The sequence below is a fragment of the Aedes aegypti genome, chromosome 2 (assembly GCF_002204515.2).
Source record: "Aedes aegypti strain LVP_AGWG chromosome 2, AaegL5.0 Primary Assembly, whole genome shotgun sequence".
Lineage (NCBI taxonomy): Eukaryota > Metazoa > Arthropoda > Insecta > Diptera > Culicidae > Aedes > Aedes aegypti.
The window spans coordinates 163,429,383-163,499,192 of record NC_035108.1 but is presented as its reverse complement, the minus strand read 5'-3'; the positions used below and the strand labels follow the sequence as shown (position 1 = coordinate 163,499,192).

Here is a 69,810-nt window from a genome sequence, read left to right as displayed (position 1 = left end):
CGGCCAAATGGTCTGAAACTTTGCAATAAGAAGCATATCTGAATAGTACGCTGTAATCATAAAAATCATAAGAACGCAGCGCCACGCTGAAAATCAGGTTTTAAAATGCGGCGAGTTGAGGCACGTCGCGAGTGTGTTGTGCGCTATCCGGTTTGGTGGCCGTGCGACAATATGTTATGTAATAATATAATATGGTATGTAACAAAACAAAGAAAAAAGGTGAATGCTCAATTTTGTTCAATCCAAAAATATGTGCTAACCCTGCACATTTCTACAGCTTTCCTGATAAAGATAAAAATAAAGAGCTGAAGCAACAGCAAAATTAAACTTCACTAAACAGAATATTTCCTTGGGGCCTTCCTTAGCCTTGTGATAAGATTATAGTGCCTGCCAAATGATATACGAATGCAAAAATGGCACTGCAAAGAAAAATCTCAATTATTAACTGAAGAAGTGCTCAAGAACACAAGCTGAAAATCAGGCTTTGTCCCAGAGGGGGCATAATGCCAAAAAGCATTATAATATCCGCGGTAGCAACAAAAACAAAAAAATCCACTTACCTTTCAAACAACTGGCGACCTCCCCGCCCAACTCTTCAAATGTTTTCTCCATTTGGTTTTGCTGTTGGAAGAAGGAAACAAGATAATTTCTGCAGATTGGGAACTAACCCCACTTTTTATGACATGAATTAAAACATTGTCCACTAATCTTCTTTTAAAATTCTATATTGAATCCCCTTCTTAATAATCAAACAATCACTGTATTCTTAAGTTCCCACCTGTTTTCACTAAATTGATTATGAGGCCGTTTAATTTTTTTTTTCCATCACGAGATGAACGCCATTTTGAGGCACCACTTCGGCTGCACATTCGCCGGGCGACATCAGCGCTTTCAGGCCACTTTTTTTTAACTTATGGCACTTACCCTTAAAAAAATACACACTCCCGGATGCTGTAGCGGATGATAGAAAAATCGTAAGAGACCGTAATCGTAATCGCGCCCGCGTAAATACCGGCAAACTGCAGAAAATATTCGCGAAACAGAACGCGGCGTCCGCTGAGCTGCTAGGAAAAGAACTGAATGGATATTTTTTTCTAAGTCCCAAGAGTAACGCCGGGTAACTCATATGCACGGAAAAAAATAAAATGGTAAAATGCGTACTAATGCATAAATAAAATGACATCGGCGATTATATTTAATGCATTGCAAATTATTACTAGAAACTAAGTCTGATATGTCATAAATGTCATACTAACTAGTATTTTCCGTTTTCTACGTATATATGATCCAATGCGTATACTGCTATTTCTTCTTAGTCATTTGCTGCTAGTATACATAGTTGGGGCCGTACTGGCGTTGGTCCCAATGTGCTCGAAGCGCTCCTACTCGTATTTTCATGTCTTGTACGCTAGTGTTGCGACCAGTATGCCATAATCAGTATATTACTGGCATCAATCCTGATGTGCCGGTTGGCACTCCTGTTAGTTTGGGCTAGGGTGCTTTGTTGCCTTAAGCGGCATCGATCACTTTGAAAGAGTTGCATTCACCCAGTGAACACACGATCGTATATAATAGGATATAATAGTACAAATGTGGAGGCGATATACGTACATATTGCATGCAGCTTAATGGCGCATGTACGTATATCGCCTCCACTTTTGTACTCATATGCGCTGTCGTATACGAGTTTGTGTTTACTGGGCAGATGTTTGTGGTATATAGAAAGAATATCAACAACCACATATTGGACAACTCCCTAAATCGCAGAGGACCTGGGGTGATCCCTTAAGCCCAAGGACGTTCGTCCCTATAGTCCCGGTAGTTCTTGCCTCGTAACGTATGCCGTAAAGGTGATCTACCTGCATCACGAGCGAAGGTGTAAAGGGTGTAAAAGTAAGCCTTTGTCAAAATGATCAATGAGAAGTAGTCTTTTTTGACAGGCAATTGGTTTCGCTATTGTACTTTAAGCTGGCACGTCTTGTCGTAGACTTGTCTACTGACTCCAGTTGATCAACTTTTGAGGATACTTAACGATTTTGTCATCAGCATCTGCACCACTTTCGCAGTTTCGGCAATTGTAGCAAGGACGAGTTCTTCTACGGAGCTTCTCGACTCCTTTCTGCAGTTAATCACTGAAACTCAGATCCCTGTGAAGCTTCCATCGTGATACTGGTAACAATCGGTCCCAGATTCATTCTGTAGAACAGTTCGGTTCTTAAAGTAACATTGAAGATGTTGGAGACCCGCATTCTTTGTAGTGCTGCGGCGATAGCCTATAAACTGGCACTGGTCATCTATCGTCTATCGTTACCACTGCACAGTATCGATCACTTCTTCAGTATCGATCACTTCTTTTCTTCTGCTTGCACGATTTGTTCATGTCAGTAAGTAAGATTAGACTCGGAAAAAATGCGAATTTTTTTTTTGGTGTAACTTTTTATCACGTAGGTGAAAATTAATGAAATTATGAGTAATACTAGTTTAGAGTGCTATGTTAATGTGTGCAAAATTTTATCGTGATCTGTCAAGTAGTTTTTAAGATGCATTCAAAACAAGAAGAGCTACGCCAACAAATCTTGGGCGCGGTGATCAATAATCCTGGTCATTCCACCGTGTCCCGCGTTGTGAAGATGTACCAGGAGATGAAAGCCATCGAGCAGCGCACTGGAAGTAGCCAAAAACCGAAAACGGAATGCCCAGAGAAGGCGCGGAAGATAAGGCAGTACTTTAAGAATAATCCGTACCTTTCCATCCGAGACGTGGTCGAAAAGGAATTGATCTCGAAGTCGTTCGTCCAGCAGACTATGAAGAGGACTGGGCTACGTGTTTTAAGGTTAATAAGGCGCCAATCCGGAATGACCAGCAAAACACGGTGGCCAAATTGCATGCGCGGAATCTGTTCCGTGAGTGGCTGGTCAAGCCAGGATGTCTCGTCATGGACGACGAGACATACATCAAAGCGGACACCAAAGAAATCCCCGGCCTCAAGTTTTTTGTCGGTACGTCCCGCATGGAGGCTCCGGAAGAGAAAGATGTACCTGTTGTGGCAAACGATCTGCGAGTGAAGACGGTTCAGCAAGCCGTTCGTTACAACCGGCACCATAAACTGGCAGAGGAGGCGAGAGGACTACTTGCAGAAGTGGTTGCTACCCTTCCACCGCTCTCACGTCATTACGCCAAGCCTGTAATGGATTGGTACGAAGCAAAGAGCGTTAATGTGGTCCTGAAGGAGGCGAATCCGCCAGAACTTCATCCGATCGAAAATTAAGATAGATGGGCAAAACCTACCCAGGATCTCATGAGCAGTGTTTAAAGAAATGTACAAGCGTTCAGCTTGGGGGAGGAAATTCAAAAAAAAAAATATTCCCTGAAAATTGGGTAACACTCGCTCTATTATTCCGTTCGTCCCTCTCACTTCCACGTACGGTCAGAAGTGAGGTTGGCGCTTCTTCAATCAAGAAGATCGTTTCAATTTTCGATGCGTACCTACTCTACTTCTTCGTCGGGCATCACGCGAGGCAGAAAAATGGCTTCGGGATGAGTGACTACCGATTCTGAATGCCGATGGTAACCGATCGCAATACCAAATAAAGGCTCCCCCAAATCTACGCGACTTTTTACGGCAAGTGACAAATAATCGTCGCTATTTCGTTGTTGTGTCGCTGCAAGCACTCTTCAATGGAACCATATTCACTGACACGACGCGAATCGCAGCAAAATCGCGTCGCTGTGGCTAAGACGCGCTCATCAAACAGTGCATGCAGCGAAACATCAGCGAAATCGCTACGATTGTTTGTCGCTGTCGCCGTAAAAAGTCGCGTAGATCTGGGGGAGCCTTAATTGTTTTCATTTTGATTGCGCCCGAGTGGTATTCGGCTTTGACTGCTGATTGGCGTTATCACCTCAGCAGACAGAATCGCAAATAGACCACGTTTTGATCGATGGACGGCACTTCTCCGACATAACCGACGTCAGAACCTATCGTGGCGCTAACATTGACTCCGACCACTACCTGGTGATGATGAAACTGCGCCCAAAACTATCCGTCATCAATGATGTACGGTACCGACGCCCGCCCCGGTACAATCTCGAGCGACTGAAACACCAGGATGCCGCCAATGCGTACGCGCAGCATCTTGAGGCAGCGTTGCCGGATGAGGGCGAGCTCGATAGGGCCCCTCTTGAGGACTGCTGGAGGACAGTCAAAGCAGCCATTAACGACGCTGCCGAAAGCATTGTCGGATATGTGGAACGGAGCTCAAGAAACGATTGGTTCGACGAGGAGTGCCAGGAGGTTTTAGAGGAGAAGAATGCAGCGCGGGCTGCAATGTTGCAGCATGGTACGCGGCAAAACGTGGAACGATACAGACTGAAGCGAAACAGCAAATCCGCCTATTCCGGGACAAAAAGCGCCGCCTGGAAGAGGTAGAATGCCAAGAGATAGAGTTGCAGTACCGTTCTCAAGAAACGCAGAAGTTCTATCAGAAGATCAACACATCCCACAAAGGCTTCGTGCCGTGAGCCGAGATGTGCCGGGATAAGGATGGGAGCATCTTGACGGACGGACGCGAGGTGATCGAAAGGTGGAAGCAGCACTACGATGAACACCTGAATGGCGCAGAGAAAACAGGTACAGAAGGTCAGGACAACGGAGGCGATGGCTACGTCAGCACAGCGGACAGCGGAAACCAACCAGCTCCCACGATGGGGGAAGTTAAGGATGCCATTCAACAGCTCAAGAACAACAAGGCCGCTGGCAAGGATGGTATCGGAGGCGAACTCATCAAGATGGGCCCGGACAGGTTGGCCGCTTGTCTGCATCGGCTGATAGTCAAAATCTGGGAAACGGAACAACTACCGGAGGAGTGGAAGCAAGGCGTTATATGCCCTATCTACAAAAAGAGCGACAAACTGGAGTGTGAAAATTATCGTGCAATCACCATCCTAAACGCCGCCTACAAAGTGCTATCCCAGATTCTCTTCCGTCGTCTATCACCTATAGCAAACGAGATCGTGGGAAGTTATCAAGCAGGTTTCATCGATGGCCGCTCGACAACGGACCAGATCTTTTCCGTGCGGCAAATCCTCCAGAAATGCCGCGAGTACCAGGTCCCTACGCACCATTTGTTCATCGATTTCAAGGCGGCATACGATAGTATCGACCGCGTAGAGCTATGGAAAATCATGGACGAGAACACTCCAGTTCGTCCGAGTCTCGGCGGGACTACGACAGGGCGATGGACTTTCGTGCCTGTTGTTCAATATTGCGCTTGAAGGTGTTATGCGGAGAGCCGGAATTAACAGTCGAGGCACGATTTTCACGAGATCCGGACAATTTGTTTGCTTCGCGGACGACATGGATATTATTTGAAACGGTGGCAGATTTGTTCACCCGCCTAAAACGCGAAGCAACAAGAGTCGGGCTAATGGTGAATGCGTCGAAAACAAAGTACCGTGAAGGCCTCATACTCTGCGCACTTAAGGCTTTTCAAATTTCAAACAGCTGTAATTAATTGAAAACAAAACACAATACTCTGAAATTTTGGGAGCAAATACTTATTGATCTTATATATAGGAAAAATATAAAAGCTTCACTAAGTAATGATTTTTATTGCAAATTTTTAATTTTTATCAAAGGTGTTCGTGTTCCTAACTCTGCGCACTCATTTTTGCAATGCCCCTCATTCTGCGCATTTAGGTTCCTAACTCTGCGCACTCGATAAATTCTTTATAACAGTTGAAGTATTTTACTAAAAACATTATTAGCATTGAAACTCTGAATTAATCTTCATTTTCTTGCTTTATACGGCTTACGTCCCCAGTGGAGCGTGGAATGTCTCTAACATAGAAGTTTACTAAGTGAAGTAAATTGTGTCTATAATTCAATCCATGATAATTACTGTTACAGAATGCCATTAAGTGCAACTCTCAAAACATTCGAAATCATCATATGATTTCCAAAACATGTAATTAACTTAGTTTTCTAAAATCTAAACCAACATACAAAAAGGGTACAAACTACGTCTTTTTTGCGTTCACCCTTGGCATGTAGAGGAAAATTAGCTTTGACTGTTTATGTATTTTCAGTAGAAAATATAAAAACCAAATTTTATTTGGTTCGGTTCGGGTCCGGGTTTGGCATTAAATAATTGTCTCGGATTCGGTTCGGATCCGGGTTTGAAGAAAATAAAAAAGAACCTGGTTCTGGTTTGTTATATGTGAAACCCGAACATTTCTACTAAATACGAAGAATAGTTTGAGCGAAAGGGTATATCCATTCTTAATGTATTGCTCATCACTCAATCGAGAAATATCGTCACTCTGTATAAGCGTGACGTAATTAATGAACGATTCCTATTACATATCAATAACAGTACTTTATTGGCGTTTCTATATAGCAAATACGATTAAACCTCGATGTTTCATTACTCGATATTGACTCATGAAACTATTCAAAAAATCAAAATTATTTTATTGCATGGTCAGGGAGCATTCAAAAATTACGTCCATCGTTCAGGGGGGGAGGAGTCTACGAAAATGTGACCATGCATGCAATAGGTACTGTAAAAATCGCGACAGAGGATTGTGGAGACGGAGTGTAGAAATCCTTAAAATATGATGGACGTAATTTTTTAATCTTCCCTTACTATGATGATCCCCTCAAACAATTTTCCAAAGTATTTCTAATCCATAGCTCGATTATGTCGACAAGTCGATGGTTCCGTACAATATCGACCTCTGGAGGATTGATTGTATATTGAAAATAACGTTTTTTAACTGCTGCGCATAGTAAGGAACATAGTTGAAAAATGGTTCCTTACTATGCGCACTTAAGAAAAATACGAAAATGAAGAGAAAATAAGTTGCACTTTACCAGTTATGATTGCTCGATAAATAAACTAGTGCCTACGTACTAAAAATCTGAAATATGTTCTCTTTAATTTGCTTCAAATGACTTAAGTGATGATGTACTTCCTTAGCATTTTTGCTAACAGGCAGTCAATTTGGACGTTTTTCAACATTTTTAAAGCTATTTTATTTTTTTATTAAAGTAATAAACGTAAATTTGCCAAGAAAATTCTTCGCGTACGTTTTTATTACTATTGTAGCAATATATGAACAAACAAATTTAAACAAAAAAATAAGTATTTTACCAGATTTTGGTAGATTTTTGGTAAAAGTGCGCAAAGTTAGGAGCTGCGCAGAGTTAGGGGCCCTCACGGTACATGCTGGTTGGCGGAACTGAGCGCGACAGGACCAGCCTAGGAAGCAGTGTTACGATAGACGGAGATACCTTCGAGGTGGTGGACGAGTTCGTCTACCTCGGATCCTTGTTGACGGCTGACAACAATGTTAGTCGGGAAATACGAAGGCGCATCATCAGCGGAAGTCGTGCCTACTAGAAACTGCGGTCAAGAAAGATTCACCCCCGCACCAAATGTACGATGTACAAAACGCTCATAAGACCGGTAGCCCTCTATGGGCATGAGGCGTGGACTATACTCGAGGAGGACTTGCAAGCTCTTGGGGTTTTCGAACGCCGAGTGCTAAGGACGTTCTTCGGCGGCATACAGGAGAACGGCGTGTGGCGGCGAAGGATGAACCACGCGCTCGCTCAACTCTACGGCGAACCCAGTATCGTGAAGGTAGCTAAAGCTGGAAGGATACGCTGGGCAGGGCATGTTGCAAGAATGCCGGACAACAACCCTGTAAAGATGGTGTTCGCTACGAATCCGGTCGGAACAAGAAGGCGTGGAGCGCAGCGAGCTAGGTGGATTGACCAGGTGCACCAGGATCTGGAGAGCCTGGCTAACAGTCGAGGATGGAGAGAAGCGGCCATGAACCGAGTGAATTGGCGAATTATTGTTGGCGAAGCTTTATCAAGATAATTGATGTGAAGCCAAATAAGTAAGTAAGTAAGTGCTGATTGGCGTTCTCTGATCGACAATACACACCAGTGAATGATTCAGTAAGTGGGAATACGCTCATTTGGTTGAATGCATTCAATGACTGGATGCCAAAAACTTTCAGATACAGGAAGATCGGCTATCACTTCCATTGCCCGGATTTTCGCTTTATCGCATTCGTTTACGAATCTATGAGATAGCGCTCATAATATTTTACCCAGTGCAGTTCGGCTGTCATTAAACATTCGGTGGTAGCTAATATTTTTCTATTTTTTATCGATAGCGTTCGAGTGAGTGAGTGAATTTTCCCTTGCTTGTTGAGTAGTATCCTATTTTAAATTATTTTTGGTGATCATTTTGGTGTGTCCCATTTTTTTTCGAGTCCAGTCTTCCTCCGCTATGCTACCTTACCTAGTCTATGCTCTAAGTGGATCGTTGCTACTCAGCAGAAGTGTATTTCTTGCTGACTCTTCTGGAAGGAAGTCTTCCTAATTATAAGTGACTATTTCGAGGATGGGATTCAATAGAAGGAATAGGAATGGAATAGGAATAATGAAAAAGGAATGGAATAACAAATGTATGTGAATGCGGGGCCTTCCTTAGCTGAGTGGTTAGAGTCCGCGGCTACAAAGCAAAGCCATGCTGAAGGTGTCTGGGTTTGAATCTCGGTCGATCCAGGATCTTTCCGCAGTGGAAATTTTCCTGACTCACCTGAGCAACGAGTATCATCGTACCTGCCACACGAGATACAAATACGAAAATGGCAACTTCGGCGAAGAAAGCTCTCAGTTAATAACTGTAGAGGTGCTCAATAAATACTAACAAGGGAAGGTCACGATGGTGATACACGGGGTTTTCAACCGGACTATTTTTGAAAAACTCCAAAGCCTTTCGGGTGATGGACCAGTGGTGTAGCCAGGAGGGGCTCTGGAAAGGTCGATTTTGTACGAATATAATATTATTGAGTCGATTGAAAATTTGTCAAAAAGATTTTTCAGTATTTAGTACGATAAAAATGAATAAAATAATAATATAAATAATAAAATATACCTACAAAATGGCCTCTTTTAAAGCCCCTCCTGGCTACACCACTGGACCATCACCCGAAAGGCTTTGGGGTTTTTCATATTTCGACATGTAGAATCTAACAAAAAAAGGCCGATTGAAAACCCCATGTAACACCATCGTGACCTTCCCTTGTAAGCTGAGAAGAAGAAGAAAAATATGAATAAAATAGGAATGGAATTGGTATGGATTAGGAATGGACAAAGACGAAGATATAAATGTACACAAACTTTCGGTACGTCGCTGCAATCAAGCCACCAGATTGGTTTCACGTTCAAATGAGCACACCTAATACCACCGCCTGTCATACAACTGACAAGGCAAGGCGTGAACTCGTGTTCTTGGCAGAACCGAATCCCAGCAGCTGCGATGATGCTTCCCGTTTGGTAGGTACATTGTGATCAACCGCGTCTTGTCCTTGTACAAGATGGCTTGATAATGGTGTGGACCATCATCGTACAAGGGAAGCACACCACAATTGAACCGACCTTCCTAACTAACCGGGCCAACTCGCTCTCTCTGGGAGGGCTCCATTTGCCATCGACATAATAGTTTCCTGATTCCGTTCTTCCATCCGGTCGTTGTTGGTTGGCCGGATGAAGCCGAGCAGCCGTCCTCTCTATAGTGCACCAGGCGACGACCGGTCCCGGTTCATATACGGGAGCAGCAAGTGACACCCGATAACTGATGATTAATTCGTTTTTGATAATTTCTGTCATTTTTCTCTCTTTTCTTTCCTTGTCATGTCACTACCATGCAGAAATGGGGAGGGGTCGACTGCAGAGGTTCCAAACTATTTCGCCATAGTGGCAAATAGGGCTAGTATCATATTCTTATTTTCAGAAATATGACGTGTTAAATGAAGATTACAAGAGTTTCGAAACTGTTTCCAGCCTCTGCCATGAACGTTTTCCTATTTAAGAAAGAAATTTCAAATTTCTACTATCAAAAACACTTATTGAACAATTTTAACAGGAATCGCAAAATATTTCTTCATATATAACTTTGTGACAATTCAATGAAATTGTTTATGTTTATAACTGTAATCATCTGACCTAATAATATGTCAAACCCATATAGTATTGCCATAGTTTATGTTTCGTGTGCTGAAAGACCAACTGCGAACCTTTGTCCCGAATTACTCTATACCCATATGAGTCGGTTGTCAATCATTCTTCTATAGAAAATCAATTGAAAAAAAAGCACTTCATTTGAGAACCTCATGGACAGCAAACGGAATTGACGCGGGAGGTACGACGTGGCGCGATGGATATTCCATGTCGAAGTTGAATCCCGTCCGTCCCACTGATTTTCAACTTCCTACATGGGTACAACATTACTCTGCTGGCACTTCCTAGAAAGCGGGCTGGTTTGCATGAAAATCACACGATGACCAACGCAAGACCAAACACAGCAAAAAATAAATTGATAGGGTTCAAAGCTACTTGGGCACTTCCATGATACACTTTGGCATGGGGGTTTTTCTCGGTCAAATTGTTTGAAATTTTGCAATAAGAAGCAATATGACCCATGTTGTGGCCAAATATGAACTTGGTAACTTTCAAAAAAAAAACCACTGCTGAAGTGAGTCAAAAGTGTCTATAATAGGATCCGGCTCTCTATCAGCCAAAAGTTTTCGTACCAAGAATCGAAAGTAAGTTAATTCGATCACATTCATTGTAAGTAGTAGCTACACTCAGTTAGACCAGAGTACAACTTGACTTTGACAACTTCTCCCCCCCCCCCCCCCCCCCCCCCCCGTTCTATCGATTGCTGGACCCCGATTCACAGCAGTTACCGAATAATTTTGAGCGTTTTAAAGATGTATTGGACACTATTATTTGCACCTAAACTGACGTGATATTACAATTAATTTATTGCTGTGCATAGAGTGGTGGAGCGCCGAGAGCAGCTGTGCGGTTGAAAGACGGTGAATTATGGTGCTTGTAAATCAAATGTTTTAGGATTCAATTGGCGTCCGCCGCCGTTGGGGTCGGTTGCGAACGAGAGGTCCCGGGCAGATTGATAAATGACGTCCAGTTGTTTATTTGTTTTTTGAACCATGTCATGTCGGTGAGAGCATAGAGTGAGAGTGACTACAGTACTTAATGGTCGAGAACCATTAAATTTTCTCTAGATTGGTTGACCGGGAGCGTTGGTGATGTGTGTGGTTTTTTCTCTCGATGGCAATCCTCTGAACTGGAGAGTCTGGGTTGCGGACGCATTTCCTTGTGAACGGTGCTGATTAATGAGCTGTAATTATAATACTTTTAATAGCTCTGCTGTGGAGATATAGGACCAAATTCACCAAAGTCACATATTTGTGTAAATGCAAAACTTTGAGCTCATAAAGAGCAAATAAGGGATGAGTATGCACTGAATTTTCGAGCAACATATGTACAGACTATGGTTCACATACGCTTGAAATTTTGCATAGTTTAATCTTTATGATGCAATATAGGTCGGATTGTTTGCTAACACAGCGAAACAAGATTTTGCCCAAAGCACTGAAATACCGCTATTCACTGTATTTGAGGTCGCTGAATCTTTTGTTGTTTTCAAAAAACACGTCTGGTTTTTGAGAGATTTACTATTGAAAAAAATATTATTTATCGATCTCATTCAAGGGGTGGACAATTAAATACGTAAGGGGCTATGGAGGGGAATTGAGATTTTTACGCGCCATACAAATTATTTTTAATTTTCATACAAAAAATCTTATCGGGGCGGGATGAGGGGGTTTGAAAAACATCAAAATTGTTTGACGTAATTAATGGACGGTCCCCAACTTGCAAGCTAGTTTACCAGTTGTATGCTGATTAATATATTCCATTTGTGATAGAAATAAATTTTTATGTGTTAATTGCATATGGTATTACCACAACTAGTCCATATTGGTACAGCATACAACATGGCTGGCCTGAAAATTTGTTTGAATACCAAAGGCTTGTTCTTAAGACAAAGTTTTTTGATTTTCTATTAATAAGGGGATAGAGACATTTTACATATTTATTACATTTGGCTTGAATGCCCTCAATGTGATTATGCAAGTTAAATTCTTATCTAGCATGAGCCCTAGATACTTAACTTCATCTGACCAATTTATTGGAACCCCTCTCATCGTGACAACATGTCTACTTGAAGGTTTCAAATAAAGAGCTTTTGGTTTATGTGGGAATATTATTAGTTGAGTTTTGGAAGCATTAGAAGAAATCTTCCATTTTCCAAATATCCAAACTTTTTTGCAATCGACTACAGATGACACGCAGGCTTCGACTTTTGGTGGAGAGGCCTGTGTCATCCGCAAACAAAGATTTCTGACATCCCTGAAGTAACTCAGGTAAGTCAGAAGTGAAAATATTGTATAATATTGGTCCCAAAATGCTGACTTGAGGAACACAAGCTCTTACAGGAAGTCTTTCAGATCTGGAGGTTTTATAATTAACCTGAAGTGTACGATTTGACAGATAACTTTGAATTATTCTAACAATGTATGTTGGAAAATTAAAGTTTTTTTTTTAATTTTACAATCAAACCTTCAGCCAAAAACTGTCGAATGCTTTTTTTATGTTTAGAAGAGCAAGACCAGTAGAATAGCCTTCAGATTCGTTGGAACGGATCAAATTTGTTACACGTAAAAGTTGATGAGTGGTCGAATGTCCATGGCGGAATCCGAACTGTTCATTGGTAAAAATTGAATTTTCGTTGATGTGGACCATCATTCTGTTCAAAATGACCTTTTCAAAAAGTTTACTGATGGAGGAAAACAAACTGATTGAACGATAGCTAGAAGCTTCTGCAGGATTTTTGTATGGTTTAAAAATTGGAACAACCTTAGCATTTTTCCATTTGTAAGGAAAATATGCTAATTGAAAACATTTGTTAAATTTATCAACTAAAAATGATAAGCTACTTTCTGGAAGTTTCTTGATGAGGATGAAGAAAATTCCATCATCGCTAGGAGCTTTCATATTTTTGATTTTTTTAATAATAGCTTCCACTTCATCCAAATCAGTCTCCCAGGCATTTTCGAAAACGTTCTCTTGATTGAGAATATTTTCGAAGTCCTGAGTAACTTGATTTTCAATTGGACTAGTAAGTCCTAAATTAAAATTGTGCGCACTTTCAAACTGCATAGCAAGTTTTTGAGCTTTTCCGCAATTAGGGATGGTACACAAATTTTGACACGCTAAATTTCAAATTTTTCGACCACCTTCCCCCTCCCTTTGTCACATTTTTTGTATGAGTCCTTCGAAAATTTTGTAAGGGTTGTCACGCTAGGCTTGACCACCTCCCCCCCTTGGAGCATGACGTAATTTGTGCATGACCCCTTAGTTAGTAATAATTTGTTTTCCTATTTCAATGCCGGTATTGGCTTCTGTGGTTTTTTCAAGATTTAAGATAATTTCCAAAAGGGCTTAGAGCCAGGGTCTAATTGAGAAATCTTATTTTAAAAATTTTGTTCCTTAATTGTGCGAAACGTTTTTTGATATCTTTCTGCAAATCCTGCCATATAATTTTCATAGCAGGATCGCGAGTGCGTTGAAATTGCCTTCTCCTCACGTTTTAAGACGGATCAAGAGTTTAAGATCATCGTCTATAATCACGGATTCAAATTTTACTTCACATTTTGGAATTGCAATGCTCTTGGCTTCAACAATGGAATTTGTTACAGTTTCAAGAGCATTGTCAATATCAAGTTTTGTTTCTAAAGAAATGTCAACGTTTCATGTATATTCCAGTCGGCTCGAAAATTATCGAAAGTTGAGCTGATAGGATTGAGAATCGCTTCATGGGATATTTGAAATGTAACAGGGACATGATCAGAATAAAAATCAGCATGAGTAACTAATTGGCTACAAAGATAACTAGAGTCGGTTAAGACGAAGTCAATCGTAGATGGAAAAACATGTAGGGCTATCAGGGTAGTTACCTGTGGCGGTAGGGTTTTTTCCATTTGATTTGAAACAAGTAGAATGGGTACTCATTGTACGAATAGGGGAGGAGTTCAAATTACCTGCTACGATATCGGCAAAGGATTTACCGTGGGTAGATACATTCGAAATTGAAAGATTCGAACGGCTACCCGACGGATTAAAATTAGCTTGTGAATGAGCATGATTATGATCTTCCTGATGGGTCTTCTTCTTCTTTCTGGCGTTACGTCCCCACTGGGACAGAGCCTGCTTCTCAGCTTAGTGTTCTTATGAGCACTTCCACAGTTATTAACTGAGAGCTTACTATGCTAATGACCATTTTTGCATGTGTATATCCTGTGGCAGGTACGAAGATACTCTATGCCCTGGGAAGTCGAGAAAATTTCCAACCCGAAAAGATCCTCGACCGGTGGGATTCGAACCCACGACCCTCAGCTTGGTCATGCTGAATAGCTGCGCGTTTACCGCTACGGCTATCTGGGCCCCTCCTGATGGGTATGATTCCTAATCAATCGATCGTTAACTGAAAAATGAGCATTGTTCGATACTGTACCAGGCAAATTCCGGAAACGACCGTTATCGTAACGGATATTATCTTCCATCTGCCTGGTACGAGTCTCAACGACTCTCTTGCGTGAAATGCATTCCCAAAAATTTGACTTATGATTGGCCCTGCAATTAGAGCATATAAACTTGGTGGTATCTTCTTTCACTGGACAGACGTCCTTAGCGTGATGAACCTCCGCAAATCATGCATTTAGCATCCATGCGACAATTTTTTGTACCATGACCCCATTTTTGGCACCGACGGCACTGGGTGGGGTTCTGGAAATTTCCTCCAGGTTTCTGGAAATTTTCCCATGTCACACGGACATCGAACAACAGATTTGCTTTTTCTAAAACTTTAATACTATTTAGTTCTTTTTTGTTACTAGAACTAAATAATATTCTTGAGAAAGCCCTTTCCGAATAATGCCAGATTGGGTTTTCTTTTTCATAATGCAAGTTATTATGGGGAAAATCCAAATAAACCATTTATTCCATTTTTGATCTCTTCAGGTGACTTATAGTCACTTGAGAGACCTTTCAAGACAACTTTGAACAAACGTTCAGTTTTGTCGTCATAAGTAAAAAATTTGTGCTTCTTCTCTTCAAGATGTTTGAGAAGAAGCTCACGATCTTTAAGAGTTTCCGGCAAAACGCGACCGTCTCCTTTCTTTGCGATTTGGAAGGAAACCTTGATTCCCCTAATGGAGTTCAAGATCTCCTGCCTAAATCCCCCAAATTCGGAACAACTGACCACGGTACTCTTTTCTCAATGTGCTTTAATAGAAGTTAGGAGATGATTCTGTATATTACACAACTGTTTGATTGTGTTAGTGAATCTTTTGAGTTTTCATACAGCAACCCATTGCATTGTGACTATGTGTGACGTCATACAGTTCGTTATCGAATGGTTTCTGGGGCTTCGTTGCTAGTCACCCTTCCGTTACCAAGGCTGTTCGGGTGTTGTTACTCAAACAATAACATGAAAAATAATCGGCACGGGAAGATGGCATAGGAGGTAATTTATGCACCTAATTTAGTTTCACTTTTGTTTTATGTTAGGATGAAATCTTTAATCCAGAATAGATCCAGATAGAACCATGGAAGGAACCGTAAAATACTATCCCGTAAAATGCTGGTAGTAAATGCATGTTCATGAGTTGTACGAATATATTGTGTGAGATAATGCGTCTAGTGCAGTGTTAAACTTCAATATGATTTGTAAAAGAATATAAATCCTTGACTTTATTCCCAAGAAACATTATTCCCGGGATATACTTAAACGATTTTAATGTCTAGTTTGTTGCAGATTTTTTTCTGATCTGATCTTGACTTTTTCCTCGCTATGGAGCATTTTGTACCCATTCATAGCATTGCATTGAAATGGTATGACGTCACCAATCTTCCCCTCAAAGTTTATTTTGATTTTACGCTGTACTAATACAAGCACACAGCGACTTTCTCCTCACCTCCTCTATACCACATTGCTCTTTGCTTCCTCACTTGAATCAAAGAGCCTGGGCTAGAGGCTGCTTCGATTTGGTGTTCGGAAAATTTGTCTAGAGCATCGAACTGATTGCTCATTTCGATACAATTATACATTTCACCCTTGGAAGAAAGTTCGCATTCCGGAGAAACGTCCTTTCTTCCACTCTTGCCACGTTTTGTGACAGTTTTAAATCTCACTTTTTTGGAAGGAAGTAGTGAATTCAGAGATTCACCCTTCTTTTTGTTTGTAGTTGCAACCCCAGACAACCAGAAGACGCATAACAATGTACTAACAAAGTCATTTACTCATATAAATTGCATCACATCCGCACTAAATGGTGGATGAAATCGTTTCATCGATGAGATTTCTCGCATAAAATGCAATTTTATGAGTTCATATGTACATTTCGTTTCGTCCCGAATACTCGTACAAAGTAAATCGGATCAATCCGTAGCAGCTGTCAAATAAGTTTTGTTATCATAAATAAAGTCGCATAAGAGTACAGATTAGTTCGCAATAAAATCTACAAACTCGCATAGCATGCTAGTTTTCATCATATACAATCTTATACGTGAAACTTTGCACTCATAGGCAGCGCAAAACGCAAAAGGTGATTTCATTATACGTACATTCTGGTTGTCTGGGACCATGTTTAGTGAATAAACGAAAGAAGACGTGACCTTCGAGAGGTTTTTTTCCCAAGACGGTGTCCAAGCAGGATTTCCACCGCTAGCTTTTGCCAACGGGTCCAACGAAAAATCGAAGGCACGGGTCCAAACAAGGATCTTAAAGGGATCAATAGTATCAAAAATAGTACTGAAAAGTACTGTTTCAGTAGCACTGAAAAGTACTGTTTTATTGCTCATGATTCCTGACATCATTATATAAACATCATTGTACTTAAACGCCTATATTGGAAGCTATGTAAAGCTATGGGAGATTATGGACAAGAACAGGTTTTCTGGGAAGCTCACAAGATTGATTAAAGCACCGATGAACGGTGCTGCGTGAAGATCTCCGACGAACATTCCAGTTCGTTCGATTTTAGCCGGGGACTTCGACAAAGTGCTGGACTTTCGTGCCTACTGTTCAACCTTGTACGATTTTCACTAGATCTGGACAATTTGTTTGCAAGAATCGGGCTGATGGTGAATGCTTCGAAAACAAAGTACATGATGATAGGTGCAACTGACCGCGACAAGGCCCGCCTAGGAAGCATGCTGTGTCACGGTAGACGGGGGTACTCTCGATTTGATTGACGAGTTCGCCTACCTGCTGACGGCTGTCAACAACGTTAGCAGTCATGGTGACCCGTAACGCGGGTAGATCACCTTTACGAGGTGCGTTACGGGGTAAGATCTACCATATTGTACTCTTGTTGTATCTGTTCTTGTGAATACTTATAAGATACGGTCGGAAGAGTATAAGAGAGTAACAAGCCACTAAGACCCACCTATTTGTCCTAGATGATGAGGAGGTCGAAGTGGAAAAATGGCTCAATCAGCAACTGAGGTTGGTTTCAACTCATGAGACAATTTCTTTCCGAGTTCAAGAGTTTATCATTCGATATCTAGGAGGGAAACGATTCCGAATCGGTGGAGTAGCGAACTCTTAAATTCTAAAATAAGCTTTCTGTTTCAAGGAATCTAAATGTCTCATGCGATGAAACCTGTTCACAGTTTCAAAAAACGACTTTGAATCTTATAAGTAGAAGCAATAATTTGATACGCTAGAGTACCGATGCATGGTCAAAATCAGTATCATTCAACCAGCTTAGTGGCCGAACCTGATTAAGGGGCGCGCTTTTGAGAGTTCAATGGTGACAAACTGTTTTCTCCAAAAGGTATAAATAGCGGTATATTTTTCTAAAGAGGCTCTATGCAAAATGGTAAAGAATGATATTTGTATAAAAAACGACTACTTCATTATTTCTCAATAGTAATGGAGTAGAACGACATGCACTAAACAAAGGACACGGGTATACCACAAAAGATCAAAGAAAACTGGTCGCAGTGAAGCATCCCGAACAGAAACAGATACACAACAAGGTAGGATATTCCCACGTGTATACAACGATTTTCAATAAAAACATGTTTGGTCATTCCTATCGCCAAGCATGGGGCTAGAAGGATAGTAAAAGAGAGCAGGCTTTGCTTTCTCTTGCACTCGTTCGAGATTGCGATAAGAATGACGTCACTACCAAATGTCATTTTTCGGAATATAATACCTTGTTTCTTTTTATCGTGTTTAGCAGTCAAATGGACCTATGCACGGGTTCACTATTTGACGTTTTAGCGGTGCCGTGTTATTTATGTGACCATGGAAACCAGTGAATTCGGCACCGCTCAAACGTCAAATTAGTGAACTCGTGCATAGGTCCATACGAAGACGCATCTGTGAAAGTCTCGCCTACTATGGGCTCCAAAAGAAACTGCGAGATAGATTCACCCCTGCACTAAATGCACGATGTACAAAACGTTCGAACGTTCGGTAGAAACGTGGACTATGCTCGACGAGGACTAGCAAGCTCTTGGAGTTTTCGAACACCGGGCGCTTAGGACGATCTTCCGCAGCGTGCAGCAGAACGGTTTGTGGCGGTGAAGAATGAACCTCGATTTCGCCCAACTCTACGGCGAACCCAGTATCCAGATGGTGGTCGATACTGGAAGGATACGATGGGCAGAGCACGTTGCAAGAATGCCGGATGACAGCCCTGAGTAGATGGTGTTCGCTTCGAATCCGGTCGGAACAAGAAGGCTTAGGACGCAGCGAGCAGTGTTGTTCAGACTCATTTCCCCGAAAATAATATTTTCCGAACTACGAAGCCACGAACTACTATAACCATGCTCTATCCTCCTAAGATAGAAAAGCAGATGGTTAAGCTTGAGTACGGCACACAAAGTCGATCAATTTTGATTCCGGAGAGCCACAATTCAAGTTTCGGTGAAATGAAATGAGTGAGTGAGTGAGTGCGAATCATTTCACCGAAACTTGAATTGCGGCCCACCGAGATCGAAACTGTCGGATCCCATGTGCAACACTCAAGCCCAACCACTTCCCCCTACATCTCAGGAATACAATGCACAGTTATAACAGTTCATGGCTTCACAATTCGAATTTCGGGGAAATGAGTCTGGTCAACACTGGCAGCGAGCTAGGTGGATTTACCAGGTGCACCAGGACCTGGAGAGCGTGGGCCGCAGTCGAGGATGGAGAGAGGCGGGCCATGAGTGAATTGTTGAAATATTGTAGGCGAGGTTTAATCAAGTTGATTGATGTAATACCAAATATAGAAATAATTGACGTCGTGATTTATGGGACTGTCTATTACTCACGTTGATTTGCGGTCATGAACTATTAAAGTCGTATTTTATCCCTGATCACGTAGTAAAGTGACATTATCAACTCAATTCGGATTTATACAGCGTTTCAAGAAAAGAAGATTACCCAGCAGCACCAAACGAAAGTAATAAAACCGTTGCCCTCAAAAAAGATAAAAACACGCCCCAAATTCCCACGCATCACATCCGACTGTTTTCGTGCTTCAGGCCGATGAGGACAAATTCGATTATTTCGTCCCCGAATCAGCAGCTATATTCAATCCAATAAAAAAAACGCCCCCAGCATTCGAAGGTTACACCATGTGGAAATGGTTAAATCGTTACACGGGCCGGCAAAGAGGTAGCGTAAGGTAGATGGTTACCATTTTCGAGTCCCTTCCGACCACGCCACCATTTTCTACCATCCCCTGCACAGACTGAATACAACTTCATCTGTGAACCGTATCCGTGGACAGTCTCCGATCATCATGAGCTGTTCAGATTGCGATTATCGAGCGATATGGTGGGCAGATTTTCTTCTGCCGACGCGCACACGTGTGAATCTACCCGGGCAAGAAGGAATATCAAAATGACAAACAAAAATATTATTTCAAGAAACTTTAATACAGAAGTAAAGGCCCAAATGCAATGATAGCGGAACGGCAACGGATCTCCAAATGGCGCGGAACGTGCCTCTGGAGCCAGCCTTCTGAACACTGAGTCGACAAGCTTGTTGTAATTCATGCTGGCAAACCGGTTCCACTTTACGTTGCCGTTATGTTACAAATATACCATTATGACAAACCATGGTATAGTTTTCAGTATACAGTATAACCCATAAAAATGTGAAAATCATTGTCACCGAGTAAAACTGCTATGGCAAAATAAATGTTGATAACAAAACATAAAAGATAGAATTATTAAGTTTACCAAATTACCTTAAAAAGTAGTACATATTTTTTTATATAATTGAATGATTTGTCAGACACTCCTTTCTTATCGGGTATGGCTGAGCGGGACGCATTTTACTTCTATTTTACAGCCCTCTTGTGTGACTTAACGGAAACTTTCGTCCACGGAAGCGGCTTGGGTAGCGTTTGACATTTTTTGCTGATTACTCAGACAACCCTACTATAAATGGTTCCTGTGGAAGTTGGCCGCGTCAACGGATGAAGAGGGACAAACTCCCACCACCGCCACGAATCACTTTCAACCACGTTGAATGCGGAAGGTTTTTATGGTGATGCAGTGCCGATAAATATCTTCCAGCTAAATCGATTCTGTTTATTTTTAATGAAAATTTATTGGAGGAAGCTTACCGTTGGAGGCGTAGAGTAAAGTGGGGCAAAAGTTCGAGTAGGGCAAGAGTTTCTTTTTAAGATTTGTGGCTCAATTCCAAGCTATTGTAATGAATGTCATAGTGGTTCGAATGCTTTTCAGGCAAGCGACTTCGTTCAAAATATTAAAGAAATAGATTAAGATTTGAAAAAGTTATGGCTCTTTTTTGTTCTTAGAAATTTTGTTTTTTTTTCTCTATGTACGGGCGTAAATAGCTAGGCCTATCGTAAGAATGCTTTGAGGTGTATTTGTGTACTATGCTTCGAAACCATTTTTGACCCATACTGGGGCTAAAGTTCGAATGTTGAAGACTCATTATATGGTATTTATTTCTTTTCAACAGTTAAACTGCCCATACTCGCATAACAGTCCCATATTATATGGGAGTTCCTATATAAATGGGACTGTTATGCGATTATGGGCAGTAAAGTTTTCTGGAAGTATTATTTATTCCACTAAGGTCGACTTTTTGCCCCACCTTACTCTATAGTTTGGAGGATGGCGGCGATTATTGGGAGTGAATGAAGCATTCTTACGCAGTGCAATATAAAACCTATTTGTGCCACCAAGGAGAAACGCAGATTATGCGATGGAAGACATTGAGAGAAATCACGGATAAACTAATGGTTGTGGCCTTAAAAGGGAGGCAATAATGGCCATTCCCTTGAACACAAAGCAATCATTGAATCCTAGTGTTCCGTGTTTCGAATCTATGACAGAAAGTCGAACGACAAAAGACCGATAGGACAAAAGGTCGAAGAGGAAAAGAGAAGGGTCAAATCTCGCATAACCTGTGATCTCGCCCTAAAAGTCATTGGTAACCGAGTGTGTAGCTCCTTGATTCTCAGCAAATGAATGGCCCAGGATGAAAACTATCACCACTAGGAGATAGAGGATGATCTTCTCTTCATCGTAGCATAGTTGAATAACTTGTAAATCCTAACAGCAAGTATCAGTAACAACAAGCTACACACTCGGTTACCAATGGCTTTTAGGGCGAGATCATAGGTTATGCGAGAAATGGTCAAAAATCTGTTTTCAAAGAAGAACAAAATTTCCCACCTAGCAAATCATTTTCAACCTTTGGTCCTTTCGACCTTTTGTCTTTTGGCCTTTTCTCCATAAACCCCGTGTTTCATATAATCAAAAGATATACTATAGTTACTTTTCAAATTTTTAATTGTAAATGGCTGTTTTTCTTCACGCAAACCTGCCATGAAACGATCTACTTTCCCACCTCGAATTGAGCGTTGAGTAATAAGTCATTTCGTTACTAAAACTGTGTTGCGTTACGAGTTATCAATGTAAGTTCATTACTCAACTGATTTGAGTTACGTGAGGCTAATTTTACTATACTTCCTGGATATTACACATAGGTAATATCAGACATCATTTATTCTTGAAATAAGGAGGAAAATATTACGGTGAACATTAGCACATTCGTTTTAGAGCTCAAACTGCTTCTTAGAAGGTTCTTAGAAGGTTTTTTAGTTATTATCCAAAAAATTATGAATTATGATTGTTTACAGCAGTGATTTTTAAGATATCACTGCTAAGGTATTTAGCATCAATCGACGAGTTGACTACAACCGGATTTCTATAACCGGTTAAGATAGTACCCCTGGAAAACTGGATTTATTATTACTTACTTCGTGGGATTTCTCCAGATTTCTTTCTTGAAATTTCTCCAGCGACTCCTCCAAGAGATTCTCTAAGAAATCCACCAAGGATTCCTCCAGGAAAATCTCTACATCCAGGGATATCCATACAAACAAATATCCAGGGATTTATTCAGGAATTCCTCCAGCGGTTTTCGTGGCAGTTCTTCCAGGAATAGCTTTTGACTGATTTTAAGATCGGTTTCGAAAGCGCTCCAGGAATATCTTCAAGGGTTTTCCAGAATTTGTTCCAGGGATGATACTAATGATTCATCCACGGATTTATCGAGGGATTCCTCAAAGATCCCTCCAGGATTTTCTCAAGGAAAAAATCTTTGGGTATTTCTTCAAGGAATCCTCCAGGGATTTCTCCGAGGTTTCCTGCAGCAATGTTTTCATAAAACACTCGTCATAAATACGGGCTCGCTTGAAAAGGTATTGCAACTCTCAGCTGAATATTGAATCACCCTGGAAAGTTTAGCATCATCTCAAAACAGGAACATTCATGATGCTAGCTTGAGATGGTGATGATCTCTGATGGGGCGGTCTTGTTTGGTTCACAAGTTTGCCACAAGGCGACTTTAGTGAGCATGTAAAATTGAGCTTTTTAACAAAGTTCTAGCTTGTGATCCACAAGAGATAGAACGCTCGAGTCTTTGACAAAGTTGTTCGGAAGGTGAAGGACATTTGGAAGATGGAAAATTTGATTAAATACCGTTTTGATTCATATTACGGACAGCTTCAAATTCCGGACACTGTAGTTTGTATGGGAAACATTTCACAAGAAATGTTTCAATTTTTGCCGTTCAAAAGTTCTCACTTTCGAGGCTCGTTTTAGTCAACATCTTCCATAGATATCTATGAAAATTGATAATGCTCAGCTGCCTTAGACGCGTCTTTAGTGGTTTGCCGATCTCAATTAATGATTTGACTTTTCTATCTATGATTTTCATGAGCTGTCCGGAATTCGAATCAAAGTGTCCGGAATACGAGGCAAAAGTAAGGACGTGTCCGGAATAAGAATCATGAAAAGTCCACACATTTCTATTTATTTAAAATTATTTATTATTCGGAATCAAAATCTTCATCCACCATTCGAAAGTTAATTGTTTTGAAAGCTCGATAACGCTAAGGAATCATATAGAATGATTCATTATATATACTTCCTGATGAGTTATACTTCACTGAGGCCTTAAGTGTCCGTAATATGAATCAAAACGGTACTTGGCGCTAAGTGGCGATAGTAAGCATGTAAAATTGAGCATTTTGAGCAAGTCCTATCTTGTGAATCATATGAGATAGAGAGTTCCAGTCTTCGACATAGTTGTTCAGAAGGCTAAAGATATCCGGAAGGTAAACAATTTGGTTCTAAATTTTGCTGCTAGGTGGCGCTCGTGTGCAAATGAAAATGATCACCTCTCTCATGATACTATTTGGAAGTAGAAGTTATTAAGGTCAGAATTATATCGAATCCAAGTGATGCAGGTCAGCTACATCGTTTATTCAAGTGTTGCAGATCTGACTCATATTACAGTAATTCAGGCAGGATTTCCTTCATGTGCGAGGGAATCAGTCAGAACCACTTCATACCCAAGTTATTCAGGATAGATTGACTTCATATTCAAGTGATTCACGTTTCATTCATTTCATATTCATGTGTTTCAGGTATGATTAATTTTATATTTCAATGATTCCGGATTGATTCTCTCCATATCCAAAAAGAATCATTTCAGATTTAGAGTGTCCAAACGACTCAGAACTGATTTACTACATATTCAAGTGATTCAGGTTTAGTTCGCTTTACATCCAAGTAATTCACTTCATTTTCAAATGCTTCTGGATTTATTCAACTCATATTCAAGAGATTCATGATTGATTCTCTCCATATTCAAATGATTCAAATCTGATTCACTTCATATTCAACTGTTCCAGGTTTATTTCGCTTAAAGTTCAAGTATTGTCGAGTCACTCATGTCCGATTGTCGAGTAGTTCAAGTTTGATCCTCTTTTTGTGCAAATGATTTAGGTCTGATTCATCTCATATTCAAATGATTCAGGACTTATTCACTTCATGTCCAAGTGATTTAGGATTGATTCACTTCAGATTCCAGTGATTCATGTTAGATTCACCCTATATCTGAGTAATTCGTGTCAGATTCACCGCATATTCAAGTTATTCAGGTCTGATTCGCTTTATATTCAAGTGATGCAGTTCTGAATTACTTTATATTCATCTGTTTCAGATTCATTTCCATTTCCAGTTATTCAGACATGATTCACTTCATGTTCAAGCAGTTTCGGAAATATTCACTTTATTTGCAAGTGATTCATGTATGAATAAGTTTACATTCAAGTATTTCAGGTTTCGAGTCACTCCATTTCCTAGATATACAGGGCTGATTTTCTTCGTATTTTAGAAATTCATTAATGATTCACTTCTTTACGTGATTCAGGTAACTGAATTAACTTAATTCCCAAGAAATTCTGGATTGGTTTACTTGATTTATAGCAAATCATGTCTGATTCACCTCATAATTAAATTTTTCAAGTTTGACTCACTTCATATTCAAGAGTTTCATGTCTGATTCACTTCATATTCCAGTGATTCAGTTCGGATTCACTTTTTTTCTATTGATTCAGGTCTAAATCACTTGATATTTAAGACTCCAATTTTCTATCTTATCTGGATCATACTGCTGGATGAGATGCTTACTAGCGCCACCTAGCGGCGACACTAAAATGTTTGCTGCAGGATGTACTTGACTTGCAAAACAATTTTGTCGAAGATTCGAACTTTCTATCTTATCTGAATCTTGGGATAAATGCTAATTTCATATGCGCACTAGCGTCACCTGGCGGCAAAATTTAGAACCAAATTGTTTACCTTCCGGATGATTCTTCCAGAGATTCGCTACGGATTCTTTTAGTAACTTCACCTCGGAGATTCCTCCCAGAATTCTTCTGCAGGCTCCCGCAAGAATTTCTCCAGAAATTTATCAGAAACTTTATCCATGGCCTCATCCCAAGCTTTCTATGAAAATTCTTCCAGGGATCCCTGTGAGAATTTCGATACCTCCAGATGTGTTGTATAGAATTCTTCCAGCAAATTCTTCATAAGTTTATCTAGGAGAATATACTGTACATAAGTTATAGCTTTATCTAGGAGAATATCCTGTCTTGAAGGAAATTATGGAAAATTTTTGGTCAAAATCCTGGAGTATTCACAGGAAGAATCCCTAGATATTTTAAAAAATATCTGTTTTTTTTGTGACCTGAAATATTTTTTGATGATGATGGATTGACTTCCCAGTCTTGACAAAATTAAAAACTGTTATTTTATTTTGTCCAACGTTTCGGCCCGTTTGGAACCTTTCTGGAAAAATATCTTTAAAAATACCTGGAACGATCCCTGGTGGAATTCATGTAGAGATTGTCCTGGATAAACTTCTGGAAAAATTATGAGAGCAATTTCTGGAAGAATACCTGGATAAATTTTGCTATGGGCATTCTTGGGGAAACTCTGTAGGAAGCATTTTAGCTATCTCCGAAAAAAAAACCCTAAAGAACTTCCTTGAAGAATGTTTGGAGAAATCCCTTCAGATATTTTCCAGTATGAATCTCTTAAGAAATCTCTGGAGGAATTACTAGATAAATTTATTGTGTAATCTGTAGAGTAATCGCAGTATAGATTAGTCAATAATTCACTCACATATAGACGGCAAATTTCAATCAACAGAATCGTTAAATAACCTTAACGATTTAACATTACTGCGTTGAACATGTATTACAATCTTTTATAGTTCAGTAACATCTTATAATAAAGTACTTGTAGTTCCGTGTGTTAGTTCCTAGAACATTATAAAACTGTAGAATCAAAAATGCAAAGTTATGCCGAAAAAAAGCACTTTCAAGCGTTCATTAACAAAAACAAAAAACGGGATAAATAGTTCGTGCGGGGCGAATGTTGGCACTACGTATCCTTATTTATTTGAGCATTGCACAATGGTCGGAAGAAATGAAGGTTGGCCACAACTAGTATTATCGCCTTAAATGATGAAATAAGTAATCTGAATATGTTGTTTGGCGTTTTTATTATTTCAGAAGTGGCTATTTACTCATAACGTAACTTTGTTTAAGTTTTTTCTTTTGGAAATTTTGATAATTTTGTTTGTATTTGACCGGGTTTGATCAAAATGTGTATTGAGAGTGGTTGAATATATTTTAAATGAGCGTAGTATGAAAAATATCATCAACATAGTAAAATATTGAATAATTCAAACAGTTTTAACTTTTTTTTAGTTAGATTTAAGGATGCTTTTTGATGTGCAATATTTGAAATGGCGGCGACATGACGCTATAAGAGTTGTTTTTAATGTTAAAAATCATCAAAATTACTAAAATATTATATTGAATACAGTCGACTATCCACATCTTGATATCGAAGGGACCATCGAGAAATCCCTATCGAAACAAATTTTTAAGAAATACTTGATTGTAATTCACTCCGTTACCACGAGAATCAAAAAAAACAGATGTCATTTTATCTTCGCAAATTGTTTTGAATCCCTAAAATCTGGTCTATTAACTCTTTATAATGGGCATATCGACATACGGGGAGAAAATCGGGAATGAAAATCACATTGAGATAGAGAAATATCGAGATAGGGAGGATATTGAGATATGGAGAGTGAAAATTTATGCAGATTGAAGGGACCGAAAAAATTATCGACATAGGGAGAGATATCGAGATGTAGAACATCGAGAGAGAGTCGTATGTTGTATTGAAACTTCAACCACATTTTTTTTTTCATACTCATGCTCGATAAAAGTATTGAACCATAAGCTTTCAGGTAGTGTATAACTTTGGGGAAGTATTGCATTCCTTACATTTTTCAATTTTTTTGGCTTCACCTAATTTGACGTCATAAAATTCAAAGAAACTTAAATATTTGCTCAATTTTAATTAAAGAACATGATACAGGGTCCGTTCGATTTTGGCAACAAGCTCGTGAATTTCGTGTTGCCAAAATCGAACCGTGCCAAAATCGAACGGTTTTTTTTTTGTTCACATTTTTTTTTAATTTATACTCCTATGTTGCAAACGATTAAATTTTTGACCAATTGGGGGATGCCCATAAACAACTTGACCAAAAAGGGGGGAGGGGAAGGGTAGAAGTTTTCAAAACATTTTTTAATACATTTTTTTATTTGTATGCACCGTCGACATCGACAAAAGACCCAAAAATAAATGGTCTGCGTAGTTAATGGACAGTCCCTAAGTAATTTAAAACAAAATAATACATAACAACTACCGAAAAGCTAAACATTACATATAATTTGCAATTGGATTAGATGGACAAATTGATGTGAAGATTTGCGAAAAAGTTACACGTCTTCTCAGTGAGAATCGAACTCACGACTCCCCGATCTCTAGTTGGGGCGCGTTAACCACTACGCCATGAGAGGACTCATGAACGCAGAAGTTAACCTGAATTCGATTTCAGCTCAATAATCACGTGGTCCTCTTTCGCAAAGTGCACCTCTTTCGGAAGAATTAGATGCCCATCTAAACACAACGCTTTCTATATATATCCAATGCCTAGCCCGAGAGCGCATTGTTTTTAGGTATAGGAATAGCACACTACACTAGCCAGCAACTGCGCTGGCTGAGGTTTCTATTGTGTGGGCTTCCAATGGGTCGCGACGTTCTCAAACGACCGGTTACGGAACATGAGTCCGTTGCTCGATAAATACTTGTTTTAATTATGAATCGTGGTTTACGGCCAACCAGCCGAGTGGAAGTTTAACAACTACCGAAAAGCTAAACATTACATATAATTTGCAATTGGATTAGATGGACAAATTGATGTGAAGATTTGCGAAAAAGTTACACGTCTTCTCAGTGAGAATCGAACTCACGACTCCCCGATCTCTAGTTGGGGCGCGTTAACCACTACGCCATGAGAGGACTCATGAACGCAGAAGTTAACCTGAATTCGATTTCAGCTCAATAATCACGTGGTCCTCTTTCGCAAAGTGCACCTCTTTCGGAAGAATTAGATGCCCATCCAAACACAACGCTTTCTATATATATCCAATGCCTAGCCCGAGAGCGCATTGTTTTTAGGTATAGGAATAGCACACTACACTAGCCAGCAACTGCGCTGGCTGAGGTTTCTATTGTGTGGGCTTCCAATGGGTCGCGACGTTCTCAAACGACCGGTTACGGAACATGAGTCCGTTGCTCGATAAATACTTGTTTTAATTATGAATCGTGGTTTACGGCCAACCAGCCGAGTGGAAGTTTAACAACTACCGAAAAGCTAAACATTACATATAATTTGCAATTGGATTAGATGGACAAATTGATGTGAAGATTTGCGAAAAAGTTACACGTCTTCTCAGTGAGAATCGAACTCACGACTCCCCGATCTCTAGTTGGGGCGCGTTAACCACTACGCCATGAGAGGACTCATGAACGCAGAAGTTAACCTGAATTCGATTTCAGCTCAATAATCACGTGGTCCTCTTTCGCAAAGTGCACCTCTTTCGGAAGAATTAGATGCCCATCCAAACACAACGCTTTCTATATATATCCAATGCCTAGCCCGAGAGCGCAAACCACGATTCATAATTAAAACAAGTATTTATCGAGCAACGGACTCATGTTCCGTAACCGGTCGTTTGAGAACGTCGCGACCCATTGGAAGCCCACACAATAGAAACCTCAGCCAGCGCAGTTGCTGGCTAGTGTAGTGTGCTATTCCTATACCTAAAAACAATGCGCTCTCGGGCTAGGCATTGGATATATATAGAAAGCGTTGTGTTTGGATGGGCATCTAATTCTTCCGAAAGAGGTGCACTTTGCGAAAGAGGACCACGTGATTATTGAGCTGAAATCGAATTCAGGTTAACTTCTGCGTTCATGAGTCCTCTCATGGCGTAGTGGTTAACGCGCCCCAACTAGAGATCGGGGAGTCGTGAGTTCGATTCTCACTGAGAAGACGTGTAACTTTTTCGCAAATCTTCACATCAATTTGTCCATCTAATCCAATTGCAAATTATATGTAATGTTTAGCTTTTCGGTAGTTGTTAAACTTCCACTCGGCTGGTTGGCCGTAAACCACGATTCATAATTAAAACAAGTAAAATAATACATACTTTTGATCTGAAAGAAAAAAACGGTGTTGCCAAAATCGAACGGTATGTTGCCAAAATCGAACCGTGCCAAAATAGAACGGTATGTTGCCAAAATCGAACCGTGCCAAAATCGAACCGTGCCAAAACTGAACCGTGCCAAAATCGAACGGACCCTGTATTGCAATTAATGAAGTGTATTTTAAAACGATGAAATTCTCAAAAAAGTTTTTGGTATATTTCGCCGTCACTTTATTTAAAAGCTCATAGAGCAAACCAACATCAAATTCAAGTAGATTTAAAATTAAATGATTTCATGAAAAATGCTGAAACTTTTTATAGAAACTCTAATTTATACACTAGCAACCCGGCTGGGCTACTAACAAAGTGCCCGATTGCAATTCAATTCAACGATTTGACAGTAGGCTTTTGTAAAAACGACCAATGAGAAGTGACAGGTCTTGTCTAAGGTGTATTGAATTGTCCTCATCTTATACCTTAACATAATTTAATAAAGTTTTGCATAGAAACATTGAAAATTATTTTAGAAACTCTAGTAGCTTTCTGAGTGTTATATTATGATTGATGAAAGGGTACATTTGATTTGAAAAATCTAGTAATACGTTTGGTTGGCTGTTGAGGTAAATTTTGCTTTACAAACCAAAGATTAAATATAAATATATAACATTAACATGAATATATTTAGCAAAAAATTATGTGCAACACATGTCCGCATTGAGGGTGGACAATTTGCATGAAGACCTTTCGCATAAAGACGTTTCGCATAAGGACGTTTGACATAATGGACATTTGGCATAATGAGAATTATATGCCTTCTTTGGAATGCTACCTGTTCTTATATGCAACTGCTTCATGCCAAACGTTCATATGTGAAATTTCTTTATGCGAAATGAATCACCCCTGCCCGCATTACTATATCTTGAAAAATAAAAGTTATCAACTTAGTGTCTTCGATAAAGATGTTCAACACAGCATTCTTAACTACTTTCGTAAAAATACAAATCTTGTTTAAAGAAAAGTTAAAAAATGTTTTTTATGTTAAATTTAAAGGAGTAGGAAAGATGTACCAATAGTGGAGATACTAAGCACGATTGAACTCGAAGCCAAACCTCAAATTTTTAAGAGCACAAATCTGGAGAACCGAACACCCAGTCAAACAGAAAACTTAATCGATTGGTCACTAGCTGGTGAAATAGAAACATTAAAAAGAAAACATACCATGTCGAGATTAGAATCAAAAAACTTCTGACTGAGAAGCACGACTCTGCTACATTACCAATTTGTCGAGTGGAATTTAGGATGATTGATACGAATAAGTAGAAGCAAAGCACTGAGCGTAGTGTTGTCACTCTGGATGTTACGTTTATGAAGAATCGTGATTATGGCTCCTGGAACCATGATTTGTCGTCCTGAAAGCCAATATATAAATTACTGTTAAATCATGATTTAGGGATCAGTTTTTCATCCATGTAGTGATTAAGCGCTAGAATTCAGGCATTGCAGATTTGATTTAGAAGCACGATCAAAGCAAGCGAAAAAAACTTTTATGTAGCAATTCATGATCGGTAATGTATCGCAAGTTGTAACAAGTTTGATTAATATCCCAAAATAGAGAGAGCGCTGATAAAATCAAATTTTTCGCTTGTTTACCATTGGGGGAAGGTGTTTTATTTTACCAACAGCAATATTGTCCCCTAGGTGGTTTAGAGAGGTTTTATCATGTCTGCTCTCCCCCCGTTCTAATCAGAGCTGTAGCAGTATACGATAAACAGGCTCTCATGATGTGTTGCAAATCATGATTGTTACAGAGAGCCATAGAAGAACGATTCTCTCAATTTTCTTAGGATTCAATCCCTGATAGATTTACAAAACCTTTCACTGTGGTAGGTGGAGATTTTTTTTAATGAGGTTCCAATAAAGTACTATTGCTGCTTCTAAAACGAATCCAAGAACATCTTCAAGCCATCTTGAGGGTTACGGGTAAGAATAAACATAGATACATACACGTCCCAGTCTTCCTGAGCTAATACCATGAATCAAGTTGGAATCGATTAAAAAACACAATTTTGATTCCAGAATAGTGAAGTAACACGAAGAATTCCCCTGAAACATAGACTATTGTAAATTAAGAATTAATTCCATGAGCATTTGCATCAACATTGACTTAGGTGGAACATACTTACTTACTTATTTGGCTTTACATCAATTATCTTGATAAAGCCTCGCCAACAATATTTCGCCAATTCCCTCGGTTCATGGCCGCTTCTCTCCATCCTCGACTGTGACCCACGCTCTCCAGGTCCTGGTGTACCTGGTCAATCCACCTAGCTCGCTGCGCCCCACGCCTTCTTGTTCCGACCGGATTCGTGGCAAACACCATCTTTACAGGGTTGTTGTCCGGCATTCTTGCAACATGCCCTGCCCAGCGTATCCTTCCAGCTTTAGCTACCTTCACGATACTGGGTTCGCCGTAGAGTTGAGCGAGCTCGTGGTTCATCCTTCGCCGCCACACGCCGTTCTCCTGCACGCCGCCGAAGATCGTCCTTAGCACTCGGCGTTCGAAAACCCCAAGAGCTTGCAAGTCCTCCTCGAGCATAGTCCACGCCTCATGCCCATAGAGGACTACCGGTCTTATGAGCGTTTTGTACATCGTGCATTTGGTGCGGGGGTGAATCTTTCTTGACCGCAGTTTCTTCTGGAGCCCATAGTAGGCACGACTTCCGCTGATGATGCGCCTTCGTATTTCCCGACTAACATTGTTGTCAGCCGTCAACAAGGATCCGAGGTAGACGAACTCGTCCACCACCTCGAAGGTATCCCCGTCTATCGTAACACTGCTTCCTAGGCGGGTCCTGTCGCGCTCAGTTCCGCCAACCAGCATGTACTTTGTTTTCGACGCATTCACCATTAGCCCGACTCTTGTTGCTTCGCGTTTCAGGCGGGTGAACAAATCTGCCACCGTTTCAAATTTTCTCCCAATAATATCCATGTCGTCCGCGAAGCAAACAAATTGTCCGGATCTCGTGAAAATCGTGCCTCGACTGTTAAGTCCGGCTCTCCGCATGACACCTTCAAGCGCAATATTGAACAACAGGCACGAAAGTCCATCGCCCTGTCGTAGTCCCCGCCGAGACTCGAACGAACTGGAGTGTTCGCCCGAGATCTTCACGCAGTTTTGCACACCGTCCATCGTTGCTCTGATCAATCTTGTGAGCTTCCCGGGAAAGCTGTTCTCGTCCATGATTTTCCATAGCTCTATGCGGTCGATACTATCGTATGCCGCCTTGAAATCGATGAACAAATGGTGCGTAGGGACCTGGTACTCACGGCATTTCTGGAGGATTTGCCGCACGGAAAAGATCTGGTCCGTTGTCGAGCGGCCGTCGATGAAACCTGCTTGATAACTTCCCACGAACTCGTTTGCTATAGGTGATAGACGACGGAAGAGAATCTGGGATAGCACTTTATAGGCGGCGTTTAGGATGGTGATTGCACGATAATTTTCACACTCCAGTTTGTCGCCCTTTTTGTAGATAGGGCATATAACGCCTTGCTTCCACTCCTCCGGTAGCTGTTCCGTTTCCCAGATTCTGACTATCAGCCGATGCAGACAAGCGGCCAACCTGTCCGGGCCCATCTTGATGAGTTCGGCTCCGATACCATCCTTGCCAGCGGCTTTGTTGTTCTTGAGCTGTTGAATGGCATCCTTAACTTCCCCCATCGTGGGAGCTGGTTGATTTCCGCTATCCGCTGTGCTGACGTAGCCATCGCCTTCGCTGTCCTGACCTTCTGTGCCTGTTTTCTCTGCGCCATAGGTGGAACATATTTTGAGCTGCATGTTCAACTGTAGAAAATGAATCATAAACTGTTTTTTGTATAGTTTTTGAAAAATAAAAACTTGCTCTTAAGTTTGTAAAGGAGGACTTAATTAATTCGAAAGACCAGCTCCGTCAAAGTGCAATGCATCATGCCCCCTCCATATCCAGCAAAGTAATCTCGTTCCGCTGGCAACAATTTATTTGCTTCCCTTCCAAGGAGCCATAACTCTTCAAGATTCATGGCCCGTTTCTGGCTATGAACCTAATCAGCGCAGCCATCTACTGCAGCCGTATTCTGCTCACCATTGAGCCATTTGACGATGCCGTTTTAAGATAAACCAGGTTTATACTTTGCGGGTGTTAAAAATAATTGTTCACACATTGTTTACAAATTTTTCCTACACCTTTTTTTCTCAGCACGGGAAAGAAAGCCTGCTGGTTTGTTCGGCCGACTCGAGAAAAACAGCGCTCCACGCTTCTCCGATGTTGGGTGTATGATTTTATTTATGAATAATAATATATTTGATGTTCTCGTGTTTTGATTCCCTGGGAAACGGCCGCTGTTTTTCCAGATCTCCCTCGCCGCACTGTGGTAAAAGTTCGAAACTGTTAACGCCACCTCGGTCCGCGTGTGGAAGATGAAGAAATTTATGAGCTCAGCTCATTTTACACGTTTCGGGCTCTAAGGACCCACCGGAAACGCGACCACATGATGCATTTTCTCGCATACACTTGTGCCGGCGCTTCATTATGTGGGTTATTATTTGCTCGTTTAGCCGTGTTTATTGTTCGCTCATGTTCTCAAACTCTTCCGAGAATACTGCTAACTTGGCTTTGTGTAACGGATGGTTGGCAGAAATGTAAATTTGAACCCGAAAATTTGGCGGGAGTAAAGATGTTATTACACATTAGAAAATAACCACTTCGAGTTCTATAGCATATAGTATATATTCGAGTAAAAGACTTTCACTTCATGAATTATAGAAATCGATAAAGATTTACAAAAGTTTTGACTAATTGTGGGTTTTGTCTGCAAATCGTTTAAAATAATTAACCCATTACGCGTGGTAAAGATGGAAAAAGTCCACGTGCTCAGCTGGGATTCGAACCAAGGACTCTTGTTTACTAGACGAGTGCTTTACCAACTAAGCTACCAATTTCTCAGAAGGCTACGAGTTTCAAATACAAATCCGCACATAAAGCACTCGTTTAGCATACAAGACTCCTGGGTTGAAATCCCAGCTGAGCACGTGGACTTTTTCATAATTACACTCATAATTTATCCATCTTTACCACGCGTTGTATCATGAGATGGATGAATATGGGTTATAAGAAGGGTCTGCGTGATCTGTGGGGATTTGAATTCGAAACGTATAACCTTCTGAGTTATTGGCTCACAGAATGCTCGGAAGCTTAGTTGGTAAAGCGCTCGATAGGCATACAAGAGTCCTGAGTTCAATTCCTAGCTGAGCACGTGGATTTTTTTCATAACCAATGATTTATCCATCTTTACTACGCGTAATGAGTGAATTACTTTAATAGCCATGCGGATTGGATTTCCGAACAGCTCAATATATGTGTGAATATTAAAATTGTTGTTTTTGATATAAGATATCGCATGCAATTAAACTACAATAAAAGTTTATAAGATATTCCTGTAAGGATGTTGCTGAACCCAGATGCTTTGAGATTGATTAGGGGGAGATCCCCCAGTGCCGGACAGCACCCAATACCGGACAAAGTCGAAACAATGAGAAATCATGGTCCAATCAAGATGGTGTATTAGTAGAAAAGAAAGCTCTTATGTAGACTAATTTTTGCGTAGAATAACACATCCTTGAAATATGCATGCCTTTTTAAAAAAGCAGAAAAGTTTGAAAATCTTAAAAAAATTGACGTATTTTCTTAATTTTGAGCCTATTTAGTAATTATTTTGAATATGAAAAAATACTTTGGATCCCGTAAGCATGATCCAACATAATCCTAATTTGATAGTATGAATGTATTTTGTAGCATAATTGAAGTAAATATGGACAAATTACAATTTTGGTTAAGTACCTCCTGTCCCTCAGTTTCGGACAGCTTGATTTGTTATATGAAATCTTTGTTATTATTGCATCAGTGTCTCAAAATACTTTCATTTTTCATGGGTTCCGTCGATCATGGTATCAAACATGCAATAAAATTGAGAAGAATGAACATTCAGAACAACATCGTAAAATGTGCTATTTTTCATCATATATGAAAGAGGTTTTTGATAGGCATCTTGCAAACTAAGGAAAACTCACATTATTCTTGTAAATGTTGCAAATGCATTGAATTGGTAATTATAAACTATTCCTATAGTGCACACATTCAATGATGTTCGAATTTATAGAATTCGAGGCATTTCCAGATCGTGTCCGGTATTGGGTGCCACCTTTCAAGATCGATCAATTTGGTACTAAAATACATCATCAAAACGCAATGTCAAAATTCATATTTCTATTTTCAAATTTATTTTTGTACACTACAAAAATGATAATATTTATCATAAATGGGTAACACGAGCCCATAAAATCAATATTTTTCGAATTATTAATTTAGTGGCTTAAGTGTCCGGTACTGGGGGATCTCCCCCTACTTTTATCATAAATGTATGTTGCACTGAAAATTAATGGAGCACTTCTAAAAATACTTCTATCATTTTGTCGTGCTCCTACAATGAATCGTTACCCTTTTTGAAGATAGTTTAAGTCGATGGATATAACAAACAGAGGTCCAGTTTTCTAAAAATCTTGCAAAAAACTATTTGCCAAACATGTTAATTGAAGAACATAGTCGAATATTGATCAATAATACCAGATGGCTAAGAAAATAAACAAAAATGTCAGCAACAAATTTTGTTTTCCTTCATGCTCTAAAAAGGTTCACATGTACAAAAAACTTTAATGTTGGCTTTATAACTGAAATGTCTCAATTATCTCAACTAAAAAATTATCTTAAGTGAATTTTTTTATCTATCGTAAACCCCAATAAATCAACACTTTTTATTGTATATATGTCAAATAATATAAAGACAGCTTCTTCATATCAAACAAATCACACCCCGTCGCTCCCCACGGAGATATCTTGCTGAAATACTTTTCTAGGTCCATGAAATTTATTTGAGCCTAAGTTTGCCTGAACATTCATTTTTTTATATAGTGTTGAGAGCCTCAAAATGTCTGGTATTTCATATATGATATTCAAAATGTTCTCACAATCTAACTTATCGCCTTTCTTGTAGAAGGGCATATTACCCCTTCCTTACCCTCCTTCAGTAGCTATTCTGTTTCCCATATTGTGGCTATCAGCCGGTGTAGACAAATAGCCAACCTCTCCGGGTCTATCTTTATGCGTTCAGTTTCGATACCATCCTAACCAGCAGCTTTATTGTTCTTGAGCTGGCGAATGGTATCCTTAACCTCCCTCACAGTGGAAGGTGGTTGGTTTCCATTGCTCGCGGTACTGACGAAGGCATTTCCTCCGTTGTTCCGATCTTCATTGCTTGTGCTCTCTGCGCCATTCAGGTGTTCACCGATGTGTTACTTCCACCTTTCGATCACCTCATGCTTATCCGTCAAAATGCTCCCATTCTTATCCCTGCACATCTCGGCTCGCGGTACTAAGTTGAGCTTCTGATAGAACTTACGTGTTTCTCGAGACCGGCACAGCTGTTCCATCTTCTCCAGGCGGCGTTTTTTCTCCCGAAAGAGGCGGGTCTGCTGTTGTCGTTTCCGTCTATAATGTTCTGGTCTGTCGGGTTCTTTGATGCACCATGACCGCCCACGCTGCATTCTTCTCCTCCAGAATCTGCAATCTTTGTCGAACCAATCGTTCCGTCGACTCCGTCCCACGTACCCGATATAAGCCATGACGTCGATCATGTCAGAGTAGTGCCGTCCATCAATCAGAACTTGGTCGATTTGTGATTCTGTTTGCTGTGATGATCTCCAGGTGAATCGGTACGGAAGGCTGTGTTGGAAGTAGGTGTTACGAATGGCCATAGTCTTGGCGGTGAAGTCAATAAGTCGTAAGCCGTTTTCGTTCGTCAGCCAGTGAGTGCTGAACTTTCCAATAGTCGGTCTGAACTCCACCTCCTGGCCAATCTGACCAATTAGATCTCCTAAGATTATTTTGAAGTCGTGGCTTGGACAGCTGTGGTACTCACGTTCGGGCTGCGCGTTAAAAGCGTCATTATCAGTGCTTCCGGAGTGAGGGCTGTGCACGTTTATTATGCTGAAGTTGCAGAACTGGCCTTTGATCCTCAATTTGCACATTCTCTCATTGATCGGCCACCATCATTATAAAAGCTGTTCTCAGCTCATGTGTGTTGCCGCAGCTGGTAGATGATATGTTTATCTCCAAACGTTCACACCATTGACCCCTTTCAACACACTTCTACACAATGCTCGGCGAGTATGCGTGTGCTCCCGACGAAGTTGAGAGATTTACAGTTTCACGTATTGAGCTTACAATCGCTAGTTCCTTTACGTTGTTGTGGTCTGCGCCGATAGTCCAGGTTCGCATTCTCTCGTTGATTATTCATTGCTTGACTTTTTACGGCTGGCTTGCAGGGCCTGACGCCAATTCCCTAGATTTCCGGAAGACCATTTCCCCTAAATATTCGGAGGGCCATAGTGCACAGTTTAGCTTAGAGCTCTTCTCTGGCACTCGGACGATGATCAGTAGCCCCTGACATGGGGAATAGACACTGTTGTGAGCCGCTCCTAACATGGAGTACAGACGCTCCAGGTTTGCAGACTGCGGATGCATGTCTCGAGCTCGGCAACAGAGAAAAAAAAAGGAGAAAACAACTCTGTATCACGCAACTTTTCTTTGCTTTCTTCTCTGCTCGTCATGCTCTACGGATGGACCGGTTGGATGCCGAGGTCGGTCTTGCGATTCCGGTTGAGGGGTGACTTCCAGTCTGCAAGCGTCCCGACAACCCAATGCCGGCGTTTCGTCGTGATCGATACTACTCGGCGTAGTTCCCGACGATGGAGCTAGCGTTCCCCGATAGACAGAACCTTGACGGAGGAATATCTCCCGAAACCGGTAACGTTACGCGTTGTTCATACTCTGTTGTTGTCCGGTAGAGTGCCGAAGTCGGCAGTGATTCCGATTGAAGGATGGCTTCCGGTTCACTGACGTTCCGACGACTCAAGCCGGTGATACGCTCGTACTACTCAGAATAGCCCCCGACGGAGGATCTATCCTACTCCGACAAAGATTTCCCCGGCGGCGGAAGATCTTCCGAACCGATGCTATCCGGGCAGATGTCGAGGTCGGTCCTGCGATTCCAATGGAAGAAAACTTCAGGTTCACAGGCGCCCGACGATCATTTGCCGGTGCTTAATTAGTTACGCTCGTTCTACTCGATCTAGTCCCCGACGAAGGATCTAGCCTATTTGTCGTTAATTTATCTAGTGCTCAATCAAAATGAATATTTGTAATTATTTTTTATTTGTAAAAATCTACCCAATAAAATGTAGCACCACTGCGCAATTTTCATTTATTTACAAATTATATAGTTATTTTTAAATATTTATTATTACATTAAGGTTGAACTACATGAAGGCATATATGTAAACTCTCATTAGTAGAATGGGAAACATCTTTTTATAATGAGACCAAAAATAACATTTTTTGTGACAGTCAATTTTTTAGAATACCTATCATTTTAAAACAACTTGCCCAGCACAGTATTTAGCAATAATAGGAATTCAGAATATAAGTTATCACCCAGTGGCCCACGCACCACAGCAAAGTAAAGCAATCGTCATTCGTCAGTTGGTCACACGGATTATCGCTGACGACGACAAAACATCCGCGCGGTATCGCGTATCATTCTGATTGTTTAGGCTAGGAGGCAATATCGTTTTGTTTATTGTGAGGTTTGATGAAAGTAAAATAAAGAATGTCCAATCAGTTCATTTCTGACCGTGATCGAGAGTAGACTTTTTTTAAAAAGCCGAACCGTCCGTCGAAGATGTAACTGGCGCCCGAATAGGGACCTGATAGTAATTGTATAAGTTCAGTCGAACGAAGCCACCTTCAGCTGCCTCCAAGAGAGAATTCGTCATCCCGGACCCAGAGCCATCATCAATCAAGTTGGTGATTTGAGGAGACGGAGCGCGAAGAGGTGCACTATCAGGATACCCAACCCCGGAAATAGGACCATCCAGGACTGAGGCGTTGTCCCGCAGTACAAACCGTACTTCCTGAGCTTCAAAGGACTTTCCAGGACCTAGGCGTTGTCCCGCAGCATGCGATTGTGCTTCCTGATTCTCTTGTAAGTACTATTAACAACAGAAAGAAATAGTTTATAAGTTAAAACCGCACCTCAGTGTGTCAAAAATCTAAACGCGAATTCGCCTACTAACAACACAGTGGTAAACCCGGCCCATCCGTAAGCGAACCACTATAATATCACAGTTTAGGCGCGAACTAACCCTAAACCAAAACAAAATAAATCCGTAATTAATAAAATAGTGAAAGTGTGAAAGTGTGAAAGTGAAAACATTGTGTGATTAATTAAGTAGTTCACCTGTCCTTAATCCTTATCATGACCCCTCCAATTATACAACCCGCACGCCTCAACATCGTGCAAAATCCACTTCAAGCTCAAATTCCCGTTCCAGATCCAATCCCAATTTCAGTACCAATCCCTGTTCAAATTCCAGCTCCAAACCCAGCTCCAATCCCAAATCCCGCACCTCGATTCGTTATTGATCGAAACATTAGTTTCGAGGATCGCGGAAAAATTCCGCAAATTGTTCGAGACCTCCCCGACTTTACCGGTAATCCACGCGATTTAAGTCAGTGGATTTTGGATGTCGAAGATGTCCTTGAACTTTTTGAGGATCTGAAAAGCAATTTTCAGTACCATCTTCTGATCAAAACGATCAGAAGAAAAATCAAAGGAGAAGCGAACGACGCTCTCATAACCAGCAATACTCCAACTCAATGGGACAGCATTAAAGATGTCCTAAAGTTGTATTATGCTGACAAGAGAGATCTAATGACTCTCGACAATCAATTAAAATCGCTCAGACGCAGCAAGGCTGAAAGTCTTGAGAGCTATTACAGCAGAGTTAGGGAGCTCGTAACCCTAATAAGCTCAGCTGTTGCCATGGATAACCAATGGCAAGGTTTTGAAACGGTGCTAATGCGCCTATACAACCAAATAGCATTGGACACATTCATTAGGGGACTTGGTGACCCTCTTTCTAGATTCTGCAAAAACTTTAGGCCAACGAGTTTGGCGCAAGCCTATAGTTATTGCGTGGACTATTTAAATTTAGACGCTCGAAATGCACCGGTAAACGTTCCTTCTTGGCATCCACTCCCTTCTTCGGCACCTCCATTGCCTAAACCCAACTTTGTGGAAAGGCCTCCAGTTCCACCGCGTCAATATAATGCTCATAACAATCTTCATAGAGCACCCCCAATCACACCAAGAAATATTCAACAAAATAACTCCCATGCTCAACAAAATAATTTCAATTATAGAGCACCCCCGATAGCTCCTCCTCGAAACTTTCATCAATTCAACTCTCATGCAAAACCCAATGTTTTTGCACCCAATAGAACCTTCATACAACCCCAACCACGTCCTGAACCAATGGATACCAGCAGTATTCACACACACCATGTGAATTATGGTAATAGACCGATAGCTCAACGTAGAATTGCAAGCGATTCTATGCGAGCACATGACCCAGGAGCAAAAAGAGCCGCACATACTCTGGAACATGTTCTTGACCCTTCGGAATACCAAAAATGGTATGAAGAACAATTAGAACTAAGTAGGGAATTTTTCCATGAAGAGGAATTGCTAGAGCCTCTGGAAAATTTGAATATCGACAACATCGCGGCAAATGAAGAAACCCCAAGCGAAGAAACTAATCAGGCCCAAGAGAGCAATTTTTTAGAGAACGATACCGAATGGGTGGCAAAATGGTTCGAATGAAAAACGTTTCGCCGCTACCATTCATCAAAATCCCAACTAATAAGGGATATATGAAATTACTAATCGATTGTGGAGCCAACATAAATATAATATCCAAAAAATGGGCTCTCACTTCCGGACAACAAATTTTTAAAATACCTCGACAAACTGTTAAAGGTGTTACAGGAAATAACGCTATTTCCGAGGTTACATATCTTCCAATTTTTTCTCCAATTGTTAACCATGCTTTTGAATTTTCCATTTTTGATTTCCATACTTTCTTCGACGGAATCATAGGAACAGGTATAATTTTCAACAAATATTTCAATTTCGTCTCTAACCAAGGAATTCTACAAGTTTTTGGCATGGAAAAAACGCTAAACATTCCTATACATTTCTATACACCCACACCAGCACCCAGGAAAGTAAATTCAATCATAGTTTCTGATAAACTGAGGTTAGCACACCTTGGTGAACAAGAAAAATCGACGTTAATCCCAATATTAGAAGAATATCAGGAAATCTTTCATAATCCAAACAGTACCCTTTCTTGTGTTACGAATGTAAACTGTGATATTCGTACCACTGATGATTTACCCATTTATCAAAAAACTTACCCTTATCCCATGGCATACAAAGATGAAGTTGACAAACAAATGAAAAAACTGATCGAATCTGGCATAATTAGACCATCGAGATCCCCATGGAATTCTCCAGTGTGGGTCGTTCCTAAAAAAATGGACGCATCGGGAGAGAAGAAATTCCGTCTCGTAATTGATTACAGAAAATTAAACCAAAAAACGATATCTGATAGGTACCCAATGCCTGAGATATCAAATATTCTTGATCAACTAGGAGGAAATAAATATTTTTCCACCCTTGATTTGGCTTCCGGATTTCATCAGATCAAGATGAATCCCAAAGACATTGAAAAAACCGCCTTTTCGGTCAACTATGGGAAATACGAATTTGTTCGTATGCCCTTTGGCCTCAAGAACGCTCCCGCTATTTTTCAACGAGCAATGAACGATGTTCTACGAGAGCACATCGGTAAACGATGCTACGTTTATATCGACGATGTGGTAGTTTTTGGAAAAGATCTTAAGGAACATAATGAAAACTTAAGAATAGTTCTAAAGACCCTACATAAAGCAAATTTGAAAGTCCAACTGGACAAATCTGAATTCATGCATACAGCGATTGAATTCTTAGGTTACGTGATTTCAGATAATGGAATCAAACCAAACGAAAAAAAGATTGAAGCAATCATGAAATTTCCGGAACCTAAAGATCTTAAGCAATTAAGAGGATTTTTAGGACTCATCGGATACTACAGACGATTCGTTAAAGATTTTGCAAAAATTGCAAAACCTCTAACAAATCTTTTGAGAGGGGAGAAGAATCCCGATTCAAAAAAGCAAATAATTTTAAACCCAGATGAACGGAAATGTTTTGATACTATGAAAAACATTCTGACTAGCAACGACGTTTTAGCTTACCCTGATTTTTCAAAACCATTTTTGATCACCACAGATGCGTCAAATTTCGCTCTTGGTGCTGTGCTTAGTCAAGGTGAAATTGGTAGTGATAATCCAATACACTTTGCCTCTAGAACTTTGAATAGAGCTGAAGAAAATTATTCAGCAACAGAAAAGGAAATGTTAGCAATTTACTGGGCTCTTAAAGTATTCAGGAATTATATTTATGGTCAAAAATTTAAAATAGTTACTGACCATCAACCTCTAACTTTTTCCTTATCACCCAGAAATGTGAATGCAAAATTGAAAAATTGGAAATCATATTTAGAAGAACACGATTATGAGATCGTGTATAAACCCGGCAGAAGTAACGTTGTCGCAGATGCCTTGAGTCGCATCCAAATTTACTCGCTTACACCAACTCAACACTCGGCAGAAGATGATGACACTAATTACATTCTTTCAACTGAAGCCCCCCTTAATGTCTTTAAAAATCAAGTCATTATTGAAAAAGTAAATGATAGCCCAGACACAATAATCACAAATCCCTTCCCAGGAGTCCGCCGTATAGTCCTTAAAAGAACAAGTCTAACTGATCAAATACTGGCTTCATTACTCAAAGAATTTTTTGATCCTTCTAAATTGAATGGTTTATATACTTCCGAAGAGATCTTAGGAAAACTTCAAGAAGTTTATAAACGATTCTTCAGTCGCGCTGGTCTCCTAAAAATACGCTATACACAAAAAATACTTACAGATGTCTCAAACACGGAAGAGCAAGAAAGAATCATTCGCGAAACCCATTTAAGAGCTCACCGCGGTATTAACGAAAATAAGGAACAAATTTTGCGAGAGTTTTATTTCCCAAAACTTACGCAAAATATTAAAGATTTTATAAGCGTTTGCGATGTCTGTAATACTTCCAAATACGATCGACACCCACTTGTAATACCCATTCAAGAAACTCCAATTCCGAGGTACCCTTTCCAAATTGTGCATATTGATGTCTTCCAAATAGAAAGCCATTACTTCCTCTCAAGTATCGACAAATTCAGTAAATACGGTCGAATGGTTCCTATAGAATCCAGAAATTCAGCCCATATTGAAGATGGAATATGGACAATATTCACTTCGCATGTTACTCCTGAATCTATTGTTGTAGACAATGAAAAAGGTTTACAATCACCAACCATTCGCGGCTGGATGATAGACCTGAATATTCGTGTGTATTTGACCCCCCATCATAAATCCGAAGTCAATGGTGTAGTTGAGCGATTCCACTCAACTATCCTAGAACTCTATAGAATTCAAAAACAGATCACTCCTGAAACGGCTGTTCGAAACCTCATTCAAACAGTTGTCGAAAAGTACAACAATAGTATTCACTCGTCCACCACCATGACACCCAAAGAAATTGTCTTTGGGAAGACTAGAAATACTGACCAACTAATTGACCCCGATCGACTAGAGGAAATTCGACAAAAACGTTATGACGATGTTCTAGTTAGTTTAACAAAAACGCAAGACAAACAACTTTCAACAATCAATAAAAACCGACGTGACCCACCAGAGTTTGTTGTTGGCAAAGAAGTTTTCGTTAAGGACAAAATAATCAGGGCAAAACATAAACCAAAATTTAAAAAACATTTTGTACAACAAAATAATAATGTCACATTCAAAAACGAGCATAATTCCAGACTACATAAATCTAATGTTAAAAATATCAATGTTAAATAATTTCAGAATCCCACACATACTTTGTAACAACATCGAAATTCACAACGTTAGCAACGATCCAGTAGTCATAGTGAAGATAGGAGAAGCAAGAATTATAGAAGGATACCAGAAATTCGTACATGCCATCAACATAACGGACATAGAACAGTCAATATCGCAGATAGAAAGTCACATATCCACAGTAAACATCAGCCATCCAGAACTAATCACACTACTGAAACGAAAGACAGACGACCTAAGAAATAATATAAAACAACTCAAACCAAGACGAAAACAAAAACGTTGGGACGCGCTAGGACGAGCATGGAAATGGATGTCTGGTTCACCTGACGCTGACGACCTTAGAATAATTACAAAAGGCATAAACGAAATGGTCGACAATAGTAACAAACAAATCAAAATTAACGACCAAGTTTTTGATAGTTTAGGAAACCTCACAGAAATAACTAATAAACTCATCAACATTACAGAACAAAATTCCAAGCTTTCTTCAGAAGAAACTCAGGTATTACATTTGATTTTAAATTTAGACATCATCAATCAGGAGATAGCAAGCATACAGGAAGCCATAATATTTGCAAAATTAGGGACAGTCAATTACAAGCTTCTAACCACGGACGAAATCATCCAAATTGACGAATTGCTAAGCAACCAAGGCATGCACCTGGACCTCTTAGAAGAAGCCATCAACTTTGCGAAGGTGACCATCGGCACAAACAACGAGTTATTGCTCTACGTGGTAAACATCCCCAAGTTTTATCATCCGGTCTACGAAGTACTGAAAATCGAAGCCATCTTAAAAAAATTCTCAACGCATCCATTTGAAAGGAAATATTTATTTACGAAACAAGAACGAATTGTTACTACAGAAAACACCTTGTGAACGACTTGGAAATTGGAGTCTATGCTATCAATCAGACGTCGAAGACATTTCGGACGACAACTGCGTTTCCAAACTAGCAAGGGGAACGGAAAGCAAATGCACATATGAACATAATCCCAAGCACCCTTCCGTAACCAAAATCAGCGAAACTACCGCACTTCTCAACGACATTAATACCAATCTTCAAACAACATGTGGAATCTCCAATAGGAAACTAACCGGATCATTTATGATCATGTATCAAAATTGTTCTATAACCATTGGAGAACACACTTTAACCAACAACGTCATCAAAACAGTTAACCAAAGAATCTTCATCCCATCAACAGGATTAAAAGTAAAGGAAGAAGGACTCGAACGTAAATTCGACATCCACACACTTCATCAAGTACAACACCAGCATTTGAAACAATTGCAACATCTTAAATCCGCAACGGCAGCTAATTCCTGGTCTCTCATAGGAGGATTTTCATTCTCGACATCGATCATCATTTTTATCATAATTTTCGTTATGTTCAAATTTCGTTCTCAAGGCACCTTCATTCAAATTGACCGATCCAACACTTCACCCATCGAGGCACCCACGGCTACCAAAGGCGTCCAGTACTATCAACCAGCTTCAACCATTCCGGCAGGGCTAACCGTCTAACGTTGACCCAGGAGGCTCAACACTCGGGGGAGAGCAGTTATCACCCAGTGGCCCACGCACCACAGCAAAGTAAAGCAATCGTCATTCGTCAGTTGGTCACACGGATTATCGCTGACGACGACAAAACATCCGCGCGGTATCGCGTATCATTCTGATTGTTTAGGCTAGGAGGCAATATCGTTTTGTTTATTGTGAGGTTTGATGAAAGTAAAATAAAGAATGTCCAATCAGTTCATTTCTGACCGTGATCGAGAGTAGACTTTTTTTAAAAAGCCGAACCGTCCGTCGAAGATGTAACTTATATTCAACTTACTAACGACTATTTATGAGCTTGTCTATGACGCACAGCCCGTTCGCCCGTCTAGAGACGGATAGTTACAAATTTCCCACCACCAGAAACTGTTGTGCATTTTCACAGCCCTACTAAATGCAAGACATAAGTGGATAAACAGCTCCGATCCGGTGGCAACATCATCCATCGTCGCTCCCAGAGAACTTTATGAAGCTTTGACCGAAACCCATTAAGCTCGAGGAAGTGCACAATGGCTGCGGGCCATAAATTATAACTAGATTATTTGACTTTCAGGCTTCGCCACTGGCAGTTCAGTTCGGCATGGTCTTTCCAGTTCATTCCCATTAAGTCACTTCACCCCGTTCACTTTTGCAGCATTGAAATGTGCGGTCCAGGAGCCTAAATACACAACTCCCGACGAAAGCTCAGTCGATTTAATCAGTGCGTAATTGGATTAAGCGGTGGTAACGACCGCGGCAGAATATAAATGAAGGATGCCAAATGAACGCTGCGGTACAAATGGCTGGTTGTTGTACACTTGTGTCATCATGGGATGGGTAGGGAATATTAAAAGCTTTTATATGTCATTTCAAGGGAAAAAGTTCACTGGTTCACCTTCCGGGATAACTTCAACCAACTCCGGGAACTTCTGCGAGTTCCTTTGACTACTTTTAGAACCGTGTATCTATAATCTTCGATTTGTCAATTAACCATCTAATACCCAAATTTTTATTTTCGATCTAAATATAATTTTTAGTTATCTAAAATCGTTCTAAACAGTTTTGGCATTATTTTAATACCACCAAGCCCTTCTTCTGTTATAGGTTAATAATAGAAAAATATAAAAGGTACGATTTTTTTATATTACACGTTAAATAAACCCCAGGTATTTGTAGGTTATATAAGAGTACAATTTTCAAACAATTTTCAAAAATACATAAAAGTTTCAAAAGTCATAAAAAACTTTTCTCATATGCGTGTTATAAGTCGAGGTTTAAGCCAAAAATAAAACCATTTTGATTTCCGTGCTACGAAAAAATACAGAAAATTCCAAAGTGTACCCCGTCTAAAGGCGGGGTTGGGTATTAGAGGGTTAATGCGATGAAAACTGTTTTTTCACGTTTGATAGAATTGTTCTAGAGCTCTAATATAACGCCACAAAGAAATTCAAAGCACCACCAACATGAAAATCAATCCTAGACGCCGAGATAATAAGACGCTTATCTTATCCAGGTAATCTTACGATTTTTCCTGGAAATCATTCATCTTGTCCGAAACAATAACAACAAAACGATACTCACCTGCGCACATTCTCCTCCCCGCCCCACACCGTAACAATACATGTGATGTTACCCCTCCTTCTCGGTAGCCAGCACAAAAGATTTGGGTCAACGCTAAGAAATAGCACTCGCTCTATCTTGATCCAGCTCGAATGGAAGATGGAAGCCTATGATGTCGCCCCAAAATGAGACAGCAATTTAGATTCACCGCTAAATGAAGCCACTAGGAACAGAAACAACAAGCCCAGTCCAGTCAACTGACCAAAGATTCAGGATCTTCTCCTCTACACCGGCTGACCTCGACGGATTTACGCAGCGGGTCGTATGAAGACCATTATGATTATAGATTGTTTGATTATACGCACATTTTGGGTCCTTTCCGGGCGTTTAGGATTTGGCGTCTTATTTTGGAATGCAGAAGATGCCTTTAGGATGGCGCTTATATAGAACAAGGGCGAAGGCGATTTTCTCGGCCAGTTGGCAGTCATTTAGCGCTAACAAGCAGAGACGTAGACCTAAATACATCACAAACAGTATGTTGGTCACCTGAGAGAACAGGACCGGCGTCAACATTTATTCGGTGTAACATTGTCTAGAGATACTTAGTTATCAATAAAAAAGAGACTTTTCTTCTTAGTTGTTTCTCTGTTTTCGAATAATGTCCCTGAAAATAATTCTTTTGAAATGCGTGAGTAAACAACATCTCAGTAGAATATCATATCAAAGTATTGACATTGAATACCATAATACCAAAGTATGCTTTTCATAAAAAAAATAAGCGAAAAAGTATATAAAAAAATCAATACCGTAATTGAGGATAACATTGATTAGTTTTTTTTATATTTGTAAAAATATTCATTCGAAAATTAAATTGCTGCAAGAGTTCAATTCTATTATTCAAATACTGGTTCATAGCTGATGAATGTATAATGCCTTTTATATTTTGAAAGTTTGAGACGTGTTTAAAAAAGCTTATAATACACTTTTCGAATTCTCTGTTATGGGGTAACATTGATCACTCATGCAATACATGTTCAGAGTACTTCCCTGTATAAGACTGTGAAGACGAAAATACCAAAAGAATCGAATACTTTTGGTATTTTCGTCTTCATTACCCGATCAGAAAAAAATAGCAAGCCCATAGCTATCACCAGAATGAGTTATAAGTCGACTTTTTTTTTGACTTGCTATTTATTACACGGAAAAGTATGGACACCTGATAAGGACAATAATATTGCGCATTTCTTTCACCACTGGACTATCGCAGATAATTTTACAAGTGCGGAAACGCTAATAAAAGTGCGCAATTGCATCAAATCGGGTGGGTGTCTTCGAGGGACTTATCCACCGTAAATCAAAGAATAAGTGCTCTGAAGACATCGACAGGATTCAATGCAATCCCGCACTTTTATTCACACTTTCGCACTTATGAGGCCGCACTTCGAAGTCCAGTAGTGAAAGAAATACCCAATATGCTATCATAACAGAACAAGATACTTATAAGCTATTGTTTTTGGTGTATTGCAATAAGGTATGTTCAATAGTGTAAATTTATTTAAATTTTTCAATTCTTGGTTTGTTGTTCAATACCATCTTAAAACATGGTTTGCCATTAATTTGTGATTCAATACCTACTCAAGCTCTTGAAAACGTTTAATAACATTTTGTTTTGCACTCAGTATTAAAAATAATTCACTTTGTTATTGTGCAGGTGTAATTCATTGAAATTTAAAGATTTTCTTTTAATTTTGCTACGATTTCTTTAAATTTTGCTCTGACACGTAACTAAGCTTTAGAAAATGACTGGTGGGCACAGATTTGATGGAGATTTTTTTCTGTTAAAGACGGTCAGAGGAGCACCGTGACCAGATTTTTAGCAGAAGTTCCACCAGAAAAACTTTCAAAGGTTTCACCAGAATTTTCTTTTTATTATTTCAATCATGATTATAAGAAATTCCTACAGGAAAGAAACCAAAATTAATCCAAGTAGTTTGCAAGATTTTTTTCCGCAAAAGGCTACCAATAATTACGCGAAGGATTCTACAAGAAAATCTTCCTTTATCTACTTTAGATATTCCATCAAAAATATTATATTTATTATACAAAAATGCCAAAATATATTCTTCCGAGGATTCCACTAATATTTCCACAGAGGATTCAATAAAGCATGCCTCGAGGCCGAATACCTGAGGTAGCACCTGGGAAAAAGTTTGGAAAAAAAATCTGGAAAAATCCATCTAGCAATTTCTTATGAAAATCTTGGATGAATCACCGTAGAAATTCACAGAGAAGTCCCTGAAGAAATTCCTTGATATATCACTGGATCATGCCTAGGGCCTTCCTTAGCCGAGTGGTTAGAGTCCGTGGCTACAAAGCAAAGTATCAGGGTTCTACTCCAGAATATTTCTCCAGAAAGTTTCTGAGAGAATTCGTTCTGCAATTCTTGAAGTAATTTTGATGGAATCTTTGGAACTAAATCCTAGAAGAAGCCCTGAAGAAACCTCTGCCTCTTGGAGGCAACCTTGATATAAGCTCTTCTAACTGAAAAAATCATTTGAGGATTTTTTTTGGATTGATCAGTGGAGGAAATCTTGAATAATTTGTAAAAATTCTGGATGAATCTGTGGATAAATTTCTTGAGAAATCCTTGATAAAACCTGATAAAACTGACGGAATCCCGACCAGAACCACACAACAAAATTATAACACATTCCTATCAGCAGCAGTTAAAAGTAACAGAAGTTGATAAAATTATGTTATCAATATGGCTCTGTTCTCAACTTGTTATATTTTTAGTAACACATTTATAACAACATTTGTTATATTTGTGACATCGCATTTATGCGAATGCAAATAACATCCGATGTTGTAAACAGTAACTAGTTCGCAAAAATTTTGTTATTTTGTAACATCCTTGCAACATATTCTGTTATAATTTTTATATAATTGTAACAGGATTTGTTATATTTTAGTTTAATTTGGTGCAAATGTTGTTAAAATTATTGTTATTTTAACTACTAACGGTACATGTTTTATAACAACTGGTGATATAAAAAAAATCATATCAGGGGAACACATTCTGTTTTAATCTTGTTTCTTCCATCTGGTCGGGATACTTGTTGTGAATTTTAAATGCTCTGTTCTTCATTTCTACGATTATTGTTCAAAAATCATCCCTGAGGTAACTCAGGTAAGACAGATGTGGAAATATTGTATAATATTGGTCCCAAAATGCTGCCTGGAGGAACACCAGGTCTTACAGGAAGTCTTTCAGACTTGGAGTCAGTTCCCAGGTCTCTATAGTTATCCATATAATAAAAAGTCAAAGATAAGTCAAGGTATGTTGCTCATACTGGTATATGATTGTTAAAGGTTTTCCATTTTCTTTCAATCGGGTTTAGAGATGCTGTTTTAAGGACCCGTCGAGATTTACCCCAAACTGCTGGTGATTACATATTTTTGCCAATCAACGGAATCGCTGCCGTTTGTTGCCATTCCATGTTTGGTGCCACAGAGTGCTGGTCCCATTATTGTAATGTTTTCTGTGTGACCGACTCTTTATGTTCCCCTTGGTAGCAATGGGCGGTTTTGTCTCCTATCCTGTTTTTCTTAGTTTTTCTCCTTTATCCACATCCAATCATCATTGGACCAACCGTACCCGCTCTCACAGAAAGTGACCCCCAAAGATTATGAGTAATGCGATTAACTTTGCCGAGTGGGTAGGAAACGATCTCATTAGGCGGCAAATGGTTTGCACATGCTTGTGAGTTTCGGCACGAGGGAAAGTGTTCGGAAAAGGTCTCCTTGGTTCTTGGGTTCGTTCTATGTCTGTTCAAAGGCCGCCATGGACCAAGGTGTCTTCGAGGAAAATGGTTATCGGATGCTACATCTGCTGAGTGGACAGCAGTCATAATTTTCAAGGAAAAAAGTCACAACGACAATATAATTTAGAGATGACCATGTTGTCTTTAGCAGGGTGTGTGTTATTCTTGGAAAACTGGAACCCAAAATTAATTACTAGGGTTATTTACGGCTTCGGCATCATTCGACTTTTATCGGCAATCAAAATTTAAACACCAAATTCACTGTATTTTTTTATCACAAAACACCAATAAAAACATTCAGGCGATTCTTTGTTCTGACAGCTTCCCATTGATGAGATTTCCGAGGATTGAAAAAACAATTTTGCCAGAGGTGTAATTAATTCAAATGAATACATCTTCAAATGTTGCTGATTTGGAGCTCCCGAACAGATTCGCTTGCAGCTCTTATGTGGAAGCTGCCGAAGAAATCGAGGCTGCTGACAATAGTCATACTGACATGAGATGTTCGAAACGTTATGAAAATGTTTCCAAACAGCTTTTATCAAGTATGTCGACGTGAATCAATAGATAATTGGGCAGCGCATAAATGTAAACAGATAAACACGTAAAGTACGAGAAAAATACAAAAGAAGCGCGGCATCGGCCGAGACTGCCGAGAATACGTAAATTCCCCTATATCGGGAGTTCATAATTGAACTGGCTCGTAAATTTAGTAAGTTTGTAGCACGAGGTTTCGCCTTCTGGAATCTGATTTTAAGTAATTCATATTGAATATTACAAGAAATTATGATGTTGAACGAAAAAGTATACTAAGTATATTACTGATTTTTATGATTCAAAATGGGCTCAATTGTATTTAGACGCAGATCTTCCAATAATTGCATGGAGCTTAGGCGTACTTGTGATTCCACATGCGCAAATGCAATATTTACCATTTTTAAGTATTAGAATACCTTGTAGTTTAAGGCATTTAGAGATCTTTATTTCAGACGGATCTTCTGTTTCATCAAGATTCCCGTTCGATAACCTAAAAAGTACAACAGAAATTATAGTTGTTTTAGTTAATCCAACAACTTATTGGAATTAATTCCTCTAGTATATGGGCGTAATTGCCAATCATTCAATAGGGTTTAATGTGACATAAACTCTAGACTTTTGATATAAGCAAACAGAGTACTATAATGATTTCAGTCGGTAGGACATGTCACATTAAGGCGTTTCACTTGAGGATATTTCACATAATGGTGTTTTGCATAATCCTTTTTTGTAATACTATCAGTTTTTGTATGAAACTACTTTATGCGAAACGTCGACTTGCGAAATATCCTTATGTGAAAAAACTTTATGCAAAATAGACCACCCTCCGTGATTTCTTTGGATGTAATTGATCCTTCAAATGGTTTGCAATCTGAATTCATGGTGGGAGAATGTGTTATCTTTCTATGAACGCATTGCACACTGATCCAGGAAGCTAATTTAGGCGGACATGAGGTTTTCGTCAGGATTTATCGATTTTAGAGCCATAATTTCTTCTGAGAATATGTTCAGAATTTTCAGTACTACATAATGTACGGATCAAAAATCGATCGCAAGAGTGTGGCATGGTTTTCCCAGAATCTTCTGATGGATTTATTCCGCATTTCTTATGCTTCTTCGACGGCATGCCATAGTCTCTGTTCCGACGACTTCAAGCTCCCAGTCGATTATCGCTTGAGTGCTTGGTAGGATAGAAAACGGACATGAAAAGATTGATAAAATCTATACCGGGAGTCTATCAATGGAGCAGAAGGATCTGTTTGAAGTGAATCTATGACAAAAGGTCGAAAGGATAAAAGGTCGAAAGACAAAAAGTCGAAAGGACAAAAGGTCGAAGAACAAAATAGAAGGGACAAAAGGTCGAACATCTTTTTTCAAAGAAGGAAAAACTTTCCCACCATGCAAATCATCTTCGACCTTTTGTCCTCTCGACCTTTTGTCTGTCGACCTTTTGTCTTTCGACCTTTTGTCCTTTCGACCTTTTGTCCATAAACCGTTTGAAGTCGATCAAACTTCTGTTCTTCAGGACGCTTCAACAGTGATTGGAACGTGCACTAAAGTTTTGTGTAGACTGAAATCAACCATCAAGCCTTCGAAACAACCAAAAAATGCATTTCATCAAATGATGCAAAGTGCTTCGGCTGCTGTATATCCTGAAACAACTGATGACATGTAGGCTTTCATAGTGTGATTGTTTCGGCTCTATAGTATCTGGATGGCCAATCAGAAAAAAATGACTTCAGCGCCAGGAGTTTCTTCAGTACCAAATCGCCTCTGTTTCACACCTAAAAATGGCGAAACATTCCGTGTACTTACACATGGAAACAAGAGAAAGAAACCTCTCCCACTGATGACAACAGAAGAAATGATTGTTGTATTCGACCGCTTAGACGCTCTATGCGCTACAGGTGTTATAACATCAATATCGTGGTCAGGAGTTCGATCGGATGTGGAAGGATTAAGTGCAACCTTCGCAGGTTATATCAACTACCTGATTCAGTGGAGAATCGAGCAGAAAATGAAACCATCGATGATTCTAAACTGCATGACAACAGATCTCTGAAAACTGTACCTGATAGCAGTTCCCAGTCTGCATAAGCAAAACTTATTTTATCTATAAACCACTTCATCAATTTCAAATCCAAGAAGAACCGTGCACTCCCGTGAATTTGATCCTGTATGCTCCGGTTGAGACTGTGAACCGTTTCATCAGTTCGTTTAACTATTAGTTAAAATTTGACATTCCAATAGTTATTTCCCCCATAGGAGAAGGTATCGACCGTGATTGTTTTATTTTATTTTGTTTTACGGCTATAGCGGTCATGCGACTCAAAGCTAAAGGGAGTCTATAGAAGCAAATGATGGAAACGAATAGGTGCATAGGCGTCGCAAGGGAGCGACAAGATTGAAAATTTTTAATTAGGTGGTGAAAAATTGAGCAAGCCATTTTTAAGTCAGTAAGCATCGAATTTTCAATCTTGTCGCTCCCTTGCGACGCCTATGCACCTATTCGTTTCCATCATTTGCTTCTATAGACTCCCTTTAGCTTTGAGTCGCATGACCGCTATAGCCGTAAAACAAAATAAAATAAAACAATCACGGTCGATACCTTCTCCTATGTATGAAAAATTTGGCTAATAAGAAATGCAGTTCTAATAGGATCATGTGGTGACTGGCGGGAAGAGCACACATGATAAAGACAAACCATCTTTGACTGCGTGTTAATTCCCAATATCAGTCATCGATCGATAGAACCGTTCGGTTGATTGCCGTCAGTATAAGAGCACATTGAAGCCTCCTGTATTTTGCCTGTGTTGGTAGCAAAGCTCAAAGCTTTGAGCCAACCCTTTTCCAGTAGAGAAGCTAGGCAAAATACAGGACGCTTCGATGCTTACTGACTTAAAAATGGCTTGCTCAATTTTTCACCACCTAATTAAAAATTTTCAATCTTGTCGCTCCCTTGCGACGCCTATGCACCTATTCGTTTCCATCATTTGCTTCTATAGACTCCCTTTAGCTTTGAGTCGCATGACCGCTATAGCCGTAAAACAAAATAAAGTTATTTCCCCCTCAAATGGTTTAATTGAACATCGCAGTCGACCCATTTAAGCTTTGACAGTCGAGTAGTTATTTCAGAACAAAGTTGACAGATGGTTAGTTATTTTCAAATTCATGGGAGCAAAAAATAACTTTCGAACTGTCAAGTTTAACCATGCTCCAGAGCAGGGTTATTTCTAACCGGAGGGGAAATAACTATCGAGCTGTCAAATTTTAACTAAAAGTTAAACGAACTGGTGAAACGGTTCACAGCCTGAAAGAAAAGCGAGATACAAATAGGGGAAGACGGGGTAAGAGCGCCCGCCGGGGTAAGACGGACCACCTTCAGTTTGGCATGAAAATGGCGGTTTTCTTAAAAGTTTACCAAGCACTTTCCATAAACACAAGATTTTTGACATTCCGGAGCATTTAGGGTGATATTTACATTACATTTTTCATAACAAATGTCAAAAGCAAAGTTTCTGCTCGTCGATATTGAATTTGATCTAAATTTAACAGATGCTCACTTAAGGATTTCGGAAGGGATTTTTTTGGAAAAACATAACAAATTACCCGTCCATGCTTTAACAGAAATGTGAAATATACTTCAGTGAAGTGAAATATGAATTGTAAATATTAAGCTTTGAAATATGGCCATAGTTGTGAAAAATGCACAAGCGGGGTAAAACCGACCATTGTTGACGGGGTAAGACCGCCACCTCTAATTTATACCAAATTACTGTATAAACCATTTTAAAAGTTGTAACTACGTTGTACATTACTGTTCAAGTAAAATTAAATCAATTTTGGGAAAAATACAAGCCAAACCCGCATATTTTTCCCAAAATATGGGTGTTTCAAGGTAATAATAAGTATATATTTAAGTTTTTTGAAATAATTAACCCTTAAAATGATTCAATATCCACGTTAATCAAGGTAGAATTCATGAAACATTATACTTTTTAGTATCACAGGGAACTGATGTATTTTTTTGCAAAATTGTGCACGAAAATCGTGGTGGTCGCTCTTACCCGTGGGTGGGCGGTTTTACCCCGTCGCTTAAAAAAATCGTGATAAGACATCACTTTTTTAAACCTTCAAGATATAGATAATTTTTAGAAATACAACACCTGTGATATTTTTTATCATGCCTAAGGATTCAAAAAACGACATGCTGCGTCGAAAAAGTATTTATTGATTCTTAATTTTGACACATGAATTAAATTGCTTAGGCGGGCGGTCTTACCCCGTCTTCCCCTATATTCAAGGACTATATGTTGGATTCGATGTAAACGTCTATCGTTCATTAAAACCGAATGCCACTTTTTTGAGGAGGGTGTCCCAAGAGCGATGTGTTATTTGGCGTTTTTTTTAATATTTTTTTTTCATTAGAAACGCAATCAAATTTTACAGAATCGTTGATGAACAATGTACCCTCAATGGAACTCTTCCGTCTTAAATTCACTCCAAGAAACTCACGTACTAACTCGGCAAAACGATACTACAGCAGATTTGACATAAAATATGGACTGCAAGTACGTACCTTGCGAAAATCACATCCGGATCAGCACTATGGAGCAAAGCAGTTCCAATACATGAAAGTTATGGCAGGTACGTTTTGGTAAACCAGTACTGAAATAGGATAAATTTAAATAAGTTGCATATTCCAATTTCCCTGGAAAATTCATAGAAATTACTGTTTGAAGTCTAGCCAGTTTTTTACGCAGTTCACTAAAATGTTAATTCCATGTTTACAGGTCAATTCCCTGATATAAGTAGTGTATTTTTTTTGGACAATAAAGCAGCGATTCCAGTGGACTTTGAGAGTGCTCCAGTTAGTGCTCCTCGGAGGCAGCGATCTGTTTTGAAAGCGGGTTTGCATAACAGAGAACTAAACGCTTTGGACCATAACAATATTACGCAGCATTTGACTCCTTCAATAACAATCAAGATCATTCCTCCTTCTGAACTTTCCAATGCATGGTATGCTGGAGAGCCTTACATCATTAACAAAGATGCGATATTTCAGCACTCAACTGCTATTCGACATGCTTCAGAGCTTGTTGCTCGCTACTCGAAAAATGATCTTGAAAGATCAATGCTGTTCATTGGATCAGATGGGGGACCTGATCATAATTTGACCTCGATCATGGTAATGTTTAGTTACATTGCCATATTTCTACACTTGGACCTCGATTTTAGGTGCGCAGTGCGTACGCCACCAAACTTTTCATTCACCCAGAAGAACGTTTCATGGCCACCGCGAATCGAGCTTTAATCGGACTTTCTTTGTCAAGGAACCATCTCGGTGAAAACGAAAAGTTTGTCAAAAACCTACTGTCATAAAAGCAATGGCATGAAGCTCAAGAGAAACACCCCAAAAACGACTATCCTTGTTTAGCTCTAGAAGGTACAAAAGATGCACGGGAGTTGCTTCAGTCCAAGGCGACAAATACAACTCATTTGATGAAGTCAACGGCTCCGAATCTAACGATGCATATCAACCAAGTAAAACTAAAACTTCAAAAGGAGACAGTTTGCCCCAACCATCATTCCCACTAGCTTCGACCAGAGTTCTGTTGATTGTAAACTGTGAAGAGTGCAAATTTCCGCGAGTTTTGTATTCGCGATATAGCCTGAATGGAAAGGAGTTGTTCGATACGAAACGTTTCTTCGATGAGAACTACTACATTTGTGGTAGTCAGCAATCCTTCTTCATTATTACCAGTGTCCATCTCTGGAAGGCTATAAAAATATGTGTTCAAAATGCCTTTCCAATAACGCGAATATCACATATAATAAAATCAATCTGTGTGAATAATTTCATTCGCCAAAGTTCTAAACCGTAATTGTTAAGCAGACAAAAGGACGATCCGTTAAGAAAAAATGTGTATTTTTTGACTAAAATTTGTTGCAATATAAATTCAATTTACTGAATTTACTTAAATTTCCATTTTATTACTATTTCTCCCCCCCTTTCACAAATTTCTAAGAAGAATTTTAATATTTGTTCCGGCCTTATTACTCCCAGAAATGCCAAAATGGATACCAACTTATCAAAGTTATATTTAATAATAATTAATTACCATTGTTTCGATAGAAAGACATCTAGGTTTTTTAGTGAATTTTAAAGTTTTACATAGATCCATCTTCCAAAAATTCGTATTGCCCAGTTTGTTGCCATGTTCAATAAAATCAAGCGTTGTGCAAAGTGCCAAATCTTGTTTGTCGAACACACCGCTAGATGAAAAGAATGTTTTTGAAATAAAATGTAAATGTTACTTAGTTCTTCGGAATCTTACAACTTCATTGAGTGTATGATAAAAAAAACAATCTTTGAAAACGCTGCTTTTGTCACCTGTCAGAGAAGTGTTCGTTTGAATCCGATTGCTAATGATTAAAATGTTCAATTTGCGCAATCGGATACGATTGAAACAGTGAGCGATTGGCAACGAACTTCCAACAGTTTTTATTATATCATAGGGTCCCTAGCTACTTCGTCTCAAGCGTATGTTTCCGTCGCATTAAAATAAAAAAGTACTAGTACACCGTTGAATGCATACATTTTCTAAGAGCACTTTTGTATTTGCTTCCATAGTTTAGCCACCTTTGGACCGGATTTCGCCCATTACCCTATCCTTTCTTCAGTGGCGAACTTTTGGCATTACCGGTACAGTAAGCTGAGATTGGAACTTTTTTTAATTTCTCTTCCATTCATCTCGGTCATCACATCATCCTGAATGGGTTACGTGCCATAAGTCCGTTGCTTGTTAAGTTTCCATTCCCGGAATATCTTCCTGATGGTGTCCATTTCACGGAACAGGATTTAATTTGCTTCTTCTTACTGTTTCTATTTTCAGAACCAACTTTGCTTGAACAATCTACCGGTGATGCCCATGCTGTTTGCGATCACCGACAAGAGACCGAGGAGCGGCTTCATCAACACCGGCAGCTGCAGCACTAGGTAGGTGTAATTATCTCGCTTCACTAGAAGTGCGCTCCCGGTGAAATAACTTTAGTGTCAGCAGCGATGAATTGTAAATAGCCATTAGGATATCGTGAGGTGAATCTAAAATAGTATTTTAGTTCGGGTGCAAGTCAGACTAGAATACGGCTTACAATCCCGGACAAGACAAGATGGCCCGAAGGGATGCCGCACGGAGGTCCAGATTTTCAAAAAGCTGGGATTAAACAATTTCCAAACAAGTTTTAGGCTTAGACTGCCAACACATAAGTATTTATGGTTGGTTTTCCGTAATTGATCGAAGTCGGTGATGATGCACAAAGAATCAACAGCATGATTAGCTTGGATTTGAAAGAGGAAAACAAATTATTACTAACTAATTGCGAAAAAGCTCAAAAACTTGCTATGCAGTTTGAAAGTGCGCACAATTTTAATTTAGGACTTACTTGTCCAATTGAAAATCAAGTTACTCAGGACTTCGAAAATATTCTCAATCAAGAGAACGTTTTCGAAAATGCCTGGGATACTGATTTGGAAGAAGTGAGAACTATTATTAAAAAAAATCAAAAATATGAAAGCTCCTGGCGATGATGGAATTTTCTACATCCTCATCAAGAAACTTCCAGAAAGTAGCTTATCATTTTTAGTTGATATATTTAACAAATGTTTTCAATTACCATATTTTCCTGACAAATGGAAAAATGCTAAGGTTGTTCCAATTTTAAAACCAGACAAAAATCCTGCAGAAGCTTCTAGCTATCGTCCAATCAGTTTACTTTCCTCCATCAGTAAACTTTTTGAAAAGGTTATTTTGAACAGAATGATGGCCCACATCAACGAAAATTCAATTTTTGCCAATGAACAGTTCGGATTCCGCCATGGACATTCGACCACTCAACAACTTTTACGTGTAACAAATTTGATCCGTTCCAACAAATCTGAAGGCTATTCTACTGGTCTTGCTCTTCTAGACATAGAAAAAGCATTCGACAGTGTTTGGCATGAAGGTTTGATTGTAAAATTGAAAAACTTTAATTTTCCAACATACATTGTTAGAATAATTCAAAGTTATCTGTCAAATCGTACACTTCAGGTTAATTATCAGAACTCCAGATCTGAAAGACTTCCTGTAAGAGCTGGTGTTCCTCAAGGCAGCATTTTGGGACCAATATTATACAATATTTTCACATCTGACTTACCTAAGTTACCTCAGGGATGTCAAAAATCTTTGTTTGCGGATGACACAGGCCTCTCCGCCAAAGGACGAAGCCTGCGTGTCATCTGTAGTCGATTGCAAAAAAGTTTGGATATTTTTTCTTCATACTTGCAAAAATGGAAGATTTCTCCTAATGCTTTCAAAACTCAACTAATAATATTCCCACATAAACCAAAAGCTCTTTATTTGAAACCTTCAAGTAGACATGTTGTCACGATGAGAGGGGTTCCAATAAATTGGTCAGATGAAGTTAAGTATCTAGGGCTCATGCTAGATAAGAATTTAACTTTCAAAAATCACATTGAGGGCATTCAAGCCAAATGTAACAAATATGTAAAATGTCTCTATCCCCTTATTAATAGAAAATCAAAACTTTGTCTTAAGAACAAGCTTTTGATATTCAAACAAATTTTCAGGCCAGCCATGTTGTATACTGTACCAATATGGACTAGCTGTTGTAATACCAGGGAGAAAGCTCTGCAGAGAATTCGAAATAAAATTTTGAAAATGATTCTGAGGCTTCCTCCCTGGTATAGTACCAATGAGTTACATAGAATATCCAATGTTGAAACATTGGAACAAATGTCAAATAAAATAATTAATAATTTCAGGCAAAAATCGTTACAATCTTCTATTGCCACGATTAATGCGTTATATGTTAAGGTTAAGTTAGGTTAATTATATTTAAAGCGTTTTTTTTTCTCTTATAAGCAGGTGAAATCAACTCACCTATAAAAAATCTGAACTGCTACGGCAAATGAAATGTAATATGTTGTTAACAAAATGTTAATAAAATCTTAGATTTGTTTTACCAAATAAGGATGATAGTGTTGTCTAATAACACAGAACACCTAGATATAAGAAATAATGAGTGTAATGTTTGGAATGATACTAATAAAGAAATTTAAAAAAAAATTAGTTTGGATTGGCCATGGTCTTCTTTATTGTGACACTGAATTATGTCTTTACTCATACAGGGTCAATTACGGCGCGAGTGATTATAGTCCACGTTTACAAAGCAAAGCCAAGCTGAAGGTGTCTGGGTTCGATTCCCGGTCGGTCCAGGATCTTTCGTAAAAAAATTCCTTGACTTTCCTGCGCATAGAGTATCATCGTACCTGCCACACGATATACGAATGTAAAAATGACAACTGTGGCAAAGAGAGCTCTCAGTTAATAACTTTGGAAGTGCTCATTGAACAATAAACTGAGAAGCAGGCTTTGTCCCAGTGAAGACGTAATGCCAAAAACGACTTGAAATCAGGAAGGATTTGCGAAGGAATATTAGTATGTACCTTTGCTATTGGGAGAACAGCAAATATGGAAAATTTTCAATCAGAAGAAAAGTATTGCCGGCATTTAAATTGACTAACAGTTCATTGTTTGTTTAACAATTGCAAAAACACAACATGTGAGAAAATAAAACTTGAAATGAGCTCACCAACTGCTATTCCATCTTCGAATAAGTAGTCACAAAACAATTTCAAATTCGTCCACACAAAACGCATAAGACAAATCAAAGTAAATTGATTAAGTAAAATTGACTCGCTATTTGAGCTTCGTTGAATTCTAAGATATATGTGCCCTTAATTTGACTAAATAGACGGATGACCGATATTGCGATTACTACGTGAACCGGACATGAAGAATTCGAGGAACAAAGTTTGGTCATTTTTAAACAAATTTGGGAAAAAATTAGCATGCAAAGTAGTTAATTTTTGTCAAAATCTACACATCCATACGATTTGGCGCAAAATGGGTCAATATTTAGAATGCAGAATATCTGACAGGATTTGTTCTAAAAGTTTAGCCAAAAATAGTAAAATATTGAAAATCAGGAATATCTGCCAATATATATTTTTTTAATCTTTAAATCTGAACCACTGTGTGCCGTCGTGTCGATCTTACATTCTCTCACCAGTTCCATTATTATTGCACAAAATGAAATGACGATATAGCCAGCCCTTATTTCACGCTCAATAACTTCTGTTGTTATCTTGCTCTAAGGCAGCCGGGCACAGAGAAGAAAATCGATTGATACTAATTTATTGGAAGTGATTTAATTCACAATAGTGATTTGAAAAAGCAAATCCGATTGGCGAGTGGGAACTCTTCAGCGAATAAAAACACTTTTCATTTCCCTGCATTGTTGTAGATATAGATGGAATCGTTCTATCAAAAATTGGAAAACCTGCAAAAAGTATTGAACAGAAATTGCTTTTTCTCTGTTTCGCACATTTCTTTGCAAACCATAACTGACACGACTATGTGGAAGACTGACGAACAGAAAATCTGAAAAGCCAAAGGCGTCTTACTGGCACACACACGCGCGCGGGGGGAGTTCTCTATTCAACTTGAACCCCTGTTGACCGAAGTAGTGGAGGAGCTTTTCTTCGTAATCACATTCCAGCATGTATCGTTTTTTTTTTCCACAGAAATCGAACAACAAGAATCGTTGAGTTTCAAACGAAAGAAAAAAAAAAAACTTTATAATGTAAAGCAAAGATGAACCACATGAAGCATGGAATATTTTGGCATCCGAGATATCATTTATGTACACTTAAAGCACTCAAAATTTGCTTTATGAGGACTTATTTTTTCAGATTTTTTTTTAATTTCAACAGGAACTGAAAATATATCTCAAAATGCTTCTGCAATAGGAACGCGAATGTGTCGACCGCTATTGTTTCATTTTATTTCGTGTTATGGCTATATCGGTAGAAGGCAAAAGACCCCCTGTTTAGTTATCTTATTTATTTCATTATTTTAGACACGAAGACGAAATGTCTCCAACGATTTTTTTATTAAATTGCTTCAGGGATTTCTTCCAGAAAAAGGCCTAGGCCTCTTATTACACCAAAAATTTCTACAGGGATCACAACAGTGGTTCCATCAAGATCTCTATTATGATTTTTTATTATTCAAATACCCCATGGAATATTCTTGGAAAAAGTCTTCTGACAATTTCTCTAGGAATGCCTGTAGGTTCTTTTCCAAGTAAGGGTATGCGAAATACCGAATGATTCCGTCAAATACGCTTCGAAACGAAATTCCGCGGAATTCCACGGAACTCGCACAGGCGAAATTTGTATTTTGCTATTTCGTTTCGTTTCGCCAAATTGTTAAAATATTTCCACGGAAAATTGAAAACAAACGGAATAAAATGGAATTTCGCGAAATTCGAGTTTAATTTCGAACAAAAATAAGCAAAGCGTTCGCTTTTACTCCAAGCTACGGTCAAAATGGGTCCGTATTACGGATCAAATCGACTCATATCATGGATCAGAACACTATGACAACAAATTATCTGCGAGGCAAACGAATGGTGTGCTAGTGAAAGCATACCGTAAATTCGGGTGTAATTGATCAGTAGGGTGAAATTGATCACCGTGTCACGCGATTTTATTTCTTACTAATAGTGCACCAAATTCATTGCAATCTATTGTAAATGAACGGTGTTTGTCATGAATTATGTATATTTGTGTATAGTGAGGTTTTTTGTGCCACAGAATGTTCATTTTTATGGAAATAATGTAAAATTTCAGAATCAAGTTTGGTGTGAAATTGTTAGCCATCCATAAACATCTAGTTCTAAACAAGGAGTTGGACATGGTGTAAACCTGAAAGTTTGTGAGGATGCTAAAAATATATCTCCAAAACAGATTTTACTATCAAAACTCTTACCAATTTGCTCGTTTTGTTGAAAAATTTGATTTTCTGCTACAAAGTAGAGAAATCCTTTGGAAATTGCCTACTTTTAGGCGTTTTTTGCAGTATTCTTGAAATTTAATTATTGATTATTTCCATAAATATTGTCTCGTTAAGAATTTGGGAAGCATATTTGAATTCAGGAGGCCCAACTTAAGTATGTAATGTTAATTTCATAACTAACAATAATCACATTGACAAATGATCAATTTCACCCCGAAATGGGATTCCACGATTTTTAACTTTAGAGCAGTATTTTTAGCACTAATATCACATTTGTTAGAATATTACGGTGCATGAGCCAATGAGGTTCACCGTCGTACTTGTTTTCCTGCATTTAGTTGTATGGTATTGATAATATTTTAGAAAGCATACCAAGAAAACAGTGAAAAATGATCAATTTCACCCGAAATTACGGTACGTTTTGACGTTTCTTCAGGAATCGTCTTATCTTAGATTCATAACTGGTCGGTGTTCAGACAGACTGAACCAAGTGTTTTTTCATGGTTCCAGAAAAACGTTTCCCAGGCATGCGAAATATCCAAATATTTGTGTTATCTATATAAATAAAAATGGAATGATGTTTGTATGTCACGAAATGGCTTCCAAACGGGTCAACGGATTTGAATGATTATATTTCCGTTTTGTTCGTCAAATGTTCCGACGTGTTTGTGTGTATAAAAATCCCAGGATATTTACCGGGAAAGTTGGAAAAACGAGCGTGAACGGAACTGTCATATTGTATGGGACGATTCATAGCGTTTTTGAACAGCCTACTGATGGCAAGACGAAGTTTGCCGGGACCACTAGTTTGCTATAATAATAGAATTTATCTATTTGATGATACATCTGTATAAAAATAGCATAGGAAAAATCACATTTGATTGAGTCCTTAACGTATCTTTAGAACGCCAAAATATAATCTAGTCCGGTCTGTCTGAACACCGACCAACTGTGGTATGGGTTTCAATGCCCCACAAATATGAATCGACGCTCCTAGGCATATGTATGAAATTTTATATCCTACGGATGGAACAAAAGTGTTTTAGCATGTTATTGTTGATTGCGATGCTGTATAGATTTATGGTTCGCGTAGGTAAAATAGGTTCTGCGTAATTGCTACTCTATTTGATCCGTTTAATCCAACTTTGATCCATATCTGTGTGCTATTCATAACTGTTGGATGACTGTAGTATTGACTGGTCCGCAACTGCACTGCCGTTGTAAAGTTTCCAAAAACGCCAATTTGTCCTAAATTCCTCGCGGCGAATAGCCCAGGAAAGGAACAACTGCGTTTGATGAACTACTACAATGTTATCTTCCATAAGAATGAAAAAAGCAAAACCACGGTTTCCTCCGGGAAACATTGCGTGTCCTGTTGAGCAAATCCGTTAATATATCGCAAAAACTGGATTTCCTCAGGTGGTGCAGATTATTGATGCACACGCATTTGTTCTCTCTCTTGCTTTCCCGCTATGAAGTCACTTTTGACACAGCATAAGAACAGCTCTCCCAAATCAACGATCCGCGATGGCGACAAAAAATTGCCGTGATTTCGTTGTTGTGTCATAACACTCTACATGTAGCAACGAAATCGCAGCGATTGTTTGTCGATGTCGCCGTAAAAAATCGCGTTGATTTGGGTGATTCATAGCCACACCTCAAATCTTCAAGAGCACAAATCTAAAGAATCAGACGTCCATTCAAGCTGAAAACTCTATCGATTGGTTACTCAATGGCCAATCGATCAAGTGTTCAGCTTGAACCGCTGTCGGGTTCGTTAGATTTGTGCTCTTGAAATTCTGAGGTATGCCTTCGATTTATATTCACCTTAAACAAGGAAGATGCATACATTATTTTTTATCGAAAAGTGAATCTAGGTTTATTCACGCTGTACCACACCACCAACTCCTCTCTCCTCTTATAACGTGACATAATTTCCTCACGACCCCCAATTAAAAAAAATGCGAATATTGATAATATATCATTACAAGTATTAGAAGCCAAATGCCGCAAGGCAAAAGTCTTAATCTTTTCAATACCGACATCAAGTTTCAAAATTCTCTAGTTTCACCATCTGTCGATTGATTTTGATGATTTGTTTCAGGAAAAATCACAATGGTTATAAATTTGATTCATGCATTGCATGCACCATCAAAATTGGTTCCGGATATAGATTCAAGTTTGGTGGGGTACCTAGGATATTTCACAATGGAAAAGCGTAACATGTTTTTTTTTTCGATTTTCGCACATCTAAATCCCGAGAAAAAAAATGAGCCAAACATTAAATTTAGCTCATTGAAAGACGGATTGTCTGAACGAACATGGGTGAACTTGTCGGCCTTATTTGCGGCGGTTCCTCTATACTATGTGGTCCAGGTTCAAAACTTATTTTTCGAAATTTTCAATTTTTTTTTTAAATACTCTCGAGGATCAAAATTTAGTGAAAATGTGATTTTGTAGTCAGTTTTAAACAAAGAATCTGAAAATGAGATAATATCAACAATCCTTTATTCATCCAGAAATTCCTGCACAGATATTGGAATAGGATCATTTCTCCAGTACCGTAATTTCGGGTGAAATTGATCATTTTTCACTGTTTTCTTGGTATGCTTTCTAAAATATTATCAATACCATACAACTAAATGCAGGAAAACAAGTACGACGGTGAACCTCATTGGCTCATGCACCGTAATATTCTAACAAATGTGATATTAGTGCTAAAAATACTGCTCTAAAGTTAAAAATCGTGGAATCCCATTTCGGGGTGAAATTGATCATTTGTCAATGTGATTATTGTTAGTTATGAAATTAACATTACATACTTAAGTTGGGCCTCCTGAATTCAAATATGCTTCCCAAATTCTTAACGAGACAATATTTATGGAAATAATCAATAATTAAATTTCAAGAATACTGCAAAAAACGCCTAAAAGTAGGCAATTTCCAAAGGATTTCTCTACTTTGTAGCAGAAAATCAAATTTTTCAACAAAACGAGCAAATTGGTAAGAGTTTTGATAGTAAAATCTGTTTTGGAGATATATTTTTAGCATCCTCACAAACTTTCAGGTTTACACCATGTCCAACTCCTTGTTTAGAACTAGATGTTTATGGATGGCTAACAATTTCACACCAAACTTGATTCTGAAATTTTACATTATTTCCATAAAAATGAACATTCTGTGGCACAAAAAACCTCACTATACACAAATATACATAATTCATGACAAACACCGTTCATTTACAATAGATTGCAATGAATTTGGTGCACTATTAGTAAGAAATAAAATCGCGTGACACGGTGATCAATTTCACCCTACTGATCAATTACACCCGAATTTACGGTATTTGCTCTTCAAAATAATAGAAATACCTTCAGTATTTTCTACAAGCTTTACTCTAAAAGTTTGCTTTCGTCCAAATTTGATCCCTCCAAGAAAAAAATCACAGTTTATTCAAGACTTTTCCAGAAAATTTATTAGGAACTTCTAAATTAACACCAACAGGCAATCCTGGTTAAGTTGCTGCCGCAATATCTCTTAGAGTTTATTACTTTTACAGTTCTTTTAAATTTATCTTGATTGATTTCTGAGGTATGTGTTGATGGATTCTTTAAAATTTAATTTAATTCAATACTCCAGCAAAAACTAAAGCAAATATTCCAGTAATTCCTCTGTTCTACTTAATTTTCTTCTTCTTTCTGGCGTTATGTTCCAACTGGGACTGAGTCTGCTTCTCAGTTTAGTGTTTTCATGATCACTTATCGACTTGTATCCCCTATCTCATTCATTCATGCCACAAAGCATACAGTACTTACAGTAAAAAAATGAATATCATTATTCCATGTTTTATGGTATATATTAGCATAACATTACATCCACAAGATTAGAAAAATTGTAAGGCATTTCTAAAAATCAAATTAATTTTGGGCTCCTCTCAATATTTTTGAGATTGTTTTAAATGTTTGTAACTGCTTTCCGACCCACTTCTTAGTTGTAACATTTAAATTAAACCCACTCATTGCCTTGTGTGAATGTCAGATATGTTGAAATAGAACCTTATAAAGTTATTAAGAAAATTTCAAACAAACATAAAAGAGTCTTACCAAAACATGTAAGGGGCGATCCATTAATTACATAAGACAATTTTGGCGGTTTATAGACCCCCCCTCCCCCTAGGGGGCCAAATAGCCGTAGCGGTAAACGCGCAGCTATTCAGCAAGACCAAGCTGAGGGTCGTGGGTTCGAATCCCACCGGTCGAGGATCTTTTCGGGTTGGAAATTTTCTCGACTTCCCAGGGCATAGAGTATCTTCGTACCTGCCACACGATATACGCATGCAAAAATGGTCATTGGCATACCGTCAAGTTACCATTCACCGTGCATTTAAGAAAAAAATGCACTTCAAAAAATTATATAACTTTTCCAAATAATTTGAAGCGTATTAGAATACCACTACATAGCGTACAATTATATACCGTAATTTCGGGTGAAATTGATCACTTTTCAAGGTTTTTCTTGTCTGATTTCTATAATGTTGACAATGCCAAACAACTGAATGCAGGAAAACAAGTATGAATGTGAGCCTCATTGACTCAAGTACCGAAATTTTCTAACAAATGTAATTTTAGTGCTAAAAAATATGTCTAAAATAAAAAATCGGGAGATCTCATTTCGGGGTGAAATTGATCACTTATCAATGCCATAATTGTTAGTTTTCAAAACAACTTTACATAATAAATTTGAGCTCCCTGAATCCGAATATGCTTGCCAAATTCTTAACAATACAATATTTATAGAAATAATGAATGTTTAAATTTCAAGAATAACGCAGAAAACGCCTAAATGTATGCAATTTCCTAAGGCATTTCTTGATATATTACAGAAATTCAATTATTTCAACCAAATCAACGAACTGGTACGAGTTTTGGTTATGAAATCTAGTTTGGGGATATATCTTTAGTATCCTCACAAACTTTCAGGATTATACCATGCCCAAATCCTTGTCTAGACCTAGAAGTTTATTGATGTTTGTCAACACTGCACCGTACAAGATTTTGAAATTTTACATTATTTTCATATAAATAAACATTTTTGAACGCAAAAAACTTCACAACACACAATTTGGACATACTTACGACAAACAACGTTCATTAACTGCAGGTTACATTGATATTTGTGCTCCATTAGGAAGACATAAAATCGAGTGACACAGTGATCAATTTCACCCTACTGATCAATTTCACCCGAATTTACGGTAATAATTCAGGGAAAAATCTAAAACTAGTGATGCATAACTAAAATTTACTCAAAAATTATGTTTGAAAATCTCATGTTAAGGTCGCCTCGTACCGTTCTATGTCACCATTTACCGTTCACATTAGTGCACCATTCACCGTGCGCATAGATTTCGTCATGATTTAATTTTGTTTCTTGCAGAAACGTTGTTGATGGAGCAACTATGTTGCTAATAGTGAGCGCACTCATTTTTAAGACTGTTCAAATCTTCATTTACAATATAATCCATAAAAAGTTTAAAAATTGGCTAAATAATTATTTTTTCATTAAAATCGTTATAGGGGGTTTGACTGTATTGTCCAAATCATTTTATATTCACTCAAAAACTAAATATAAAGTAGTTAAATGACGATATAACAATAAATCTAATATTACCGAATAATTTCATGCCTTTTACACTAATGCACGGTAATAGGAACCATACATACTGAGAGGGATCCATTCACCGTGCATTTGGGTTTCGACTGAAACACAATATAAAATTCTAATTTGCATAAAATCTCATTGCTCATACGATGAAATACATCTCACTTGTGGATACTCAATGAAAACTTGTTGAAATTTTGAAAAAAATCATACTCTATCGTTAAAATGAAAAAAGTGATTTTTTGGTGTTTCTACTAAGAGTGTTGAAAAATCTTATTATCAAACAGAATTCACATGATTTTTACTACACAAACTAGGTTTTTCAAAATGC

At 38.9% G+C, this 69,810-nt stretch overlaps 1 protein-coding gene across 1 annotated transcript; it reads left to right on the top strand.

Moving 5' to 3' along the window:
* Nucleotides 1–38,993: 38,993 nt before the first annotated feature.
* Nucleotides 38,994–46,206, top strand: LOC110676177. Its single transcript, XM_021842994.1, has 2 exons — nt 38,994–39,552; nt 44,433–46,206. Exons 1-2 carry the CDS (start codon nt 39,527–39,529, stop codon nt 45,307–45,309), a joined length of 903 nt encoding a protein of 300 aa, XP_021698686.1. The 5' UTR covers nt 38,994–39,526; the 3' UTR covers nt 45,310–46,206.
* The last annotated feature ends 23,604 nt before the right edge of the window (nt 46,207–69,810 follow it).

Excerpts from the sequence above, each read along its gene's own strand:
- LOC110676177 (XM_021842994.1), top strand. The coding sequence starts at position 39,527 with ATGCGATTGTGCTTCCTGATTCTCTT. Across the intron at positions 39,553-44,432 it reads TTGTGCTTCCTGATTCTCTT|AATCCCACACATACTTTGTA; the intron begins GTAAGTACTATT and ends AAATAATTTCAG.